We start from the raw sequence: 68283 nt of genomic DNA, 5'->3' as shown, positions 1-68283 counted from the left end.
ATGTTTTGAATGGAACATCATTCCATCCAAAGTTCATATGATGTTACGTCTATTCCGTGAAGTCTCTAAATTATTTCCAACTGGACTCGACAGAAATTATCTCGTAATTGGACAACAAAAAAACAAAACAAAAAACAAAAGCATTAGATGCCAAAGGGTAACGTCTAACGTTCGTTGCCAAAATTCAAGACTTAAACATTACTTTTAAAAATGCGAACTTGTATGCCTACCATTTTTATTGAATCCGTGCATAGCACATTATATGCCTGTTAATCCAATCTTTTAATTGCAGGTTTCCGCCTTTATATAAGAAAATAACATGGAAAGCAACAACAAATTTACAAGTTCGTATCTTCCATTGCATACAATACATTTGCAAGCTTGCACACTTATAGAAGATATCTGTACCCGAGATATACAAATAAAATGTAAAACTCGAACACAGAAAATAGAGTTTAAGAAAACGTGTTTCCAGTTCTAAATCTTCAAGAGTACGTTTACACAGTAACATGTTTAATATTCACAAAGTTAAACGATTGTAAGTCATGCCCGTCTTTGAATTTTTACGAACTTCTATTGCGGACAGGTATAAAACCCGGCGCCTCTCCCCTATTTCTAAATAAAGCTTAAGGAAAACACGCCGCATTCGTTCTAACATATTTTTTGTTGCATTAGTTACAAAAGTTTTATGACTAGCTACATCACTTGAAAATTGCTGATTTTATCATTTGATTAAGATAACTTATGCACTAACTTATCATTTAACCTCGTTTGGCGATTTGGAAATTTTTAGGGAAGAAATTTAATGACCATGCAACTTCAAGCGAGTAATTAATTCATAATCTAAAAACCAGCCAATATTTGTATTAGTATCATGGAAAATGTATTTGCACAAATTTTCATTTTCATCAAAAACTACGCGAGTATTTGAAAAAAATACGATTTTAAAGCGGGCACCGAGATTTCCTTTCCGAAATCAATTAAGAAAGTACTTATATCAGTAACACATATGTGTAACCTTTAATAAGTTTTTTTTCAGCATAAATACTTTTCTTAATATACTTGAAGCTTATGGTCTTAACTTTCATTCTATATTCATTTTCTTTTTTTTTTTGAAAATTTATTTATTTATTAAGTATCTAAAACGAGTGCCTATATATATGAGAGTGTACGTAGTTTTAAGAGAGAGAGAGAAAAATAAACAAGTTGGAAACAAAATACCGGTACTGGGGTCCTACATATTACCGGACAAAATATGTAGCTTTTTATCTGTAACTTTTATTTAGAATAATAAAATAGAATGAAATTTTACCCAAATAATTTTGGGTTTTTAAAGCACGTTAACATTCCTTTATCAAAAATAAAATTAAACATTTTACCTTAAAAATGTGTCTTTAAAGTAGGGCATTAAAAGGGGAAAAATCGTGTAAACAACTCAATTTACCGGACATTGTGTTTCAATTTTTTCGAAGTCGTAAATTGAAATTAATCTTTAAATAACCAGCAAGGAAACTACCACTATTGAATGGCAATGTTAAGATATTTGAAAAGCCCAGTTTGTCACTAGAAATAGACACGGCAGCCATGCCTGTTATGAAGAGGCCAATATATAGGGTGTAAATGAAATTAACACTATTAACTCAATAAACGTATTGATCCTTCATGATCATTAAACGTATGAAACATTTTAATATTCAAATGGAATTCTTCTGTTCTTTGCCATACCGTTTCCTTTTGGTCATCATGTAGCATGTTACAAAAGCCATAAAATAAATTTCATTTACATTTCATGATGTAGAGTTTCCTCCCATGGGCGTAAACCGTTTCCTTAAATGTTTTTTAATTTACACTTCTTTGTAAAGACAACAATGAGATACTGTTTAGACTAAATTTAAAATTACTTTTATCATTTAAATATGTTACGATTGTCTCTTGATGTAACATTAAAAAGAATTAAAAGTAATGGTAGAGTGACTATGACCTGAAAAGTCTGATAAAAAATAGGGTAGGTGGGACGGTCATTGCAACAAGCAATGTTATATACCAAAATGTTCGTTAAAGTTTGTAGTTTATGAAACCACCGGCATAAATTGGCATAAATGGTGGCATTCAGAGAAATCCAAGATGGCCGCCAAGATGGCCGCTTTGGATACTGAACTTCACTCCTAACTTTACATGGCTAACATTTTGCGTATAAAAGGATGCATTTTTAATATTTATTACATATTCAAGTCACTGTAGTGACTGTACAAAGTTAAACATATCAATAAAAACAAATTTACATGTATGATTTTATTTTCTTATAAAAATGTGTTGATAAAAAAGAAGCTTTCGCAGGAAAGTTTGCTTTAAGCAGTGGGTTAACAATATATTTTCTGCAGGAATTTCATGTTATCCTACCAATTGAAGATTTTTTGGATATTAATTGAAGCTCACCTTTGATATTCATTGTTATAATCGACTTTTAACGTTGTTCTTTATTTCGCTGAACATGATAGAATATAAAAATTTGCACGTTGGTATTTTCATGGCAATTTTTTTCCAGTTAAATAAAGAAAAGTTTACTTATTTAATTTTCAAAGATATGAATTCTTTTGGGTAATTTAGAATGCATAATTTATGAAAAGAAATGTTAAGTTTATCAACTCTTTTCTATCTTGACCTGTTTTTTTTTTATATATATTTTAGAAAGTTTGAATTGTGAAACCCCTCCACCCCCAAAAAAAAGGGAGCATGGGCCTTCCCAAACGGGTACACAAAACCCTATAAATAGTCTTTTATATTTTTAAAAAAGAAGCCTATCGTTTCATTAGGGGTAACCCAAGTAATTTTTATTAGAAAATTTTTGGGAAAAAAATTAATATTTTTTTCATGTTCTGAATAAATTTTTTATGAAAGAAGTATTTAAATCACTGTTTAGATTATTTTCACGGGTTTCCTTAAAATTAACTTTATTTGGCATCTTCAATGCATGGTTTGGCAACAAAATCAGTATGAAACATCAATATTTTTTGCCCTTTTTTGTTTTTTTTTCCTTTTAAAAACAATATATTCAAGTTTCGGGGCCTTTTTGCTGTTAGAAAATTACAGATTTACAGTTGAGTTAAGAAGGCAAGTTTGTTGCTAAACTAAGTACTGGGTGTTTTATTCTGTATAGTTGGCTATATCCTTGAAGTCAAGGAAAATAAAGCACTGGAATCCCCTGGAGGCATTATAGGTCTAACCCATAGTAATGACTGTGCTCTCTCTCACTGGTTTCTTGCAAGGCCATTAATTGCGAAGTATGGCATGGCTTACACGTCTGACAAAAATTCTTGCTCAAACAAACATCACACAGATACACCTTTCAAAAAGATGTTAAGTGTATTCCAAAGTGACACCTTTATCGATCCATTTTCTTTATCTTTATCCACCTTCTCAACTTTTTAACATTGCAAATGGTGTTGAAATTCCATCAGATGTTGAAGGAACCTACTAAATTGTCTAAAAACAGGCCAACAAAATATTGTCAGTTTTTGTGTGAGACAGTTTTGTTGCACAGAAACTTTGGGTGTTGAGCTCAAAATGCGTTAAAATTGAAACAAATTGTATAGTTGTCAATCCCAGCACATATTATTGTCAAATGTATCAATAAAACGTAATTAAAGCTGTTTTGAAAAAGAAAATCATATTTCAACGTCTATTATCGTTATAGACGTTTAAATATGAATTTTGTTCAAAACAGCTCAAGTTTTATAGATACATATGACAATTATATGTGCTAGGATTGACAATTATACTTTTTTTTATTTTAACTCATTTTGAGCTCCACACCCAAAGTGTGGTTTGCTGTAGATAATTGTAAACCTCCCATTAACAGAATCTTTGATCATATGCCAAAATTTAAGTCCTTCCAAGGAGATCAGTAAGTCCAAAGGTAGGTTTGGATTGAACACTGTCCCTTTTGATGGTGAAGAAATGTATTTAAGACTTGTCGCAATAAATTCATTTAAGAAAAGTTTCCTTTTTAATTTTTGAAAGGGTTTTTTAAAACCTTTGGGGAAAGCCAACCCTTTTTTGGGTTTTTTTTCCCTTTGGGAAAAAATTTAAAAATCCTTTAAAAACATTTTAAAAAATATGAGTTTTTAAAAGGGAAAATGCTTCAGTAAAGCTGACTGTTTTTTTTGATGCTGGTGGGAGTATGGGCCGTTTTTTTTTAGATGATTTCAACCTCAGTTAGGATTTAAAAACAAATACCAGATGTAAAGGGTTTATGGGTTTCTTTGGGGAAATTGGGAAAACATTTGTCACATAGTCAAAATGCACTAAACGTAAAAGAGTTATTGACAGGTAAAAATTTTTAAAAAAACACCCCATAAATGAGGTGAAAAAATATTTCCGCTTTCCAGCCAGTTGTAATTCAGCCAAATATCCAGTACAAAAAGTAATAAGAATTTGTAACAGAGTTACCAAAGTTCCACGTCTCAGGGAAGTTTTATATGAAGCATGAAATTGTGCTATTTCAAAAAATTGAGGTATAGACCAAAATTATGATCAATGCCAGATCTGCAAATGCAACAATAAATTTACCAAAGAAATAAAATGAAAGACAGATTGTAAAAATCTATCATGTTAAGTTTTGACCTCTAAGTGTGACCTTGACGTTGGAGGGAGGGATGCAGGTGTTGTGCATGACATATCGTCTTATTATTGTAACTTTTTGTGCCAAGTATTTTCAAAATCCCTTGAACTAGATCGGACACAAAATATACCCAAAACAGACGCAATGTTAATCTTTGACCTCTAAGTGTGACCTTGAGGGTAGAAACCCCAATTTTTTTGGGAAACCTGCACAGGTGTTCCCAGAATATCATCTTTTCTTTGGGTGACTTTTTAGTCCCCAAATTTTTTTAAAGTTCCCTTTTCTTTTTGAAAAAGTTACAAACGGGACCCAAAAAAAATACCATTTTAACAGCGCGGGTTAATTTGGTTTACCTCTAAGTTGTGACCTTGCCCTTTAAGGGGTAGGAGACTGGTTTTTGGGGCTTAAACCATTGTCTTATTATTTTTGAAAAAATTTGGGGTGGCAATTTTTTTAAAACCAAAATTTTCTTTTCAAAGTGAAAGTTTGGACCAGACCCGACATTTTCCTTTCCCAAATAGACAATATTGACCTTGAATGAACAAGGGCCCCTTGGGGAACCCTGGGGGTTAGGGGTCGGGGCTGTTCCCCAGGGAAAACATTGTCTTATTATAAAAATCATTTGTGCCAAGCTATTTCAAATTCCTTTGATAAATGACAAAGTTATGGACCGGACATGAATGTGTGACGGACAAACGGACAGAGTCTATTTCTGTATCCCCCTTTTTTCTTCGAAAAGGCGAAGGACAAAAATGCACCTACAATTAAAGTTCTTTACTAGATATCTCGCTGAAAACTGGCATGAGTTTCTTGGCCTGATGAGAGAACTCGGAGCTTAATACTTTAACTGGTAAAAAAGGTATGCACAGAGACCTGACAAGATATATTCCAGTACATACAGTAAAAAATTCAGTGTTCTGCTTTCACAGCAGTGAAGTATCATACTTTCTGTGGTTGTGATACCTGTTGATCATTCCGTAGCATAGGAAAGAGGAAGGCTTTTCAGGTAATGTTGTCAAGGCTGTTAATTAATCTTAAAAATCTTACTGACCTACGGGAAAGATCTGGTACTCCAATTCATGCTAAACACTGCTGCATTTAAGTTTTGCTGGTCTCTTGTATTAGACACCATTGCACCTCCTTCAATGTTCTTTGATCATTCCGTGTTCTTTGCAAAGACGGGGTCATATCAAGGAAATGACCTCCAACAAATGATAGCTTTGTTCTTCATTTACTGTGATGTATACTTCAGTTATTGGTATGGCGTTCATCTTTAAAAACAATAATTCCTCCACTTCATTAACTTTGGATATAATTGTAATGTACAATCCACAGCGTATGACACAACCTTCAGCCGTACCGGAACTTTTGAGTGACCATGTATATACTTGATCTAACCTTTGCAGTGATTATTATGTTTGTTTGGGCAATGAACAGCCGTGTACCATAATATCTTGTTCTTGCAAAGGGTGTTTACAAGGGCAAATCCTTTTACCATGTTGGCAAATGTTGAGATAAATGATAATCGTGATGATGGTTGTCCATAGTGAAATTGAAAAAAAATTACACTGTCACATTGACTGTGAGTTGAAAATAATTACAATATCTTCTTTAAACCACTGTGCAATAGACGTATAGAAAGTTACTGTAGAAAATAACATTGAAAACCCTTTAAACTTTATCAAATTGAACCACTGATTTTTGTTTTGCTTTTGCTGAATTTTAATATTAATTATAAACAAATGTATCATTGTTTATGTACAACATACACGTGAAAGAACTTAGTTAACAAATAATGTTACTGCTTGTTTCTACACTCTTATATGCATGTACATGTTTGAACTTTGATAATGATTTTATAGGTTTTGAAATAAGATAAAGATTCATTAAAATAGAATGTAAAACAATCATAGTAAAGCATCTCTTTTAATTAAAATAAAAAATAAAATTGGTGTCAATTTATACATTTTTTTTAACTGTATCTTCTATGATTTTTCACTTTATCCTTAAATTTGACGCTGCCTTGATTCAGAAAACTAGCAAAATAAGTTTTAAATTATGCAAGCTCCCTTGAAATAATGTTAAAGGGCTGATACCATTTATTAAAATTCAAAATTAGCAATAAAAGTATAGCTTAAAGAATATTTCTTTAATTTTTTCCATGATGGCGGCCATATTGGCGGCCATCTTGGATTTCTTTGATCGCCATCGTTTTTGCCAATTTATGCCGGTGGTTTCATATACCCAAAAAAGAAAATTAAATTTGGGGGAAAAATTTTGTTAAAATGGGAAAAATTTTTTTATTGTTTGGGGAATGAAATTCCAAAGGGTTTCATCAATTTTCAAGGGCCCTGATTGTCACCCTACCATAAATTCTATCTAAAAAAAAAAAAAACATTAAGTGTCTCCATATTTGGGCCTGCGCAGAACAGATTATTCCCCCGCATGACCAGGTCATGAAATAACTAGTAAACAAAAGGGCATGTTAGTAGATAAAGAACTGAACCAACAATATTTACCTGATAGTGGTTTTTGTTGTATTATTTACTTTGAAATAGAAAGTGTTTTGTACAATTCAGAAAGTATTGATTTTTTGAATCGAAGCAAAAAAATAAAGCACTATTCAGCAGTAACAGCTTTTGTCCCGGTAAACTGGATTGTCCGGTAAATATGTAGGACCCCAGTATGCTTCTACGTAATTTAAATTTTTATTTTCAAGGCATCACTAGAAAGTTCATGAAGGATTCCTTCATTTGACACCAAAATTATTGAAATTGATCAAGAAATAAAAAAGAAAGTAGGGAGCGTCACGTTTTTCTTACTGAATTACAGAGTGTGGTTTTCAGAAGGTAACATGATAAACTTTGAAATGAAAATTTTAATACTTCTCCTTAACCCATTACTTCATGAGCATTTTGTGAAAAATGGCTGTTTTCATTGAAAAGTCTCCCGTTACAAGTTCAAATTGCTATAAAACTGCTTCAATACTAATCAAACTTGGCACAAATGTTGACTGGACCATTGCCTTTGCAACAACATGCTCAGGCTTAAATTTTCTGTTACCATGGCAACGAGGGGACATCTCAAAATTACCAAAAATCACAATTTTGCGTTGATATTTTCCATCAAAATTGATTTCAAAGTGCTGCATCTGGATTGAGATAGAGTCAAATGCTTTTCAGCGTTGGTTACACGTTACCTTATGATCGATCTGGGGTCATTTTTAGCCTCTCACAAGTCCAAAATTTTCTTGGCGATGAGGGGGACTGCCGCCTCCCTTCAACCCCCCCCCCCCCAACAGAAGGGGGCACATCCACCTTCTGGCACCCCCTGATGTATCTTTTGGTTGGGGGCCGCGCCGAAAAAGTGGTCATTTTTTTTACAACATTTCTCAAACAAAAACAAGTGTTGGGAGCCTAAATAAGGCATTTTTCACCATTTGAGATAACAAAAAAAGGGGCGTTAAAAGACGTGTATATCGCGTAATGGGTTAATTCATTTTTATTTTTAGGCATTCTATAATCATAGACTATAAAACTTATGAAGCAGTCTTTTTTTTCAATACAAAATTATCAAAATTGATTAAGAAATTAAAAAAAAAGTTTGGAGAGGTCGCCGAATTTAAGTGTGATTTTCAGAAAAAAAAAGAAAAATAAATTTTAATACAAAAATTTTAATACATCTATTTAATTCGTTTTTATTTCTGATGTATCCATAGAAAGCTTATGGAGTAATCTTTCATTTGATAAATTAAAAAAAAGTTAGAAGGGACGCCATGTTTTCCTTCACTTTATTGAGAAATAGAGGAGAGGCGCCAGGTTTTACACCTATCCGTTCATTGGGCCGGGAATCATGCATGACTTACAATCTCTATTTTTGTCACATTAAACATGTTACTGTGTAAACGTACACGTTTTCTTAAACTCTGTTTTCTGTATTCGAGTTTAACATTTTATTTGTATATCCCTTTCTATAAGTGTGCTAACTTGCTTATGTATATGCAATGGAAGATACGAACATGTAAATTTGTTGTTGTATTCCATGTTAGGTCAGATGTTAAGATCTACATCGATGTAAACTTCTTATTTAAAGGGGTGCCTTCAATTAAAAGTTGGGATTAAGAGGCATATAATTTTCTGTGCACTAATACAATCAAATATGCTAGACATACACGTTCGCATTTTCAAAAGTAGATTTCAAAAGGAACACCTTACATGACTGGAATTTTGGCAACAAACGCCCTTCATGCATGTCGAGCCCGCTAACTGTGAATAGGAGAGCTGTCATATCTGACCTTAAGGTATGTCCTTGACCTTTAACATAGCCACACGATTTTTGCGTGCAACATGCCATCTCATTATGTTGAACATTTGTTCCAGGTTATTTGAAATTCCACAAGCTAGTGATAGAGTTATGGTGCGGACAAGCTCTTCGAGACCTTTTTTTATATTTGACCTTAAAGAAAGACCTTGACCTTTAACCTAGCCACAAGGTTCTTGCACGTGACACCCCACCTCATAATGTTGAACATTTGTGCCAGGTTGTTTGAAATCCCATCAGCTAGTGATAGTTATGGTGCGGACAAGCTTTTTGAAATCATTTTTTGCACTTGACCCAAGTGTGACCTTGACCTTTAACCTAGCTACACGGTTCTTGCGCAACACTCATGATGTTGAACATTTGTGACAACTATGTCGAGCTCTCCAAAAGCGGCTCGACAAAAAGAGTACAAAATTCACAATACTGCAACTTACTTTTCACTCTTCATCTATTTACAGGAATTCACAACTGGTGACAATTATCAACGTTCAATACAAAGTAAAGAAATCATAGTGCAGTCAATACTCAATACATTTCAGATACTGTCTTATCAATGGGTTTGAGGAAACTGAAATGTTTGTGTCCAATTGTAGAACCATTCCATTAATGTTTACCATTCATTAACCTTAAATAAACACCAAGATTTATATCACCTTTTCAACTTTTATTTGTCACCTTTGATGCATTCTGTTTAACAGTATCATAATCACTGTATAATACAGACATTTGCTTTTGTATCTAATATTTCATTTATATACATGTACACAATTAACAGCTCTATGGAAATACAGACATTTGTTTTTTTTAACATCTACTGTTTTACTCATATACATGTTAAACTGTGTATTTTATATACAGACGGAATGAAATATACAATTAATTCATCACATCTACTACAACTTTTTCAGTATATCAATTAGGATTTCTTAATTGAGTAATTAAACAAGAGTGCTATGATGGCCTTTTTTCGCTCACCTAATGTTTCTGAAATACCATTTTTATCATGCTAATAGAGTGCAAGCATTAATCTATGACACAAGATGAGTAATAAATGGAAACATATTATTGACCTAGTTTGTACCACATATGGTCCATGTTTGGATCTGTTCAAGACCTCAATGAAACTAACCCACCGACTCATTTTTTATAAAATGTAACAAGGTTTTTCTCGTGATTTGACAACAATACCCCCCCCCCACCCCACACCTACCCCAAAAGTGCCTGAAAAGTTTTTAATCATCTCAAGTCAAGCATACTGAACATGATAGACAAATGGACGCAGACAAATGACTAATCTAAATAGCTCATCTTTGTGCTCAGGTGAGCTAAAATTCTTGCTTTTAAATGCGCTTCAGAATATGCTGTGTAGATTGATAAATATGTTCAAAGTTTATTTCCTTATTTTGTAACCAGAAATCGACATTAATAATTTTTATGTACAATTATGTGTTTAATACAATTATCATCAAAAGAAGATGAAATACAAACATGAAAAATGTCAATCGTTACAAATATATTACATTATCTATTCCTGTTGATAAGATCAAGTTACCAATTTGATTTGTGATCAAATATTTTTATTAAATTTGACAAAGCTTCTCATTAAAAAAAAATGACTATTATAAATTCATTTTCTGTAACTCAGTTCAGCTAAAAAAAGAAAAAGAAAAGTTAATTGAAATTTGCAGTACATTAAGCCGATTTCTTTTTTGCATAGTTTTACAAACAAGAACTGTCGGAGGACAGTAACGCTCGACTATTCGGAAATTTGTCACAAGGGTGTTTCATTGAGTATAATAATGCTTACCTTTATGGTTACATAAAATTGTCCAAAAAGGTACAAACCCTTCAAGTTTCAATACATTCCCTTCAGTAGTTATGGAGATGCAAGCTTACACGCAAAAACTTAACCAAGAATTTCTAAGTCGAAAAAGGGGCATAATTATGTAAAAAAGCAAATCAGAGTTATGGGACTTAAGCCAATCATCTTAGATAATCACAGAGAACAAGTGTGTGAAGTTTCAATCCATTCCCTTCAGTAGTTGTGGAGATACCAGCTTACACGCAAAAACTTAACCAAGAATTTCTAAGTAGAAAAAGGGGCATAATTATGTAAAAACGCAAATCAGAGTAATGGGACTTGTGCCAATCATCTTAAATAATCACAGAGAACAAGTGTGTGAAGTTTCAATCCATTCCTTTCAGTAGTTATGGAGATACCAGCTTACACACAAAAACTTAACCAAGAATTTCTAAGTCAAAAAAGGGGCATAATTATGTAAAAAAGCAAATCATAGTTATGGGACTTGTGCCAATCATCTTAGATAATCACAGAGAACAAGTGTGTGAAGTTTCAATCCATTCCCTTCAGTAGTTATTGAGATACCAGCTTACATACAAAAACTTAACCAAGAATTTCTAAGTCGATAAAGGGGCATAATTATGTAAAAAAGCAAATCATAGTTATGGGACTTGTGCCAATCATCTTAGATAATCACAGAGAACATGTGTTTGAAGTTTCAATCCATTCCCTTCAGTAGTTTTGGAGATACCAGCTTACATACAAAAAACTTAACCAAGAATTTCTAAGTCAAAAAAGGGGCATAATTATGTAAAAAAGCAAATCAGAGTTATGGGACTTGTGCTAATCATCTTAGATAATCACAGAGAACAAGTGTGTGAAGTTTCAATCCATTCCCTTCAGTACTTATGGAGATACCAGCTTACATACAAAAACTTAACCACAGGGACGCCGACAAATGGGTGACTGCATTAGCTCGATTATTCTGCGAATAGTCGAGCTAAAAATTAAACAAATTCGATTATGTCAAGATTTCAAATGTTAAAAGTAGTTTACCTCATAAGATGCCCTAGAGAATATAATGGCAAATTTATACCAGAAGTACAAAGCTAGCTTTGCCTGCATTTCCTCTTGCAATGTTCTATTTAGTTAGCTACTCAATTTTGGTATCCCTTTAATCTGCTAAATTTGTATAATGGATCTGCCCTGCTTTGAATTTGGAACAGTCCATTCAAAGTTTAAGGGATTTCAACATTGAAATACAAAGATTAAACTCTTCGAGACCTTTTTTTATATTTGACCTTAAAGAAAGACCTTGACCTTTAACCTAGCCACAAGGTTCTTGCACGTGACACCCCACCTCATAATGTTGAACATTTGTGCCAGGTTGTTTGAAATCCCATCAGCTAGTGATAGTTATGGTGCGGACAAGCTTTTTGAAATCATTTTTTGCACTTGACCCAAGTGTGACCTTGACCTTTAACCTAGCTACACGGTTCTTGCGCAACACTCATGATGTTGAACATTTGTGACAACTATGTCGAGCTCTCCAAAAGCGGCTCGACAAAAAGAGTACAAAATTCACAATACTGCAACTTTACTTTTCACTCTTCATCTATTTACAGGAATTCACAACTGGTGACAATTATCAACGTTCAATACAAAGTAAAGAAATCATAGTGCAGTCAATACTCAATACATTTCAGATACTGTCTTATCAATGGGTTTGAGGAAACTGAAATGCTTGTGTCCAATTGTAGAACCATTCAATTAATGTTTACCATTCATTAACCTTAAATAAACACCAAGATTTATATCACCTTTTCAACTTTTATTAGTCACCTTTGATGCATTCTGTTTAACAGTATCATAATCACTGTATAATACAGACATTTGCTTTTTTATCTAATATTTCATTTATATACATGTACACAATTAACAGCTCTATGGAAATACAGACATTTGTTTTTTTTAACATCTACTGTGTTACTCATATACATGTTAAACTGTGTATTTTATATATAGACGGAATGAAATATACAATTAATTCATCACATCTACTACAACTTTTTCAGTACATCAATCAGGATTTCTTAATTGAGTAATTAAACAAGAGTGCTATGATGGCCTTTTTTCGCTCACCTAATGTTTCTGAAATACCATTTTTCTCATGCTAATAGAGTGCAAGCATTAATCTATGACACAAGATGAGTAATAAATGGAAACATATTATTGACCTTGTTACCTAGTCTTGACCACATATGGTCCATGTTTGGATCTGTCCAAGACATTAATGAAACAAGGTTTTCTCATGATTGGACCACAGGACTTGCCCCCCCCCCCCCAAGGGCCTGAAAAGTAATCAAATTTGACTTTTTAAGCATCTCCAGACAAACATACTGAACAAAATAGACCAATGGACACAGACAAATGACTAATCTTAATAGCTCATCTTTGTGCTCAGGTGAGCTAAAATTCTTGCTTTTAAATGCTCTTCAGAATATGCTATACATGTGCAGATTGATAAATATGTTCAAAATTAAATCATTTCCTTATTTTGTAACTAGAAATCGACATTAATAATTTTTATGTACAATTATGTCAACATCAAATATTTCAAAAGAAGTTGAAAAACAAACATGTTAAATGTTAATCATTACAAATATATTACATTATCTATTACCGTTGATAAGATCAATTTACAAATTTGATTTGTGATCAAATATTTCTATTTAATTTGACAAAGCTTCACATTTCAAAAATTTTGACTATTAAAAATTTGTTTTCTGTAACTTAGTTCAGCTAAAAAAAAGGATTAAATTTGATTTTGCAGTACATTAAGCCGAAATTCTTTTTTGAAATGTTTTATAAAAAGACATCTATTTCAAGTAAACAAATTAAATTATGTCAAGATTTCATATGTTTAAAGTACTTTACCTAAAAAAAAAGCACTCAAGGATATAATGGCAAATTTATGCCTGAAGTACAAAGCTAGCTTTGCCTGCATTAATTTTCCTCTTGCCATGTTCTATTCAGGTAGCTACTCAATTTTACTATATTGATAGTGGGACTCTTTAACCTGCTAAATTTGTATAATGAACTTGCCCTGCTTTGAATTTGGAACAGTCCATTCAAAGTTAAAGGGATTTCAACATTGAAATACAAAGATTAAACTACCAGCAGTATAGAGGCTGGTCAGACTGCACAATGATATGAAGGCTGGCCTGGCTCTATACTGGTGGCACAGGTTAATATTAGGTTCTAGCAGATGATGGGTTACACTACTCCTGTGTTGTACCAAATTCAAAATAGGACAAGTCCATTACACAATCAGCAGGGTTAAAGTAATTCTCTTTTAAAAAAGACACCCACTGTGACTATTTTATTATCAATTTACACCCACTTAAATATTACAGTATTACTCATATCTTTTAACATTGTATAATATAAAGCCAAACTTGATTATAATAATGGCAGTTTAAGAAAACCCTTGGAACTTTTTTTTTCTCAGGATTATGTTTGGGTTGCTACATATTACATGTCAAAATTGGTCTCCACTCATTGTGACAAGGTTTATAGATAAGTACACAGGGCTAATTACATGATCCAGTAAAACAAGATTTGTCTACAAACAGCACTGTTCACTTTTCTCCGGCAGGATACTAAAGTAGAAGCAACATATCAAAGGGGCATAACTTTGCAAAAAATTATTTCACTTTCTGAAATGGTGTAATTTAATGACAATAAACATGCAAACTAAGTTCAAAGTGAAAAGCTTAAATAGTTTCTGTGAAAATGGACCTTAACAAAAAGATTAACAAATGCCGATGGGGTCTTGATAATAGCTCCACTTTTTCTAATCAAAAAGTGGAGCTAAAAACTATACTGGTTTTTAAGTTTACTTAAACACAAGAAGCCTTCTTTATATAACATAACTTACTGAACATGGTACTTGTTAATCAATTTTATCTGAGTTATCTATAAATTTTATTGACGAGTACAATAAAAATATGTCAACCAAAATCTTGCTTTAAAAATACCAAAAGAATAGGAATCAAATTAATAAAAAGAATATTTCAAACTTACTACAAACTTACAACAAACAAATAACAGGTTAGTTAGCCAGCATGAGTCAACATTTGTAGTAATGCTTTGTCACTTTTATGTAGCAAATAAAATCTGGGTAAGCAGTACATAACATCCAAACAAAAATTACACCAATCAAATACCATTTATAATAAAAAAAAATAATAATAAAAAAAAAAAAATAAACAGAAACAAAAAAATCCATTTAAAGATTAAAGTTGTGAAATCAAATTGTTCATTCTACAAAAAATTTCACAAGTCTATTCTATTCTACACAACTCATATTTCAAGGGAATGAAACAATGATCTGTTGATATTGTGAATAATAATATACATCATGATTTGTCTTGGACAAAAAAAAGGTTGTAATGTAAATAGTCTCTATATACATATGGTGATGTAAATGTATGTTTTAATCTGACGAGTCATCTTGATGGCTCTCCCTCGACACACCACGCTGCTTCATAGATTGTAGAGCTTTCTCTCTGAGGGCTTTCTCTAGCTCCTCCCCATCTCCAACTTGCCCCTCCTCACTATCAGACTCCGCCTTCAATTATAATGCAAAAATTATCAATTTACTAAAAAACATTTATCATGGTGAATTTCTTGCATTGACTTGACAACTGTCCATTTTTGGACCGGACTACTATTAAGTTTGGGGATATCAAAATGAAAATATAAAGTTGGTAAGCTCTAAGTATTTAGGTGCCCTTTATACAATATTTCAGGCATAAATGGGTGCCCCACTAGAACCACTGACTGTCCAAATGCTAGCTTCCTTAAGACACTGCCGCAGTTCGACCTAGTGTTGAGAGACCAGTGGTTTGATGTTAACCACCTTGGCCATGAACACCCCCATATTTCAATATTTCTCCACAATTTGTCTTTGAATGATTCAAAACAATGAAATATTGAGAAATGTTTCTTACTTTTCAAAATATATGCTATTTGCAAAATGTATCCCAAAATGAACTTCCATCACTACAAGTTAGCAGTTTTTAACATTTACACACTATGTACCAAAATGTATAAACTGGTCCATATTTAACTGTATTATCCATTATTATCCAAGATTATTGGTTATCTATCCAGAATGAAATATAAATAAATCTAAAGACATGCATTAAGCACATACATAATGATCTCAGGATAAACAGGATTAAAATTAATCAACGTCAACTTACAGTCTCTTTTTTAAGCTTATGTTTCTTGTGCTTTTTGTGTTTCTTGTGCTTCTTTTCTTTCTTTTTCTTTTTCTTCTTTCCATCATCTGAACCAGATTGCTGAAATTTGACATTCAAAGACTGAAATATGACTTTTTCTTTAAGTTTCCCTACATACAGGCTCAATCTACACAGATATTAATTTCAAAGTAAAAAATTATACATTAAAACAAATCTTTTTAAACATATGACTCTACATAAATGCTTTTTTATGCAAGAGATATAATATTGTTCATGCAAGTATTTTTCTTAAAATAATTAAATAATAACATTCATATTAAACATAGAAAAGTAAATTAAAGACAAGAATAACCATTTGTCTGCCTTATACATTTTGAGAACATTTAAAGTTTGCAATTTGGTTGATTTTTGTTTTTATCTTGTCCAAATAGTATATTTTATTCTGCAAAACTTTTGATTTTAAATAAGATACTCGCAATTTCAAACTAACATTATTATACACATTTACTATGAATTTGAGAAGAAACTGGTTTGCGAATGTAAGCTTAATTTAATCTGAAACAAATTGACTGTTGCAATGACTTAACTATTTGAAGAATAAATTATAATTTCTTAAAATAAACATGAAGACTTTTTAAGATAAACAAAGTCTCATACCCCTGACTCGGAGTCAACTGCTTGCTTCTTATGTTTAGTGGTATCTTCCCTGGATGTCTGTCTTACTACACGTTCCTCCCGACTCTCTGATCTCATTACAACAACTCTCCTATATTCATCTGAATCTTCCGGTACCTTCTTCCCCTCCTGATCCGAGTCATCAGAAAATGACCTTGTTTTCTTAGGTCTTCTTTCATTAGGACTAGGGGAACGTTCCTTTTTACGTTTAATAGAGCCCTCTTTCTCCCTTGATCTTTTTATTATTTCCCTATGATCCGGAGAGTAAGAAGCTTTCCTTTGACGAGATCTTTCAGGTGAACTTTCATCTGGACTAGAGTCTCTTTTTTTGGGCAAGCGTTGCTCAGAGGGTTCATGTCTGGACGCGGATTTTCTAGCTGCTGGAGATGGTTTCCTTACTGGGGATTCAGACCTATCTTTTCCTCTCCTTCGTACTTCATTAACTGGTGAAAAAGAGGATTCTTTTTTCACTTTTCTAACTTCACGAGAAACATTTTCATCACTAGAGCTATCCTCACTATCAGTGTCAGCTTTTTTTCTTGAGGGAGGTAACTTTTGTTTACCAGATGGTTTTCTTGGTTCAGGGGACTCCGAGTTTTGTTCCCGTCGTCTGGAAGCCTGTTTAACCGGTGGTCTCTCAGGAGAGGAATCATCATCATCAGATGAAGAGTCTTCTTTAACTGCATCTTGCTTTTGCTTCCTGCGTTCAGGTTCTTGCATCTTTCTTCTACGAGACTCTTGTTGTATTTCTTCATCAGAATCAGTTACACGTCTACGTCTTCTTTGTTTCTCTGGGGGAGGAGACTCCGCCTCAACCCTACGTTTGCGTCTGTCATCTGGTGGACTTTCTACATATCTACGTTTGACAGGTGAGGGAGATGACCTACGTCGTTCCCTCCTTGGAGGACTTTCTCGCCTGCGTCTTGTATCTTCATCAAATGAACCACGTGGTGACCTTCGTCTCATTGGACTCCTTAAAGGTAAAATATTGTTTAACCACAAGAAAACTTGAAAACTTAATCCTTCACCAATCAGAAAATTGAACTTTTCTAATATTCAACAGCAGCTACTGAAATAAGTGTAAAATTATAAGCTTATTGGATTAAAGCATCTACTTGTACCCGTGAACATTCTGTACTATTATGTACTCTTATTCTAGTATCATATTAGCAAATATCTCAACACCGAAACATTACAACAACACTTGACTGATCACATCTAGAACTAAAATGTTGAAAATTCCCCGAAAACTGAAGATTTCCGAAAAGATGCTAAACTTTTTGACATACCTGTATATTGGTTTTTTTTAAACACTATTCATAACTGTGTATATCAAATGAAAAACAGTGAATGTTTTATTTGGCTTGTTGAATTTTCCAAACTTTTTTACTGCTAGAATTTACCAACTGTAACATCATAGTCTGACGTAAAAAGGATCATTGCCAAGCAGGAAATATAATCTCTTGCCTTTAACTTTTATGAAGCATCAATGTAAGTTTTAATGTAAAATTAAATTATGATTAGGTGGTTGAGACTGATTATAAACAAACCTCTGTCTTCTAGGATCAACATATCTGTCACGATCATCTCTAAACCTGTCTCTATCATCCCTAAATCTATCCCTCTCGTACCTATCACGTTCATCACGAAAACGATCACGATTATCTCTATAATGTGGTGGAGACGGATATCTGAAAATATTAAGTTTTCTTTATGCACTTGTTAAAAGGCTCTCATTTTATTAACAGACTTTTATTTAATTGGTAGTTTAACTGTTTACTGGACAGTGTTCTTGACTAGTCTCAATGGTTAAAATATTGGAATAAGAGTAAATCATAGAAATCCTGGTTTTATATCAGTACCCTTTTCCTATTAAATCTTATTCTGTAAATTTGTTATTACAACAATGTATTAACATCAAATTATATTGAGCAAAAAAATTTAATATTAAATAAATGTATATATATTTAGTAACATTGGCGGCTGCACACTATGACACAGTGCAGGATGGTAATAATACTGATGGTATATACCTTCCCAGAATGTTTGCCTGTGCTTGATAAAATAAGTATCAGGAATTTACCTGCGATATCTATCATCTCTTCTTGGTGATGGAAGACGCCTAGCATCTCTCTCACGACGTCCTGTAATATTACAACAGTACACATGAGAACATGTCACTAAGTTTATAAAATAATACAAATCTCTAATGATTTAACTTTGTTACACTAAAACAATCTGAAGACAGGCATCAAAATCAGTTAAATGGTTTGTTTTGTTTTGGTCCAGCTTTAATATGCATTGACACTATACCTATGGCAACAATACAGCTTTACTGGTAGAGGCAAACATATAGTGCTTCCTAAATGCATCTTTTTTTACAAGCAGTGGGCACAAAGGAGTTGAACCAAGGACCTTCTGTCAGCTAGTTTGGTAGTATTTAAACATAAAGAATTTAATGTATCTGGCATGTGCAGGCATTTAAAAATATTTTCAGAGTCTCTTCCTACAGGACGAGTACCTTCTAAATGCAATGTGCAGACATTTTTCTACTCGTCCTTTATCATATTCTCCTAAATTGTACTTGTAAATATTAGTGAACCAGTGGAATTTCCGATCTCTAATGTGCCCAATATTCTTTCATCAGATGACTTATTCCAGGTCAGAATCAGTAATTTTTATATCAAGACCGATATCATCACAAAACCCTTAACATAACAAGTGTATGATGTATAAGCTTACTAGCTGGTGGAGGAGGAGCCTCATCGTCTGATGATGATGACGAGGAACTAGATGAATCGGATTCTTCCGGTTCATCCCTCTGTTTCCTGTATGTACGTCTCTGCTGGATCCCGACTTTACTACTTGTATCACCATCATCACTTTCATCCATCATTGGCTGAAACCAGGAAATCTTTTATTATGGCTGAATATTTGTTTAATTACATATGCTTGCTTGCAGTCAAAGTGGGAACCAATATTTCAAAGTATTTGGTACTCCCAACAAAAATTGAACTATTAATTTTTAGGCGAACCGGTAACCAAGGTTAGTATTTGACTAAGGGACAAAAAAGTTTTAAATTGATTCTAAATATTCCTTGTTTTTTTTGTATCAAGCTATGACAATTGTTTGTTTATTTGTTGTACTCAACAATATATTTTTTTCTGATCTGATCGAATATGGCTCGACCTTAGCAAAAATAGTTACTCCATATTCGCATATAAACTGTTACCATTTTGAGTACAACAAAATGGCATATCTTGTCATAAAGAAACAAAGATTATGTTGAAAATCTAAGAATGCCATTAGTATGGCAAATAATCATGATTGACAAGAATTTGAAATAAATTCAAATTATGACAACTTCTTGCATCAGAAAGTAAATTATATTCCTGTAATACATTTTAGCCCTTAACTAGCTGGAATCAAAAGAGATAACGTTTGCCAACAGTAATAAAGCAAGGCCAGCCACCACATCAGTTCAGGCCACCAGTATTTACAGTGGCTGCAGCTCAATTTGTATATTTTGATATTGCTCTTATAATCTGAATGGACTGTTCCTAATGCAAAGCTACACAAGTCAATTTAAGAAATTCAGCAAGTTAAGGCAAAAACAAATTGCTTGTTGTGATATATATATCAATATGTACCTTTCTAGTATTTGGAGGTCTTTTCCCTGCAGGTGCATCCGAATTAGAACTGTCCGAATCACTGTCAGAACTACTTGGACTCCTGTTAACATAAATATCATGCTGTTAGAAGTAAAAGCAGTTTAAATCATATAGAAACTATATTTGCCTCAATACAATTCAAAACTTTATTGCATAAAATAAATGTTTATAGTAAAGTACCTGTTTTTTAACAAACAATACAAATACATGGATTTTATGAGAAAAGCATAATGTCTTATGAATTGATGTTTGCTTACATGAGTAGCTAAACTTAACGAAACACTTTTTCTGTCATGTCTGCTTTCACATAACTTCAGAAAACAGTTCTTCTAACTTGCAATTAACTGCAATTAATTCAGAGACGGAAGTCAAATATTCTGCACTTACACGAGCCCCATTTAAAATATTAAGACAAAATTTACCAACAGTTTTATCTTCATTTCAATGTAGTCATCATAATAACATTATGTTACTAAGGAAAACACGATGAATAAAGGCTGTCATTCTATTATGAGTGTATAAACATTGACCAACCTTTCCTTTCTTTTTGGAGGAGGTGGAGGTGTTCTTTTTCTGTCCCTATCTCTTTCCCTGCTGGGATCTCTACGTCTTCGAGGTGAAGGAGATCTCTGTCTACGGGGAGGAGAGTATCTACGCCTTGCTGGACTAGCACTTCTACGTGTACGTGACCTAGGTGGTGACCTTCTTCTATCCCTATCTCGTGACCTTGACCTCCTACGTGGTGGCGACCTTCTAGGAGATCTTCGTCTTGGTGATCTTGATCTTTAAATGAAAGAAAAACTACATTTTTAACCTAATTGCCATCATTTTTCAAAACAGTATGAATAATCTTCACAAAGATCTCTGAAAGAATAATAATTATAGTAAAATCCCCATGACCTTGGACAGTCACCTTAAAATCAAAAGGGGTCATCTACTAGCCATAAACAACCTCAATACCAAATATGTCTTCAAGACTGTTGACCAAAGCATTCTTAAGCAATTGAGCGGACAAGCATTTTTAGTCAAGGCCCCTGTGACCTTGACCTTTGTCCCAGTGACTTCAAAATCAATAGGGGTCACCTAATGGTCATGCTCAACCACCATGCCAGATATGAACACTGTGGGTCAAAGGTTTCTTAAATGATTGGGCGCACAAACTTTTTGAAGTCAAAGCACCTGGGACCTTGACCTTTGACCAAGTGACCTCAAAATCGATAGGGGTCATCTACTAATCATGACTAACCTCCACACCAAATATGAAGACTTCTGGTCAAAGGAATCTTAGGGTACTGGGCGACAAGTTTTTTTTGGTAAAGGCCCCTGTGTTCTTGACCTTTGCCTCGGTGACCTCAAAATCAATAGGGGTCATCTACTCATCATGACTAACCTCCATACCAAATATGAAGACTGTGGGTCAAAGGAATCTTAAGTTATTGGGCGGACAAGCTTTTTTCAGTCAAGGCCCCTGTGACCTTGACCTTTGACCCGGTGACCTCAAAATCAATAGGAATAATCTACTATTTATGATCAATCTAAATACCAAATATGAAAACTGTGGGTCAATGGAATCTTAAGTTATTGGGCGGACAAGCTTTTTGCAGTCAAGGCCCCTGTGACCTTGACCTTTGACCCTGACCTCAAAATCAATAGGGATCATCTACTTTTTATGATCAATCTAAATACCAAATATGAAAACTGTGGGTCAAAGGAATCTTAAGTTATTGGGCGGACAAGCTTTTTGCAGTCAAGGCCCCTGTGACCTTGACCTTTGACCCAGTGACCTCAAAATCAATAGGGGTCATCTTACCATGGCTAACCTCCATGCAAAATATGAAGACTGTGGGTCAAAGGAATCTTAAGTTATTGGGCAGACAATCTTTTTGAAGTCAAGGCCCATGTGACCTTGACCTTTGACCTCAAAATCAATAGGGATCATCTACTATTCATGACCAATCTAACTACCAAATAAAGTCTGTGGGTCAGAGGAATCTTAAGTTATTGGACGGACAAGGAAAAACCGACGGATGGCCGGACCAGTATACCCCCCTTAAAACTTCGTTGTGCGGGGGTATAATTAACATTCATGTTTTATCTTATACTCTTTATGAGATATTAATCAATAAGATAAAAGTCATATCACACTGTTTAAAACTCAATGAAATATAAACTCTGGTTCCCATTTCATGAAATGAAACATATATCAAAGAAGCAATCTCAACTGTTAACAGTAACTAACATCTTAAATTAGAGTGATCTAGCACCAAATTTGGTTATGTCAGACTTTTACACAAATAATATAAAATTTGATTTCTCCAATTAATATCGAATATATCTCAATTCAATTTATGCTAAATGCTAAAAAGTTTAAAACTGTAGTGAGATACATGTCTATTGCATGTTCAACAAAATAATAACAATAAAAATCTTCCATCTATTGATACAGTCAGCACCGGGGTTTTGTTAAGATAGATAGAATACTGTATACCTTGATCTTCTACTGTATTTTCTATCTCTATCACGGTCTCTGTCATCACGCCTCCTATCTCCTGACCTTGACCTACTTCTTCTCTTTCTATCACGTGACCTTGACCTGTGAATAAAATTTACACATGAACTAATATAACAAGACCTTGACCTGTGAATGAAATTTACAGATGAATTAAATAATTCTTAAGATGATAAATAGCAGTTATAATGTTCACAACAACCCATTTCTTTATAACTAGTAAAGTTTTGCATGGAATTCACTTAAATTTGAGGACAATAAGAAAACTTCCAAACTATGTTTTTCATAAAAAGTCATATACATTAAACAATTTGTGCCTAGACAAATCAATTATTTAAATCATCACAACTTTTGTGGAATTTTCAATATTTAATCTCATCATTTTGTATTTCTTTTTTTTTATATAATAACAAACATTGGAATGGAATCACTGTGTTTTTATGTATCAAATGTATACATTCTAAAATTGTGTCAACATTAAAGATTTAAAAATAAATCTTAATACTGATTTTCATCTGAATTTTCTTTAAAATATAAAAATATCAAAACAAATTCAAATCAAGATAACTGATCACAAACTTACCTTGATCTGTTACGACTTTTGCCACTTTTCTCCTCACCATTTTTTCTCTCCTCTTTATCTTTACCGTCTTTCTCTTCATCATTTTCTCTATCCGATTCTGTTTTCTCCTTTTCACCATTAGTAGTAACAGCAGCTGTCTCACTTTTATCTTTTGGTGCATCCGAATCTTTATCATCGTCTTTAACTTGTAATGGCACTAGTGCAACTGGTGTATGACCGTCAATAACGGTTTTATTTTCTGATTTACTGTCTGATTTATCATCGGATTTATTTTCAGTGGACTGGTCATCTGTTTTATCATTATCTTTCCTGTAAAGCAATTTGAATATATCTTCATTAAAACATACTTTTCACTAGAATAATGAGTTTTTCTATACATTAATTTCTACATTCTACATATATATTTCTTATATTTTTACTACTATGGCTTCTATTGAATGTCTACTGTAATAATAAATGTAGATTTTACAGAATTGCATCATAAATCAAACTACGACATAAAGATATATTATAAACTTCATCAAAATATTTGTATAAACAACTGTCTTACTGAAAGTTTAGGTAAATGTATTGCATTCATATTTTTTTTTAAAAAGTATTAGGTCTTCCAAAATATTCTGTCAATGACTTCTGACCCAAATACAACTTATTGGCTGAACTTTAATTGTCCAGAATATCATTGAAAACAGTGACCACAACAGTAAAGAGCTAGCCCAGTCTCACAAGATACTTCTGACTACTTTTCTTACTCACTTTGATAATGAAATCTTAATAATGAAATACACAAAAGAAATATATAAATATAATATGTCATTTTTACAGACTATTACTTTACCTTGGAGATCTAGATGAACTTCTGTCACGCTTTTTCCTCCGAGGTGACCTTGACCTGTCTCTTCTATGTCTGTCTGGACTATTACGTTCCCTGAAAAGTACAAATATTGAGAATCTAATTTCCCATATAAATTTACTGCCATAATATCTGTATTTCAGGCACAACTGGGCACCTAGGTAAAACCACCAACCTTCTGTAGGCTAGCTTGACAAGATTTGAACCTACAGCAGTGATAAAAACTAAATGACCGTAACCACTTGGTCATAGAATGTCACACCAAAGATGCATCTACAGGTAATGTTTTGATCATAACAGTTATATTTGCAAACAAAGGAGAACAAATTTCTTTCTAAGAAATACATAGATACAGATTATAATCATCCTTTATAAAAGAATATTTCCACAGTACAATTGTAATATGTATATATCTTCAATGTCATGTCAATTAGCTATAATAGCAATGATTACACTGTATATACCTTCTTTCTGCCTCCTCTCGTTCCTTCATTATGGCATTCCTAATTTGTTCCTCCGACACCTTTAAACTTTGCTGTATTCTTTCCTGCTCTGCCTGTAGATATTCAACAAATATAAATATGTTAGAGGATTCAATACTTATTTACTTACAATCAACAGTTCATGCTATATTGATAGAAGTTAAACAGGTGGAAGTGCATCATCATAATTTTTGATCATTCTCAAGATTAAAATGGAAATTTTCAACAGATTTGTCAATTGGTAAAAAAGGCCTATCCGAAGCAAAAAACATTCACTTCTGGCATATTAATCTTGTAAAGGCTAACAACAAACCTGTCTCTTTTTGATCTCCTCTTTCTTTTGTTCCACAAATTTGGCTGGAATTCCACCAATGTTTTCTTGAGCACTACACAACAACTCCCATAACTCTCCCATAAACACACGAGCATTCTTTGAATTTAAAAATCCCGTCAAATTTATCTGCATCTCTTTCGGGTCAGGATACTACAACGAAACAGGGGAAGAAAAAAGGAGCATTAATAAGCGATCATTTCTAATTTTCCTATATTCACAATTCTCTGAAATGAATAAGAAAAATAAGAGAGTGCAGTAAAGTTAGTTCTTTAATTTCAATATTTCATGCACTGAAATTTCCTATCAAATTTTAAGAAACCTTAATTTAAATGGTAAATAAGGTAACTTTAAGTGTAAACATTTAAGGGCTTCAATTTATTTCTCTAAAAGGGATATACTAAATACAGGTATCATAAAACTGTTATATGTATTAGTATACTTTATTGCCAGGTGTTCTTAAATTGATGGCGAGGAAATATCAAAATAAAGGCAGCAATTAACTGTTGATTTTCATTTTCAAAGTGAAATTTAAAACTGTTTCTATGGTAACAATCTCCTTTCATAAGTTATAATGTTAACTGATTTCTATAATTTATTAATTACTATATATAAAGAAAGCTTTTTTCAATTAATGCAAACTAATACTATTATCTGTAAAAATTCTTAATAGACTTTAAATATTATTTAAAGTGCTGTTTGGAATAAACTTGTAACTGAAGACAGAAAGTTTTTTTATTTCTGCAAAAAGAAATCAATAAAATACAAAAAAATACTTAAGTGATATACTTTCTTGGTATATATAAAACAGAACTACCAAGGAACTAAAATTATTTTAATCTTCTTCACTAATAAGTGACAAAATATTTTTTTATAACCCTGGTAGGAAGTATGTAGGCTTTGTTATTTTACACATTGGTTAAACAGTTCCTACCTTAAACACAGCAAAGGAACAAAAGGTGGCTTGTATCTATCTGCTAGAATATTAAATAATGATTACAATATATGTTGTTAACTCTGAGTGTATAAAACAATTGGATTTTGTTTTTTTACTGGCAATAAAAGGTTAAGAGGCAGAGGAGAAAAAAACCCACATTGTTCTAAACATAGAAAGTCAACAGGTATTTATAGAATATAAAACTCTTTTATACATGTATGCTATTCATTTTTCTCGTGTAGAATGTACAGAAACCAGAAAACCCGTTCCGTTCCTCAAGCAAAGAATTCTTCCTCTTATCTGTACTGTACAAATATTGAATTCTCTTTTCCTGATATGTTTAAGTTTGTAATTTCGATTGTCGGACATCTTGTTTTGTAATTTTTCGATTGTCAACCAGAATCCAAATAGTGATTTCTTGAGATTTCGTTGCGTTATAAAAATCGGGAATAAAGTAGATACAAACCAAGTAACTTGTTGCTATTCTATGTGATCCTTTCCCATATTTGATAATGCATTATATCTTGTATTCTGGCTGTTTAGAGAGCAAATCCTTGACTGCACTCGTTAATTCATCAAGGCGTTCGAATAATTAAGATCACCTCTGATATTAAATGGAAACATTCAACAATAAGTAACAGCGATTGAAAAGTTTGTGTACTATGATTATCTACGGATGTTCTCTAGAAAATATTTATTCTTGGCAAGTTTTTCTTTACATTTCTACATAATCAGCTTGATAAAAACAACACATAAACAATATGGAAAAGAAGATATAATTTCTAAGAATCTTTCAAAAATTCTTAACACTTATCATGTTAAATATGAATAATGAACTTTTAAGTCCGAGGAATTTTGATATTAAAATATTGGTAAGGAATTTTGATATAAAAATGTTGCTAAGGGATTTTGATATTAAAATTGATATATTCGAATGTTTCCATGGGATATTGATATCAAATTACTAGTACATCTAAGAGAAACTTGTATGGAAACTGGACACATTGAAGGTATATATAAACTGGGCACTAGTACAGTAGCTCAATACTTGTTGCATAGACAAGAAATTATTGGTGCTATCCTTCAGAGAGTTAAAAATAAGGAAATCACAAACATCTAAAGAAATAACAATTGAGCATAATTATCTAGATAAAACATCTTGCAACTTGAATAATCAACATTATACTTTTTTATCCTTGAAAAAATAAAAAAAACCCTAAAAAAACCAGTAAGGGTGTTAAAATGAATGATAATGATTTCCATTTAATAAATACAGCAAAAATGATTGAATTAAGAAAAGAAATGAATGAATTTGTAAAGAAAAACTTGCATTTATCTCAGCATTTTTTACTGAAGTTTTGTATTTAGAAATACTGATAGAAAAACAAGATGATTTTGATACTTTAGTGTCAAAAGTGTAAGATTTTTTTCTCATTTTTAGATTTTCCTTGTAATAAATGTCTCACACAAAATTGTATGAATACACCACAGCAAAAAAAATAAAACATAAATTTGCCAGTCATACAAAGTTAAATTTCATGTTTTTTGTTGTTTTATTTTTCAAAAGAATAGATCCACATAGAAAACAAATGAGAAGTCACTAATTGATATGGTTTAAATGATAAAATATCATTTATATCTCATTTTGTAACACAAATCATGGAAGGGGCCTTTCTTTAGTACAAATATATTGTAATCCAAAGTAAATTTAACATACATGTAGTTCAAGTCACATATTAAGCAAATGGTAAAAAGTTGGCATAACCAAAATAAGAAAATCAAAGATATAAAAGTATCTTAAATAATTTTCGAAATGTTTACCCGATTTTCAAGTTGATTATAAACAAATTCTATGATAACATCATCTTCCATGCCAAGTAATTCTGTAATGCGTGTTGCAATCCATGGTTTCATAGTGTCAACATTTACTTTAGACAGATCAACCTGCAAACAGTACAATAAAAATTTGATTATTGGTTGTTGTTTCTTTAAATTCTTAGTTAAAAGGAGCACAGCTTCAAAAATATTGCTTGCAGAATTATACCCATTGTCTAACTGTACAATGTTAGGGTTTTCAGATTATTTCACATGAGGAAGCTATCTAGCTAGCTTATGACAGGTTGGTGGTTCTACTCTGACAGGTGCCTGCTTGTGCCTAAAATAATGCACAAAGGTGCATATGAGGTCTTCCTCCACCAGTAAAGTTGAAAAATAAAACTTCATCCTTTGAAAGCTGCTGAAAACATGTACAGATGCAACTCAAATTTCAGATGATGTTTTGATCTTATGACTACAAATTATTTGCATTAAATTTTGAGAAAACCTTACTGTTTCACTTTGGGATTGGTTTGGAGAAATATCACTGTATTGAGAAGCTTGAGGCATGTTATAACTTTGCTTGAGAATGTAACAGAAATTTGAAGACAAAAAATTGTTTGACAGCTCACTCTGCCATTTTATTAACAATTTTCTAACTTTTTATTAATTTGGCTACAAAAACTTGAAGAAAAAAAAAAGATTTGGCTACAGGATCTTTTGTCCAGGTTATGCTATTTTGAAATCAGAAAAATACATAATTAAATTTGGCTAAGAGTTTTTCGACCAGTGTAAGCCAACTGCGTACATGCAACCAGAGCATTTTATCTTATAAAGTAAAGTAGCAAAGCCAAACTTCATTTACATATATACAGAATGCAGAATTGCAAATGAAAAACCATTAAGTACTAAAAGTAGCCTAGCAATAACAAACGATAACTTACTCTAGTCTCAATGCTCTCACTAAATTTCATTTGTTTCATTAGCTTTTTCTTTTTGTCAGCAAATCTGTTGTCTTGATCAGCACTTGTCCCCTGAAATTCACAACAAATAAATCTATCTATCTTTTAAAAATAATATTTGTCTTAAAAGTGGTCTAAATAATGCAAGTTTACAGATGTATTTGGTCCAGTTGTGCAAAAGTTCAATGAACACTGTATGTAAAGGTACAAGACTAAGATTTACATTTGTGATGTACTTACCCTGTCAAAACATTAACTCTTTACAGTAATTCCAACAAAGTCAATGTTTTTCCCCCCAGGTTTTTACTTCCTTCATTATGGTTTACTGTTTAATATAACAAATGATCATGACAGCTTTATCTACAGAACACTTTTAGTCTTTGTCAAGTGGTTAAGCTGAATACATGTATATCCATCCTCATATATATTAAAGCGATTTTTTTAAGATTATAAGATACATTACAAGTTGTACTAGCAGTCTTATAGCTGAATAGTCACAATACGGCTCAGGTTATGACATGAATGGGACTTCAGATGTTACATGTTATGGAATGGGGAAGTATATTTATATATCTATGTATTACATTGTTTGTGTTTTACATTCCATATAACATTTGTATCTTTTGTATCACCATAACTGTCTACTTTAAGTTAAATTATTATCCATTAAGAGTTCTATATTCACTTGTTACAATCAATTTATTAACCGTCCTTTAAAGGTATCAAATGCATAAAAAATTGTTCTTGCAAGCTATACTGCTTAATCTTCATTTGTACATTACACTTTTGATCAAATTCTTGAACCATAAATGCATTATTTCTTGCAACACTATTCTATAAATAGTGCAACAAGAATATTTCTAAGTACTTGCATACCTTACAAACCAAGTGCCTACCATTCAATACAATCAGGGTATCAAAAACCCAAAACTGCTACCAGTACAAATGCATAAGAATCTATTACAGTGCCAAACTATCAAATTGGCTGAATGACTGATATTCCTTGAAATTACATCATTACCTTTTGAAGCCATAAACATTTTCTAGGAATGACTACAAGATTTGTTAAATGATCCAGGAGGAAAGATTAGTAATTAAAAAAATTACCAACCACCTGATTAAAACATCCATGTGTCACCAGAAAAATATATTCAGTTAATTTGATATTTAGTTGGTTGAAATTTCCTGAAAGTTTTAAATATTGTTGACAATCACTAAGAACTACTTTTTGGATGATCTAAGTTTATGGCTTGATGTTAAGACAAGTACTTTGCTATCAATAAATAATCTAATAATGCATGTCAGACAAAAATCACATTGTGACTTGATAAAAGCTGATTTCATGATCCTTTTTAAAACTTTTTTAAGGATAAGTTTTAACCTGTGTGTGATTTTTTTTCTACAACTACAACTATTTTATTTTTGTGTAATTATTATTTTTTTTGTTAATATTTGTTATAAAACAATAAAATTATAATCCATCAACACATGTAAATCGTTTTTTTTTTCCACTTTTATATCAAATCAAATTTTATTCTGGTTAAATAAGTCCACTCTAAAGACTAAAAGTTTATATTTGTAAAAAAAACAAAACGTAAATGTAAATAGGCAGCGTTTAGCCGAATGAATAGGAAAACCGTGTACAGCTTCACATAGTGTGTAAGAGAAATTGATCAACAATTATTTGAGCAATTATCTTCAAAGGGGGCAAATTGAAGATCGATATTTAAAGATTTAATGTTGATTAAATAACAAAGGAACAATTCATTCACATGTTTGGTTTGGAAACTGAGAATTTTTGTGCCCTTTGCGAAATTTGAGGGGTTTCTAGCGAATGTGAAATCGCCGATGTTCGGGATAAATTTTCGGATAGAATCTAAATATGCAAGATGCAAAATTTGCAAGAATGAAAGCTAAAGCAAATACTGAAAATATTCGACAATAATTCATAATTGCACTCATTTTTAAATTGAGAAAACAGTCTTAAATAGTCAATAGTTAATCCTTTTGTCGGTAAAATTTGCCAATTTCCAATCAACTGTTGATCAAAGATAAAAATTTTTATCAACATGTGCTATATCTGGTAATTACATGTACAGCGTGTGTATACATTAGTCTGATCTCTATCGTGTGATAATGATCGAAAGCGTTATGGCTGATTGGCTAATCGCTTCACTGGTGGATTTGCATAGGACCGCCTCCTACTTATAGACTGACACGCGCTGACGTATTTGTGGTTGTATACAATCGGTAATGTTTATGCGTCCCCAGGCAAAATTAAACGTATGCGGAATCCTTGCTCTGAAATATTTGCGTCCAGCTGTAATAAACATGTGTACCGGGACGACGAAATAAGCGTCACCGAGAACCCTGGATTCCAACACTTTTAAGTGTTAAAAACTAAGTACCACTCAATTGAGAGGGATGTTGCACTCTATCATTATTCCTCATTAACAGACTCAACTCAATCAAACAGAATCTGAAGTTTTCATGTAAATTGTAATTTTGTTGTGATTAATGCTTCCGAGGGATCACACTTTATACAAACTTTTTTACAGAAGTGTTGGTCAGCATTTGTAGTTGTTCACCTTGGGATTTGTATATTTATTCCGATTTGTTCAGTAATTGTCCTTAATTTAGAAAAAAAAAACTTTCAAAATGTTGTGTCATGTGCACCCAGGGCACTCGTTTGGCAATTTTTGGGGCCGAATATCGGCCCCATTCCCCTCTCAAAATCATATGCTTTTTTCCCCTATTTCAGCAGAAAATTCCCCTAAAAAAAATTGTAGAATAAATGTTTGATATTTAACAAAAAAAGTGATGTTTTCATTTCATAAAAATAAAATATATTTCTGTTTAACTTTCAATGGATTGAAAACTAAATTACAGTTGTCAACAACGCTGTATGTTAAAACCGAAAGTAGCAGGAAGTGAGAAATGTAGAAGGGAGGTAACTCTCGTAAAATTATTGACAAAATTAATGTGGCAGATAATCATTGTAGGAGTTTACCTTATATTCAATTTGTTTAGAGAATAGACATACATTGTCATATTTTGCTAGTTAATAAACAAAACTATTTTAATTTCTGTCAGTTGATGTTGGAAAAAACGTATTTCTCTTGCAGTTTTGTACTCAAATATTTTCGTACCCAGTTTTACAGTTACAGACAATTTTCTCTGAAACCAAACCCTTTTTTAGAAAAGGCATAAAACTTTCTTGTTTATTTTTATTTAATTCTTATTTCAATTCTCATTGTTATAATTGTTTCAATCTAAAGAACAGGCAGAAATATGTAGAAAATAGATTAAGAACTGACCAGTGCAGATTGCAAAATAGTGTGATACATTTTTAACTTTAAAAATAAAGAAACAATTAATGACTATAATAGGAAATAATTTTCCTGTGTTTCCAGCACTTGGGTATAACATACCCTTGCCTAGGAAAGTCTGCATTTCCAGAGCTTGTTGCACTGATTCAATTTTTGTTGTACAAGTTTTTTTTTAACTGTCAGTTTTAATTTTTTATCATAAACAAAAATGCATTATGCTTGCTATAGATTTTAATATATCCCTAACATTTTTCAGAATTTGCATTTTACCCCTCACTTTAGAATTTGAGGGGTATAAAACCCTTGGCCAAAACATATATCTGGAGCTCTGATTGATGTCTGAGTCAGTCAAGTGCAATAACAAAGCAATAAAGAAAATAATGAGATAGCCTATCTCAAGAAAAACTTCCTGTTATATGTTTTATTTGTTAGGTCTATAGTAATAAATATACTAGCTATTGTAAGTAATGGTAGGAAATTGTGCCAAGAGTTAATGTAAAACCTAAATTTAAAGAACTCATATATGGCTTAAAATTTCCCCTTTTGTCTTAAAATGACGCAAAATTCCCCTTCGTGAGGGTATGGGTACCAGTCCCCAAAAGTTGTCTAGTGCCCTGGCACCTCTAAAAGTGCTTCAATTGCAATCTAAAAATTTTTACACTACATCAATGTTGATCAGCATATAAAGGTGTGTTTGCTTGTGGATTAATTCAGTTTTTTGTATTTGTTTTAATGCCCTTGACTCACTATGTTGTTTTTATGGTCGTAGGACAGGGCTGACTGTGAGACAAGGCGGACCATGTCAGGGTGGATGGGGCGGACCATATCTTGGGACAGGGGGACCGTGACTCGAGACGAGGCTGACCGTGCTTAATTTCAAATTTATCGTGGACTAACCAGTTCTCAAACCTCTAAGCATTCAAGAGGTCTTTTAGTGTAAATAAAGATATATCTTTATAAAAATTCTTTACATATTTACACTTTCATCTTTATGTAACATTTCTGTAAAATTTGACTGAAATTCAACAATTAAAAAAGCTCTATTTCCATCTTGGAAAAGCACAACCCTCTGTTTTAAAACTGACATGGCCTCTTAAAATAAAGAACCTAATCTCAAACCCCTTCAAGTATCTCTAAAATTCTACTGTTTAGTTTAGTCAATTAAGTGATTGTTATATGACTATCACATGACAATGAAGTACCCTACACGATGCAGGTACCTGCTTTAAGATATTTTTGTCTATAATATTCATTTTCACAAATAGTTAATGGTGTATTTATGGGACTTTCAAAGGTAATAGCAGTTTGTATGAAATTACGCTAAGTATCCTGTTTTCTCGTATTCTCGGGGGGTTAAGGACTAAACTTGGTTGCATAATATTTCAAAAACATTTTGTTACTGTATTTTTAGCCTAATACACAGAGAAATACCTTATTAACAAAATATAAAGAAAGAAAGATCGTAACTGTAAGCAAAACTAAAGATATTTCTGCTTGTATATACTGACCTTCACCCTCTATGCGAAGCAGGTGCTTTCTCGTATTCTCGTGGAATTTGATTGGTTGTTAAGGCTGGTCGCTATGTGATGATTTTATTCTACATACCAGTTCAAATCATTAGTGCCACACCTAATTAAGTGTTAGATGGCCTAAATCTGTAATTTTATTGTGTTTAAATAACAGCTTGGCAGGCCATATCAAACTTTTAGGATCATATTGACGCCTCTTTGGTACCAAATGATTTTGATTGTTCCAAAAATAGTTTGAACTCCATTTAGTGATGTTATTTACATAATCTCTCTAATATATATTAAGTTTATGTATATATTAGTTACTTATTAGTTATATGAGCATTAAACAATGACTACTACTGTTTTTTATTGCAGTTGTCAAAAGTGAAATGTTTCATTTTTGGTTTTTAATTGGAGTTCATATCTTTTTTATACTATCTATTCGTGGAACAAATATTTTGAGCTGTATTGTATAAATAGTAGTGTGAGACCGTCATTTGATGCGTCTTGCGTCAGAGACCCGCTGCAGGTTTCTGCAACATGGAAAAATCTAGAAAATTGAGGATTTTTGGGGGGAAATTGATAAATTTAATGTTTATTCTCTGGATTTTACGATGATTTCCACAGTTATTTTGTTTTTTTTATCTGTTTTTGTCGCATTTCTTTTATTTTTTTAATGGAGATGAAAATGCTCTGCTAAGTAGACATGTTTTCGGATATCGACGGAAGTCGCGAGTGTCGCTTCCATCCGTTTTAATTATTCCACGAGAATACGAGAAACCCGAGAATACGAGAAACAGGGATAATAAAATATGTTATGTAAATATTTGTTCCTATGCACTGTTTTCATTTGACATCAGCAGACATGTCTGTCAGAAACTAAGCTTTTATGCACACAAGTTCAGGACATCATAGTCACTTCTAGTAAAAAAATAACAGCACATGAATGAAAGGTTTGAGAATAGGTTGGGTGTGAGATTAGGTACTTATACGATAATATTGCTATTTCATTATTTTTATGAGTTATGTAGAATTTCTCAAATATTTGTCTGTCTCTTTTTCATACTGTCCTGCAGTACATGTATGTCAGTAGCCTGACAATGTATCATTGTCCTATGGACACAATTTTATTTACTACAGGTAATATGTGTAATTCTGGGAAGAGTTGGCACTGTGTTCCAAGTTCCAACTAACACCAGTAACAGATTTTTGGACTTTGTATCTAGTCAGATAATAATTTATTATCATCTTTAAATAAAATATAATACAGCATTATCAATGCGCAATGTAATGCTGGAAGATGAAAAAATATCACGTGGCTGAACATGCTGAGCAACCATTACCATTATTTGAATTGAATTTTTGGAAAGGGGCCCCGACGCATCTGAATTCGAAAGTTGGAGTTAATTTTCTACAGACGGGTGACTGTAGCAACTGATATATCATATAAGTAAATGCATATGTTGGAAGTAAACAGTGTGTGCTGGATAAAAAGAATATTTAATTATTTTGGTGTAGGGTTATTGTTTACCTTGAAAAATCCTGCGTCCGACATTTTGACAGTCTAAGCGGCCATGCAGGAAGTCCTAAACCACAATGCAACAGTGTTTTACCACGTGGTACTAAGTAAAGGTGCGCTCAAAAATGTTTAGTTGCAGTAAAAGTATTGTGATTAGGTTAACATCTATAATTACCTTTATTTTACTTCATTCTAATCTAACTAATCGAAAAAGAAGAATTTACTGTCCGTCAATAAGATGGAAATTAGAAACAGAAGTTGTTGGTAGACAGACGTTCACATGGCCCTTTGCATGTTATTGTTATGAAATCTATTAATACTGGAACATAAGATACGTTATAGTACATCCCAGATTAATAGTAACAAATTGCTGATAAGAGATACAGGTAACTTTCGGATGGTTGGCAAAAAATATGGTGGCTGATAAAATGCAAAATATAGTAATTTTATATTTATAATAAAAAACTTATTTTTCATGAAACAGCTTAGTATTTTATATCATTAGAAATTTCATTTTACTCATATTTTATATATCAAAAAATAAATTAACAAAGCGTTTTCATTTTTTCTTGGTAAGGAGTTAAACTTGGTTCTAGAAAACTATTGAAATAACAGTTGAAAAATAGCTGAGCTTTATTTTTTAAAAGCAAAAAATGAAAATCTGCTTATATTTTAAAAATATGAATATAAAGAACTTTCAAATGATATAAGAATCTAAAAAATCGATCCACAAATAAAAAAGTTATAAGAATTGAAAAATTCTGCTGCTATATAATGTTTATAAATATTGGTTCTTCTTGCCAACCGGTAAATCTGCTAAATTCTGGTAGCAGGTGCTTGTGATGTCATTGTGCAATGGGTCTATTCAAGACGTTTCACTACGTCAGTACCTATTTTTATCCCTCAATAAATTTGATACTTTGATTAAATAAAATCTCTCAATATAAATGTAATTTGATTAATAAATGACAATAAAATTGATAAAATTGACTTAAAAAGTATTTTAGTTATTATTATTATTATCTTTATTTCCTCCATCACTGAAGAGCATTTACATTATACATATTACAGATAGTACAAAAGATCATATATACAGTAGATATAAATACAAGATTGTTTTAGAACTATATAAATTAGTAAAGAAAAGGCATAATTATAATATGTACAAACATACTAAAAGAAAAATAATGCAATTAATCTGTGATAATGGGTCTATTCAAGACGTTTCACTACGTCAGTACCTATTTTTATGCCTCAATAAATTTGATAATTTGATTAAATAAAATCTCTCAATATAAATGTAATTTGATTAATAAATGACAATAAAATTGATAAAATTGACTTAAAAAGTATTTTAGTTACTTTAAATATGTGTGCTTTAGGTTTGTACATGTACATCATCTTTTTTTTCAAAGTTCAATCACGGATTTATATTATCGTGGACAAACCAGTTCTCAAACCTCTAAGCATTCAGGAGGTCTTTCAGTGTAAATAAAAATATATCTTTATAAAAATTCTTTACATATGTACATTTTAATCTTTAATTAACATTTCTTTAAGATTTGGCTGAAATTCAACAATTAAAACTTCTATTTTTCCATCCTAGAAAAGCACGACCCTCTTCTGTAAAACTAACATGGCCTCTTAAAATAAAGAACCTAATCTCAAACCTCTCCAAGTATCTCTAAATTCTACTTTTATAGGTTAGTCAATGAAGTGATTGTCATATATGATTATCACTTAGCATTGAAGTACTCTACAGGATGCCGGTACCTGCTTTAAGATTTTTTTGTTTCTTATATCCATTTTCACAATTAGTTAATGGTGAATCTACATGACTTTCAAAGGTAATAGCAATTTGTATGAAATTACACTAAGTAATGAAATATGTATAATGTCAAAATCCTTTCCTACGCATTGTTTTTATTTTACAGCAGCAGACATGTCTGTTATATAGAAACTTAAATTTTATGCACAGACACAAATTGATGACATCATAGGCTCTTCTAGAAAAAAATAAACAGCTCATTAATGAAAAGTTTAAGAATAGGTTGGGTGTGAGATTAGGTACTTATACGATACATTAATCTAAATCCGTGGTTCAATTAAACAATTCATGCTTGATTAATTGGACACAATCAAATATCTTGAATCCCTTAATTCATGTTGGAACACATATCTTTTCAGTAATTTGTTTATTTTCAGTAATTTGTATATTGTTGTAATAAAGTGGGGGCATTTTACATTATTTTTATAATTAATATATATATTTTTGTTTCGATTTACAAATAGATTTTTGGGAGTAAATATAGCTATTTGAATTTATAGATAATTTTCTTTGCATTTATTTAAGTATATTTTGTATTTCTTGTATTTTTGTTTAAGTGCATATTTATATATCATAATTATAAGAATAAACACATTCTGTAAAATATCTTTAATTAATTTATATTTCATAATCATGAGCCTTTACTGTTGTCTTCATTGCACAAAATCTGACTTGTATTTGCATTGACTGTTATAGCTGTCTAATTTTCAATGGTCCAATACACAACTGATTGGTTGATGCTTTCAGTGTTTTTTTACAACTGATCGAGCGATTAGTCTTAGCTTTCCCTGTTATAATACAACTGATTACGTGATAAGATTACTGTTTTAAAAATATTTCATCATTCGTCAAATCAACCTATTAAAAAACTTACCGATAATTACATTTTCCGCTAAAATATAATTACTTTACTGGTAGTGATAACGGTTTTTTAATCCGACTGTCATATAGAAGTTTCATTTCATGTCATGGCGCTTTTCCAGTTTGACTGGCTGAGAAAGACTTCGGATTCTCCTCCGTACATTATTTCAGGCGTGAACGGGTACCTGACTAGAACCACAGAGCTGTGTTGTGCAGCCGAAAAATAATAAAATTCATTTACAAAAAAAAAAAAAAAATAAATAAATAAATATGCATACTAATTTTTTTTTTAAACACAAATATTTATATATATAATTTTGTTTTAAATTTAAATTATATGTTACTTAACATATTTATTTATTTTTTTGTTTGAAAAATATGACCTTTTAAAAAATAATTATATATATAAATATTTGTGTTTAAAAGAAAATTATTATGCATATTTATTCATTTTTTTTTTTTGCAAATAAATTTTATTATTTTTCGGCTGCACAACAGCTGGATAATTGTTACAGATAGTATATTCAATGATAATATTATCTTCTTTTCCTCAATTTATTAGAGGTGCTTGATATTAGAAAGACTTTCTTTACGTGTTTAACTCTACTATGATTTTTCCAGTTTTGAAATTTAGAAAAATAACTCAATTACACAAATGTATTGGAATGACGACTGACAGATATAATTAAAACTGTTATGGTTTACAAACGTACTTCTGTATATTCCAAATATGGGTTTCTCGTTGTTTTATAGTGTGCTTCATCTTCTTAGATCTATTATCAATTATATATTGTGGCGAGGCTAGACCATTTTTGACGCGAGTCATAATTAGAGTGGCTATGGACTTAAATTGTAATTAAAGTCCGTGTTATGGATTATAATATGGATGTAAGTCGTCACACCGGGGCTTTCAGACAAATACTATGGATGAAATCCAACAGAAGCTGCAATATATCTCATACCTCCGGTATGACTTTATCGCTAGTTATTTTGGGAACCCGGAAGGCTTATTCTACCGTTGGAAGAGCTTGTTGCCTAAGCCACTTGCTTTTGTTGTATTCTTATCATATGTATATTTTTACATGTATTTGAATCAATAAAATAAAACTATAAACAGTCAAGTTTAAACTATTGTTATTATTGCCATACGTTATATGAAAGCCATATTTCTAGGACCTTTTAGTCAGTACATATACATATTTTCATCTGTTATATTCTGAAAACACAACCTTCTCAACATTTTAAGTATCTCCTTCATTGAACCTATATCCTAAATGATACTATTTTGTAAGATACATGTATCACAAACACAAAAATATGAGAGTCAGGGCCCCGTCTTATCAAATATCGTACGATTTTGGAAATCTTATCGACTTTGATCTACGATTGTCGTACGCTCGATCGTAAGACCGTCTTATTATCGTACGTTCAACCCAGGTTAATTACATGTAAATCAATATTTAATTAGCTTTAATTAGCTTTCTTTATGAAAGACCAATTATGAAAATATCGATTTGATTTTCAAATGAAATTTAGAAGTAATATTACAATATTATAAACATATCTATCTGGGACACGTCTAGGTAGCTGTAAATGCGCGAAAGGTTTATTTTAAGTTAAAGTTTGTTTTGAATTTGATAGGATGAAAAGTTGTATTTTAACATCTCTGAATTCATGGAATAGTTTTTCGCATCTGAATTAAAGGCAACACCTCACCTGCATGCTACCACGGATCTTAATAAATCCGTGATGATACGCAACCTTTTACATACCTTGTGATTTATGGGAAACTTTATTAGACCCTAACGGACTATCATTCCCCTCGAGTTCTGTTTACATTGTCGTCCGCTCCGGTATTTGTCTATTCAATAGATATTGTCAATTTTAAATCTTTTCCACTGCCAGTGTTTACCTTATTTTGATTTGAACTCATTTACATTCTTTGATGCAACTATTTCACTGGGAAGTAGGTTCCATTCGTTTACGACTCTATAAGTGAAGGAATTTTGCCTTTAGTGGTCTTAACTTTTCTAATTTATAAATATGTCCTCGGATTTCATGATTTGTAACAGATAATATGAATAACTTTTCATAGTCAAAATCGTCTATTTTGTGAATAAGTTTAAAAACTTGTATCATATCTCCACGTTGACGTCTGTAATCAAGAGTTGGTAAATTCAATGCCCCTAATCTTGTACATATGTGAGTCCTCTTAGTTCAGGGATGATTCTTGTATCTCTTCTTCGGGTATTTTCCACTAATTGCTTATTTTTCTTTGTTACATGGTAATAAATGTTATTTCCATAATCAGTGATTGGTCTTATTAGACCTTTATACAATAACAAAAATTTCTTCTTATCCATATGAATAAAATTTCTTTTCAGCAAACCGATATGAGAGTTTACTTTATTAACAGTGAGACCGATGTGCTCATCAAATTTCAAATTAGACGTGAAATTAATACCTAGGTCTTTTTCCTTGTCAATGATTTCAATGTCAACATCAATATCAGTGTTATCTTTGGTCCCAGCATAGTGTATTAATGTCATTTTGAAGCAATTGTTGATCAGACATATTTCTCATAATTCGATATAATTTTGTATCATCAGCAAAGAGTCTACAAACACATTATCTGCCTCAGGAATATCATTCACAAAGATAACAACCAATAATGGACCTAATTCTGATCCTTTTGGTACACCAGAAATAACATTACTCCACTTGGATATATTGCCATTAATTACAACACGCTGTTTTCTATCTAAAAAAACACATACATGTACGCCTATTAATATATTCGGTGCGTGATCTCCAATATTTAAAAGAACATGTAGTGATACATCATACATGTCAACTCCATAGTACGTTTTTGCTGTTTCCCTATTTAATTATACAATATTGAATTGTCTGTAATTAAATCATCGGATGATCCAAGTTACAGTTTTGTTAAAAAAAAAAACACTTATAAATGGATTCAGTAGTGAACCCAATGTTCATATGATTTATGGATTGCAACATTGACACATTCCTTACTATTATGCCATGGATAAACTGTATTCCTCTATAAATTGTGTAGTTCACGCACGCACCGGTTTATAATGGAAGCACAAATTGTAAATCAGAAGAAAAAACTTTTGCCACAACCTGTACGCGGGAAATGGTTGTTTCCCTTTGACCAGAAATTTTAAACCAATCAAATCATTTGTTATAATTTATGTAAAATGTCGAACGGGCGCGGTACAGCCATTGACACAAGAGGAGAACTGAACGAATTAGTACGCAGAAGAGCAGAAATAGCGGTATTTTTGTTAATTAAAGACATTTTCTGTTTTAACTTTCGAGAGAAATTCTTATAAGTTAGAGTTAATGGCACGTAAATCACAAATTTCAATTAAGAAAAAAATGCAAATGGCGAATTGGGTCAACATATGACGTCATGGTACTTCCGGGTATTCCCTCGCGGAATTCCGTGTTTATGCTCATTTCATTTCTAACTTACTGACACATAAAATTTGATGTACATACACTGTTAATTCTTAATAAAATTTTGGTCATTTATGATGGCATAATTGAGCTTTCTGTCCAATAGCAGAGTTCAATCTACACAGTAATTAAATGCAATCCCTGTCTTATTGAGCCTAGAAACACTGTCTTGCAATTGCAAGCAGTGTTAGAAGTAAAAGTGGCGCCATAGCTCAGTTGGTTTGGCCACACCTACATAGAGGTGTACTGGTATAATCCAGGTTATCCTTGCATATATCAGATCAGCTTCCCCTCGATACGTGTACGTTTTTGAGAAGACACAGGGCATCGGCAGATGATTGAAGAACCAATGCTACGTGTAAGACGGCAAGTTCGCATGTATTCTACAGCTCGGGGTATTGTTTAAGGTGGCATGACTTAGCTTGCATGAAGTTAACTGCCGGTGTCCTGACTAAAGCTGAGGGGAGTGGCCCTACAAAGTAGGCTCTGAGTTGCCGGGGATGTGTGCTAGGGTGCGTGAGTCCCTAGCATGATTAGATGGCTTGAACGGCAGGCCTTTTGCTGGCACCAACAGCCCTCTTCAGGGCTACCCTTTCATATTGTCTCAGGTTACTGTACATTTAGGTTATCATTGACCGCTGTACAGTGACCTACTTTTGGCTAAAAATTTATATCTTTGGCTAATACTCTGTGGAAATTGCATGGAGGTAAATTATCACCACTTTGTGCTGCAAAATTAACTCTTTAAGGGCATGACTGGTGACATGTCCTGGGTCTGTACTCGACAGTGAAAGCTGCATTTTGTGCCCTTATTGGCGGATGGACCTTCATTAAGCATAAACAGTTAAAACTACATACAAACATGTATCAGTGCTATACACTGGGCATGTAAAAAGAACCAAGGGATCTAGATTCAATAAGAGCTAGGGACTTGTTCCCGGATTCCCTTGTATCTCATAGCTGTTTCTCAATTCAATGTATACAATGTATACCTGCTTAGTGTAATCGTTAAATGATTTTGAAGCAATAGGCCTAATATGTAGATGAGATCAGGGATTGATAATTCAACTTGCCATCATGTATTTAGAAATTGAGTATGCTTATTGTCTTATCGGATGAGTTTGAAATCAGTGAAGCAGAAGACCGCTGGCATTTATCCACTGGTGGCCATGATTTATTGGCAATCTCCTGGATTAGACCCCTATGTATATTTCAGAAGTTAAACTTGATTATGTTACTGCATTTCAGGCAAACCCTTGTTAGATTTAATGTGATATTTATTAAATTTAATTGGGAATACTGATAAACTTACAGTTACATGACAAGTTATACCTAAAATTCATCAAAGTCAACATCTTTGGCAATTAAATACGCATAACACGGATTTGTCTTCCAACATATCAGTTTTACGGATAACAGATTTTTTTTCAATGCCTTATATAACATACCTAAGTCATATTTTAAGTTAAAAAAACATTGAAAATTCACAATTGTCAAATTGTAATTATCCCCCCGCCGAAAAATTAATTTCGGCGGAGGATATAGAAAAAGTCTCCGTCCGACCTTCCGTCCGTCCTTCCGTCCGACATTTTGTCCGGAAGCATATCTCTAAAAGTATTTGAGTTATCAACTTGAAACTTCATAGGTGGATAGACCTCATTGAGGAGGAGTGCAGTGCACAAGAATGATAACTCTACCTTGCATGATTTTTGAGTTATTGTCCTTTGTTATTTTTCAAAATTGATTTTTGTCCAGAGCATAACTCTAAAAGCCTATGAGATATTAACATGAAACTTCATAGGTGCATAGATCTCACTCAGGGGGTGTGCAGTGCATAAGAATGATAACTCTACCTTTTATAATTTTTAAGTTATTGCCCTTTGTTATTTTTCATACCTAATTTTTCAACATGAAATGTCATAGGTGGATAGATCTTATTGAGGAGGAATGTTGTGCGCTAGAATGATAACTCTTCCCTATACAATTTTTGAGTTATTGCCCTTTTCTATGCTACTTTGTCCAGAGCTTATCTCAAAAAGTATTTGAGGTATCAACTTGAAACTTCAAAGGTGGATGGATCTCATTGAGGAGGAGTGCAATGCTTAAGAATGATAACTCTTCCCTGCATTATTTTTGAGTTATTGCCCTTTGTTATTTTTCAAAATTAATTTTTGTCCAGAGCATAACTCAAAAAGCCTTTGAGATATCAAAATGAAACTTCATAGGTGCATAGATCTCACTCAGGATGTGTGCACTGCACATGAATGATAACTCTACCTTTTATATTTTTTGAGTTATTGCCCTTTGTTCTTTTTCATACTTAATTTTTAATTCAATTTTTTTCTCATAAAGTATTTGAGGTATCAACTTGAAACTTCATAGGTGGATAGATTTACTGAGGAGGGATGCAGCACACAAGAATGATAACCTACCCTGCATTATTTTTCAGTAATTGCCCTTTGTTATTTTCAGCCATCAGTATTCACATAGGTTTCAAATCTGTAATCACTATAGCCATCAGTTTTCATTACCAAAAGACCTCTTAAAATGGAATTATTCCGCTCTACTACATATACATTCTTCCAATGAGCAAACACATTCGGCGGGGGATGGCCATGTTGACATGGCTCTTGTTATTCTTAATGACAAAATTTAGAAACAGGGACATTAATGAGATAATAAATAGTATTATATCTTACTTTACGTAATTCATTTCTAAAATTTCCTTTCTGTGACAAAGATTTCCCCTCCACACAGGCCCTTTTACCATTCCCCACGAAGTGAAGAAAACACCACTTCCAAGACATATGTATATCAGTTTCAAAGTTGGTGTATTTCATTTTGATATCATAGGTGAAAAATAAGAAGGGCAGCTTCATCAGTTTTATGGTGAAATTTCAGAAAATTTTAATATATATTTCAGGAGACACTTGCAAATTTAGAACGACAGATTTATGCATTTGAAGGGAGTTACTTGGAGGATACACAATTGTATGGAAATATCATACGTGGATGGGACAGATATCTCACAAATACAAAGTAGGTCAAATGAATGATTGTTGTTGATTGTGGTCTGTGTTTTGTCTTTTAACACAGTTCTATTTGGGTTAAATATAACCCTCAAAACTCACACATAATGAGTTTAATTGGCACTTTAAGTTTTTCCAAAGAGCATTTAACAATTTAACCATAATTATAAATATAATTTCATCATTTCTTAACTGTTTAATTGCATATTGTTGTATCTGTATACCAAAAACACAATATTGAGATCACAAAAAAGTTTCCTTTTGTTTTTTTTTGTTTTTTTTTAACCAAGCTGTAATTGTGTGAATTTCTTTGGAAATTCATGAAATTTTGCAGGAGTATTAGGGATAATATTTACCTGACATGTAATCTTTTGTTTGATCCAAATTGTTTGATTTCTTTTATGTGTAAAAGAATAAATCGTCATCTTAGTAAATGGGTTTACTCCTATCATATAGGGTGACAACATATGATAATGTTAAAAATTGCCAATGGTCTAGGTATTGGCATGTGCTATATAATGAGAAAATGTACTGAAGGCATGAACTTGGAAGAGAAGTGCCTTGTATAAAAAGTAAGTTAAGTAGTATCTAAGTATTATTACTTATTGAATAAATTATGTCAATGTTTATATTACAGGAACACAAACAGTAAAGCTGACAAAAGAAACAGAAAGTTTAAAGATGCAGACAGATTATTTTCAAAGTCATCAGTCACATCAGCTGCGGTAAGTTTTTTAATATTTTGAGATCTATTACAATATTGTACACATGGTTCAAATTTAAGCTTGCATGCTCGTAAAATGCCAGTTAAAATCTAATGCAGCAAGCAGAAATTACTTGAGCTCGCATTTTTATGCGAGTGATTATTCATTTCGGATGTTTACATAATTATATCTACTGCACATGCTTTTGGCAAGTACCTGCTGCAAAAACTGATGACGTTTACAGTTCGAGCTACACTAACTGATGAAGCTTACCGTAAAATCTATTTTAGGTAGCTGTTTTTGGTTTTTCTGTGGCTATATTTAGACAGACTATTTATAACAGGCAATCACTATTGTTATAGCGTGTCCAAGTAATTTCATTGTGTGTTTCATGTAGTTTCGTCAAACTACTGATTCAGCGAACTTGTTTTGTGTAATAAAATGTCTGTTATGGTTCATTTGCAAGTCTCTTTCTGTTGGGTGTGTTGTATACTGAATACTGAATGGCTGTTTTATTTCAGGCGGTGAGCGGGCTACCTCAAGCAGACCAATTGTCAGAAAAAAGTAAGATTTATTTGTTCAATCATTTCTCTAGATTTACATGTATATGGCAATTATGGGACTTAACAGTTCTGAAACACAACAATTGTTAGCAACCATGGTTTAACTACAACCAGTCATATTGTCAACAAGCCTGCCCTCAAATCTTAATTTTTTTTTCAAAGTTAGACGTTAGTACAGCAGAACTTGAAAATCATCTAGTATATTGACAATTGTTGATTTGCAGGAAGAACAGGGATAACACCGACCTTGAACTATTGTGGAATTTCAATAATTGCTAAATCTATCATGGAAATTCATAAAAAAAAATACTTTAAATTCTTTAAAATTACTATAGTACATGGAGAGGTTTTCACAATGACAAATATCAGATTCTGCTACTATTGAATGGTTAAAAGTGATTTTTTCAATGGCTACACATACTTTTGCTAATATATTTTTTTATTACATATGGTTTTCACTGTAATTTTCACTTTGAAGCCAATATGTCATTTAGCAACTACAGATATGAAAAATTGATAAGGTCATAAAAATACAGAATTTTCCTTAGAAAAATTCTTTATTAACGGTAACAAAATGTAAATTAGACTGTAAAAGTGCACATGTTATATTGTTTTCACTGTTTTAGATGGACCCGATAGTCCTGATTCACAGAACAATCAAAACAGTGCAAACACACCACAAACGAACGGACACATGTCAAATGGCAGTGACAGGGAAACATCACTAAATCACTCATCTGGTAAAATACTGAAACCTTCATCCAGCAAAAGTAAAAAGGGAAAAAACTCTAAAAGGAATAGGTATGTAAGTATCTTTAAGAGTTATCTATCATGAAACACTGCATGTGTTTTGTGTGTATTATATGTACAAGTTTTGTTTTGGTGTAAAACCTTTTTAAGAAAACTTATTCATTTGGAGAATAAAATAAAAACACTAAGTCTTATTCTTTGAGAGCACTTATTCTTTGAGGGAATAAAAACCTTTATAGCATGTTTTATAATGTTTTTAAAATGATACAGACAGGTTTATTAAAAATACCAGTTGAGTTTTCACAGTTGAAATTTTTTTTTACAGTGTAAAGCAAAGAATAATGATCTAATAGACTAACTCCAGAATTTGGAATATTTGGTTTTCTAGCTAATCTGTGGGTACAAACAAACATTTACAGTTCCGAAAATAAGCACAACAGGTTGACTAATCTATTGTGATGGGTAGTGCACCGTTAAGTAATAGAAAGAGCACCGAAACACTAGGCTATCTGATTTGTACCAGGGGGCATAGCCCCCTAGTATAAATCAGATTGCCGAGTGTTTTGGTGTTCTTTCTTTTTTGTATCATAGTGAAACATAAAAACACGTTCTCTGTTGTCACAATATGAAACCCCAGAAAAAAGCAACCAATGAACGAGCATATGAATATGATTTTTCTGTCGCTTTTCCTTCATCTAACATCACAATAAGTAAACCCCAGCAAAAATGAGCCAATCAATGGGCATGCTCTGGAGTGCTGGTAACTAATACTTGCACTTCAGTTAACGCACTGTGCATGTATATGTATATGATTTAACTCTTGACGTATTTTCAACAGAAAGGTCCCCCAACTATGATACAAGCTATAATATTAAAAGTTGTTTGTACCTATGGAAGTTTGGATTAGCTGGGAAAAAATCGCATTTGCCAAATTCCAGATAATATCTATTCTCGGCTTGAATTTGTGTATAGATCTGGTGTAACCGTGTTAGATTTTTGTTTCATGAAATTTAAGAGGTCATTTCTTTTTAAATTATGTCTTTACATATTGTTTTTGCCTTCGCCGGCCGTCCGGTTGTCTGTCCGCATTGAGCTTGTCTGCCCTTCACAGGTCAAACTACTGGTGGGATTTCAACCAAACTCAGTATCATCCCTTGTTGTGCACATCACCCGCACGTTCCTCTTTGCTGCATAAAATGGCCGCCAGAGCTAAAAATAGAAAAATCTTGTCCAGCCTTCACAGGTCAAACTACTGGTGAGATTACAACCAAACTTTCAGGAGTGATCAATACCATCCCTAGTTGTGCACAGTACCGGCACATTCTGCTTCGTTGCACACAATGGCCGCCAGAGCTTAAAATAGAAAAATATTGTACGGCCTTCACAGGTCAAATTACTGGTGGGATTTCAACCAAACTTTACAGGAGTGATCAGTACCATCCCTAGACATCACTGGCACGTTCCACTTCACTGCACAAAATGGCCGCCAGAGCTAAAAATAGAAAAATCTTGTCCGCCCTTCACAGGTCAAACTACTGGTGGGATTTCAACCAAACTTTACAGGAATGATCAGTTCCATCCCAAGTTGTGCACATCCTAGCATGTTCTGCTTCGCTACACAAAATGGCCACCAGAGCTTAAAAATAGAAAAATCTTGTCTGGCCTTCACAGGTCTAACTACTGGTGGGATTTCAACCAAACTTTACAGGAGTGATCAGTTCCATCCCTAGTTGTGCACATTTTCGGCATGTTTCACTTCGCCTCAACAAAATGGCCGCCAGAGCTAAAAATAGAAAAATCTTGTCCGCCCTTCACAGGTCAATCTACTGGTGGGATTTCAACCAAACTTTACAGAAGTGATCAGTACCATACCTTGTTGTGCACATAACAGGCACGGTCTGCTACACTGCACAAAATGGCTGTCAGAGCTATAAATAGAAAAATCTTGTCCGGCTTTCACAGGTCAAGCTACTGGTGGGATTTCAATGAAACTTCACGTGAGTGACCATACATACTTTTGGGAGACATATGTTTTTGTGACAAAAACCCTTCTAGTTGAGACATGTGTTGTTTTTTTTACAGTTTTTATTAAGAAAGCATATGCCATTATTTTTTATTACATATTCTGTATACATTACAGACTTGACTTAAAAGTTAGAAGAGGAAAAGATGTAAGAATTGTTTCTTAATTTTTTGTGCCAAATATGATACACAAATTGCTTGACATATAATGCACGTTGATAATACCAAACATAACTAACATCATTCCACATATATATGTTACATTATTCCACATATATATATAGCTTTACTTTATATATAAAAATATACAAAAGTTATATATAAAAGTAAATAATATATGAGCTGTAGATTAATATCCATAAAATTCACAAGTCAGTAGTCACATAAAAAATTATGTGGTTCCAGATCATTTTTCAAGTGGTTTTTGTATATAATGATGAGAGAGAGTGATGGTGATTTTTCACCCTTAATTAGGAAGGAGGCCTTAGCCTTTTGATTTTGAGGAAATTAGTGCTAAAATTGCTAATTTGGGAAGTAAAAAAAGGTGGTGTAAGTCCAGATTTTTTTGGAAAACTGTATGATTTTCAAGGAAATTACACTTGGGAAGAGGCCTTTTGTGGGTATCTGATATATGAGGTTGAAAATCAGTGAGTGATCATATTCAAGACACCAAGCCTTGTTAAAAAGAATTTTTGTACCACCGGGGACCACATTTCTTTTTATGGAGGTCATTGAGATTTTGGTTAGAAACTTACATAATACTGGTTTAAACTATCTTAAATGGACTTGTCCTGGCATTTAATATATAGACAAAATCATTCATCAGTTTTAGGGAAAAATTCAAAATAAGAACTTACTGAATAGCAAACAGTGCAGACCATGATCAGATAGCAGGGATGTTCTGAATGATCTGGTCTAAACTGGTACCATGTGTAGCATGAGCAGGCTAAAGGGATAAAAACTTGTCACCTCCCTTTTGTAAGCAAGAAGTAAGAAATTTAGAAATTTAAGGGTAAATGAAATATATGGAGATCAGTAACTTTGAATGGCTACATGTATTGTTGAATATTTGAAATAGACTATATGTTTGAATGATTCTCATGCCAATAAATCATTATTAACATTACTTGAAATTGTTTAATGTATAAAATACATGTAGGTCAGTTTGTTTTAAATGTTTAATGACTTTGTTTACTTTATTGATTTACTCATATATTTATAAGTTGTATTTTACTTTTATTTCATTCATGATATGCTGATTTTATGTATTATTAATTTATTTTCACTCAGTTATGTAAAGTTGCTTTTTGAGTTTTCACAATAATAATACATGTATAATTAAAATAGAGTAAATACAAGGGCTAAAATTTTAAGGATAAGTCTTGAATTTCAGGAATTTAAGATTCCTGAAAGCAGTTTTTCTTTACAAAACTGTGATTTTAGAAATCCTAATTCCATAATTTTCATGTTCCCCCCCCCCAAACTTTTACCCATGATGTTAATATAATTATGCTGAGGAAAGAAGCCCTCCTATTAAATTTTGCAGTGTCATTTAATTTACGTCACCTTTTTTCATATTCCAACCATGTTTAAGAGACAATATCATCATCTACTGATCCTTGGTTCAGATATTCAGGGTGTATTATCTAATAATGCATGTACATTTATTCTGGTGACGGTCATGTATATATCCTGGAGTGTAATTGTTGCATTATCATAATCAGTAGGCTAAACTTGTGTATTTGTTGCATAAATTCATAACTGTACATAATTATTTGGCGCATAAATTCATGACTACATAATTATTTTATGCATAAATTTATGACTGAACATAATTATTTGTTGCATAAATTCATGAATGTACATAATTATTTGGTGCATAAATTCATAAAATTACACAATTATTTGAAATTGTTGCATAAATTCATGACTCAACATAATTATTTGGTGCGTAAATTAATGGCTGTACATAATTATTTGGTGCATAAATTCATGACTGTATATAAATTTGAAGAATTTAATGAGCAGCTTGTGGAAGTCAAGAGGAGACAGGAGCTATAAATAACCGTATAATTTAGTTATTGCCCTTTGTAAACTTTAGTGAATTTTTTTTGCACCAGTTGCAGTTGGGTTACTTGCATGACTTGCTATAGAGTAAAAGATTACTAAACAAGTTAAAGCAAATAATATCAATCAAGCCTGTGACTAGCTTTATAACATTTTCTTGGTTGATATATGATACATAGGAAATTCTTTTTATCACATGACTTAACTTATTGAACTTTATAAAAATGTACTACATGTAATTTTTACAGTTTATATGCCTGTACACTGATGTAATTTTACATGCACTTTAGCTGGTGAATATGATGTGATATGTACTGTAAAAATTAATCAGCTTGGTCAATTATAATAATTCAGTACATGTCACACCATTTAATTTTTCAGTACATATTAACAAGCTGATAGTATACATCTGGATGTTTTATAATATGATAAATAGTCAGTGTGGGTCCTTTGGCGGATTGTAAAAAATCTAGTTTGGGGGGGGGACACTAAATGTACTCTGCTTTTGACCTGTTATTTTTACAAAAATTAATGTCTTAACCAATCGAGAAAGGATTTGAAAGCATTTAATAGATTACATGAAAAAAGGAAATAGTGAATGTAATGGTTATATATATGTATTACATGGAAAACAAGGGAAGTCATGTGATAAAATAGGATTTATTAATTTTATCTATATGTTTAATTTCATTGGATCATGCACAATGTTAATATTATTTACATTCACATTCCTTTTTTTTTTTCAGGGAAATGACTGAAAATGACTAGATGAGGAATTGTACATGTAAAATAACGCCCATTATTATACGATGTTTGCACACAGTTTTCATCTCTCTCATGGTCGGGGCTTTCTTTTACATTCTGTATTCTACGGAAGATTTGTCAAGTCTGTTGTGGTGGAACTTTACAAACTGGAGATCTGATCTATATGTGAACAATCTATGCCAAATAATGGCCAAAGTAATCTCTCCTTCTGTACAGTAAGAGAACAATTTGTAGACAAAAATATCTAGTGTTAGTCAGTGTTGAAGTAATAGAAAAATTGTTAATTCATATCTGAAAATACAAATGTAATAAGTGTTTATAAGAATATTGAAAAAAAATTTAAAATTTTACAGGTATTTACTAGTATAAGCTTTCAAGCATAATTATCTTTTCAGTCTGAATTAATGTATAATAGAAAAAGTACAGAAAAAAATCTTGTTTGATCTTTACTTGTGATTGTTGGTTTGGTAAGATCCAATTCACTTGACTATATTACCATAGTTTCCAGGATTTTTCATAGCACTTTGGGAATATGACCGACCCCTAGAATTCAGAACTTTTATGATTGGGAAAAACTGACAACATACTGTATACATCAAATATGACAAAGAAATCAAATATTTGGTTAAACTCCTTTTATATTTCACTCATGAGCACATATTATTACAATATATAACGCAGGATTACAATTTTCTATGGCACAGTGCAGCTAAATGTAACAAAATGATGATAATTTTACTTATTTGATTTTATGTTCTTTGAACTAGGAATTTTCCCCTTGAAAATGGGGGGAAAAAACCCATACTTTATGGCACTGTGAACATGACATCATCAAAATGGGCCAGAAAATACCCAGACTTCTGTACAGTTTCGCTTGGCTCTTTACCATTGGTAGCTTAATCTTTGTATTTTAATATTGAATCCTCCTTATACTTAAAAATGGAATGTTCCAAATTTAAAGGGGAAAGTCCATTGCACAATTCCGGCAGGTTAGAAGCTAAGGTTATGTAATTATTGTAATTAAGTTGGTATTGTTGTGTATCACTACAGTAATCAATTGCTTGCAAAAAACACTGGAAACATTTTTTACACTGTACTTTTTTATCATATATAACCACAGTGTTTGAAACCCTGAAATAATTTAGTTCAAGTCTTCCTGTTTTAATTGGTTGAGTAAAATTTATTTGCTTTTTTAAAAAAAAAATTCAAATTAGTCAAAATCAACCGTATTTTCTGTATTTTTAGTATGCAAGTTGAATATATTTTCATTTAAATTCTCATATAAGCTTTCAAAACAAATGAAAAGGAACAGAACTTGGGATTTTCAAGAAATAAATAAGAATTCACTAGAAATATGATTTTAAATTGATAGTTTTGCAGAATTTACTGCATGAAGTGCAAGTGGTAATATTAATATCCTATTTATTCTTTGATTTCACAATTAGTGATACAAGTGTAATGAGTACATCTCACTGCAATATAATACTGTAAAATCTTCATTGTTTCTTTGCTATATTTGAGGTTCATCAGGATCATCATGTTTTAAATTAAACTATTGTAAAATGTTTGTTATACCCCCGCACAACAAAGTTGTAAGGGGGGTATACTGGAATCAGCTTGTCCTTCCGGCTGTCCGGCCGTCCGTCCGTCGGTTTTTTCTTGTCCGCCCAATAACTTAAGATTCCTTTGACCCTTAGTCTTCATATTTGGCATGGAGGTTAGTCATGATTAGTAGATGACCCCTATTGATTTTGAGGTCACTAGGTCAAAGGTCAAGGTCACAGGGGCCTTGACTTCAAAAAGCTTGTCCGCCCAATAACGTAAGATTCCTTTGACCCACAGTCTTCATATTTGGCATGGAGGTTAGTCATGATAAGTACATGACCCCTATTGATTTTGAGGTCAAAGGTCAAGGTAACAGGGGCGTTGACTTCAAAAAGCTTGTCCGCCCAATAACTTAAGATTCCTTTGACCCACAGTCTTCATATTTGGCATGGAGGTAAGTCATGATTAGTAGATGACCCCTTTTGATTTTGAGGTCACCAGATCAAAGGTCAAGGTCACAGGGGCCTTGACTTCAAAAAGCTTGTCCGCCCAATAACTTTAGATTCCTTTGACCCACAGTCTTCATATTTGGCATGGAGGCAAGTCATGATTAGTAGATGACCCCTATTGACTTTGAGGTCACCAGGTCAAAGGTCAAGGTCACAGGGGCCTTGACTTCAAAAAGCTTGTCCGCCCAATAACTTAAGATTCCTTTGACCCACAGTCTTCATATTTGGCATGGAGGCTAGTCATGATAAGTAGATGACCCCTATTGACTTTGAGGTCACCAGGTCAAAGGTCAAGGTCACAGGGGCCTTGACTTCAAAAAGCTTGTCCGCCCAATAACTTAAGATTCCTTTGACCCACAGTCTTCATATTTGGCATGGAGGTTAGTCATGATAAGTAGATGACCCCTATTGACTTTGAGGTCACCAGGTCAAAGGTCAAGGTCACAGGGACTTTGACTTCAAAAAGCTTGTCCGCCCTATAACTTAAGATTCCTTTGACCCACAGTCTTCATATTTGGCATGGATGTTGATCATGATTAGTAGATGACCCCTTTTGATTTTGAGGTCACTGGATCAAAGGTCAAGGTCACAGGGTCACAGGTCACAATGTCCTGTCCGCAATGTATTGATTTTGACATTTTCACATTTGAAGCATGTAGAATACATAACTTAGCAATGCACTGGCTTAGTAACCTCAGATTTGACAGGGAGGTTGTCCTTGAGCTCTAAATGGCCACTGTTGATTCTGACAAAGTGGTATGCGGGGGTATTCATGCCATGATAGTGGCAGTTCTAGTTTAATCTCTATGAAATCATTTTGCCATAATACAAATGTAAAGTGTATAGATTCTGTAGTTTTTAATTTATATTAGAAAACTTGTACATTTATAATTAATTATTTGCACATGTGAGTCTGTCAATTATGTTTCTTGATAAAGAAATCATTGAATAAATGAAAAGGAAAATACCAAGGATTTGTTGTTTTCATTGTTTTTAAGGTGTACTTAAGAGTGAAATATTTACAACTTAATACGAGATAGAATATAATTATTATAAAGTAGTGAACATGTATACTTGTGAAAATTTGTTTTAAAATAGGCAGAACATGTTATTGGTCGGACAAGATTTTAACATGAGTCACTGACCTTGACCTGAATTACCTAAAATTCAGTAGGTTTCATAAACTTGCTAAGGGCAAGTCCTTACCCAGTTTCACAAATGCAGGCTTACTCCTCAAGTTATTGGTTGTAGAAGGATTAACGCTTAATTTCACTGCAATCTGGACCTTTGGCTGTATGCTTTCCAAAATAATAGCCATGGGCAATGTCAAGGTCATTACTTTTAAAGTTATTTAGCGGTGTGATTTGACCTAATGACCTCAAAATCGATAGCAGTTATTTGATAGTTTAATAATTTCATTTTGGATTTGAACAAACATCCAAGGCAATAGTGAACTTAAACATAAGGGATCTATAATGTGTATATCCATTCGGATAGTATGCAGTTCGGATGTACAATTTCGTGATGCTACAAATTCGACTGTGTTTCGTATATATTGTAAATTGAATACTATATATGTTAATTTCACTATTTATTTTAATTGTTTAATAGAAAAATGAATGTAAAGCCTCTTATTGATGTTTATGTTTTTATAAAAAAAATTCTTATAAAATCTTAATATATGATTTTCTCTCTCAATTTCTGGCTAACTGGTGGAATGTCCTGGTGAAAATGCCCTTTGAAGCTAAATTTTCATCATGTTTCACATACATACGAGCTTAAGACTATACTCTGGCATGATGGTACACATAAAGATCGAAGACCTATGTGCACTGCCATGTCCGACGGATCGTTCGTTAAACAGATTGTAACACATTCCGCAATCCTTAGTATGAAGCTGTGTCTAGAAGACACGCACGCGCACGCACGCACGCACGCACGTAAACACACACACACACAGAGAAAACACATGTCGATTTAGTCTTCCAAATAGGTAGTTTCATTGTATCAGAGCAGGGAAGTCATTTTCTCCAGTATGAACTGTCCTAAAGTTTCAATGTGTCTATTTTCGAGTTGTTTTCGAGTGCTATTTAATATTTTCGAGTGCTATATAATATTTTCGAGTGCTATATAATATTTTCGAGTGCTATATAATATTTTGAGGTGTTATATAACTATACACGTATGCTTTAAGTCATAGTTCATTATTTTCATCATACCGGTAACTAATTGGTAATGCTCGGAGAACAGATCATGCACGAAACTCATCGTAAGGAACCAAAAGTTTTGCGTACAGTTAGTTTATCGAACCAATTACCATGCGTACAGTAAGAAATACGGTATATGCGATTAATTCTTAACGTTCTTTTTTCTTGATTTAATAGTTTTGCTTTCTTTAGTAAACACGTTAATTAATTAGTGCTATTACTAATCAAGTATATATTTCAATATATTTGTTATTGTATTCTTTTAAAGGCTTTAACTAATAACCTCACTAGCTTTCTCCTTACTATGAAATATATTCTTCATGTGTATTTATACTTTGGTGACCTTTCTCTGAGTTAAATAGTTTACATAATTATGTAATAGAAAAAAAGAGTGTAAATATAAAACAGAAATAGAAAAATGACGTAAGGTTTTCTTTGTAACGGTCGATATTTATTTTTACATTTGAATTTCGACTTTGCGTCATGTGACTTTCATCATCATGTGACGTCTGTGAAGGCAGTGATTACAATTCTGCCAAGGGAGGTAATCATTTTTTCAAGGGGAAACCACTTTCTGTACTTATCTGATGTTGATCTTTAATGTTACATACATTATTACTTTGTACTATTATAACTTATATTAATCACTTCCGTAACTAACCAGTAATGGCGTCAGTATGTCGTTGTGGCACGAGTATAGCTCGAACACACGATCCCTGAGGGTCGATACCTAAACGATTAGACCATCATTCCCCTTTCGGACGGTTAAAGCAGCACGCCTCCAGATTCATGTTTATTTTCATGAACATTTCATAAACATTTTGAATATGTATTCAAAAGTTGTGAAGTGAACAAAGAAAATATTTTTTACATATTACAAACAGCATAAACAACCTATGTAAATTACCAAAAACAGGTCAAAGTATGCAAAAATAGCCCTTACTGCGTTTCTAACGCAGTAGAAATATGGGGGGGGGGGGGGAATACTGCAAAATCGATTACTTTTATCTTGAATCTTTTTTACTTTTCTTAAAATCTCAATACTTTTTACTCAAGTTTTATTTTCTTGAAATATTTTAGCTTATCTGGAGGCATGCAGCTTTAAATCATAAAATGGTTTGAGTAGATTCTAAAAGAAGAAAAAAATAAAATATTGAAAATTTATGGTGTCACGGAGATAGCGGAAATTTTAGACCTTTGCTCTCGTGCCAACTGCCAAACCGTTTGAGTAAATAAATATGCATCACATATTGTCTATAAAATCAACAACAAAAATCTGATATTTTTATAAGTATTATTGTATAATAAGGCAATCAAGGGTTATCGATGTATAAGCATAATAATCTGTATCATAGTAATATAGACCAATGGCTTTCATATTTGAGCACACACTTGAGTCTTTGCGCTCAAATATGGAATGAAAATGATATAAAGACTAAATGCGATTTCAAATAATAAAAAGATTAATTAATTATTTTCTTATAATAAATAAAATATTGAGAAATGTTGTTGATATAAAATACATTTTTTCATTTTCCGTATTTTCACTGTAAAAATGATATTTTTCACGGCAGTGAAATATATTTTCCGTATTTTCACTAGTGTTTTGCCGGAAAACTTTCATCTAAATTCAGCCAATACACAAAATTAGAGGGGAAGTTTTAAGATCTTAAGGTCAAAAAAGAAAAGGAAATATGTAATAAACAGAAAATTCACGCTTTCATATAAATAAGGGATTGCTTTTCATCTCGTGGTATGAAAATTATCATATTCATTTGTAGCTACCGCTACTTGTGAAATATCTATTTCTCTATCTCTCGAATAAAATAAATCTTGTATTTACTGCACAAAACTTGAATTTAGATAAATAGATAAAACATATAGTTGAATGATACTTAAAATTAAAAAAAATATTATTTTTCGAAAGTTTAAAATTGGGTATACATTATGTAATAAAGCTGTCATGAGGCGAAAATGATTTGTATTTTACTTTTTACACATATAGAAATGTTCTCTAAGTAGGGAAGAAGGTGTACGTATAAGCGGCCAGAAAGCTCAGTCGGTAGAAACCGCGGAATGGTATTCTGAATGATCGTGGTTCGAGCCCGGTCAGACTGCACATTTTCTCATCCAGTGACATTGATGCGAATATTTATATCTTCAAGCTTTTACATACAATTTGCGAATTACGGAAACGGAATTAAGATTCTTGTTCAATCCGTGCAATTTTGTTACTTGTAATTTTATCATTGCCATGTAATTTTTAAACCAAAAGTCATTCTATTATCGTTGTTGTTGTTGTTTGTTTGTTTTTTAATCAGTGTTGGTCCACACTTAATGTCCTGCTCCTTGCTAAGTTGCTATATATGTGATGTCAAAGATTTATATGTGAGAAGCCATCATGATCTGGCGATAAGATATGACCTTATTTGACTGAGATATGACATCAGATTAGAGTTATTCTAGCTTATCTTTCCCTGTTCTAGTTTATACTTCATGTAAGTCTTTTTATAATCCGAATGTTTTGTGTTATAAACCATATTCATGATATTGTTTTCATCAGGATTCAGCATATATTGTAGCATCTTTTTTTGAAACAGGCTATACGCGAAATCGGGAGGTGTGACAAATTCAACCAATCCGATTTAATGTTTATTTATTGGTGAAGGTCAAGTCGGATCCTGAATTAAGAAGTTCGCATTAAAATAAACAAGCAATATCTTTTCTGAAACAAATTTATTTTCTCTAGATATTTAATTGATCCAAATAAGGATGGACGCTGGAATAACACCTGCGAAAAGAGCAAAAGTTGATGTAGCGAATGGGGTAAGCTGTTTCATGTTGTTTTTTTAGCTAAGTTAAGTTTGGTATTATTTTTTCAAAGCCGATTGTAATTTGGATAGGATTCAAAAAGATTGAATGATACACATAATAATGCCTCTGTAGAAATAATATACAAAATGTACATGGTTTAAGTGTCTATAACATTTAAATTGAAAGACAGATCTCAATACGAGACAGCCGTTTGTGTATTTATAAACTAAATAAAACATAATAAGACCTAATTTGGTATTAAAAATAGCTGGGATATACGTGCGTGTTCTTATCATTTACATTTATTATAAAAATGATAACTTACATGTTGATATATGTATATCATGTCTTGATTGTTTCTTTTTTGCTTTTACTTATCTTGAAAACTACTGAGATTATATTTTAATTGTGCTTGTCGGTTATGCATATGTGTACATGTAATTAATTGTTTAAATTTAGCATAAATATTTCCAGTAAGAAATCATATAAATAACTCCAACATTATGATTTTTCCATGATGCAATACTGGTTACCAGTGATTATTTTTTGTCACTTATATAGAGCCAGGTCAGTTGGCCTGACATTAGAAAATCACTTAGAATGGACTATTCCAAAATCAAACCTGGGCAAATCCATTATACATATTAAGTAGGTTGAGGGTTAAATGATACCAACCTTGAGGATGTTTAGACAATTTTCATGGATAAAATTACTAACAGAGTCTGTTAGAATCAATTAAGGCGTAAGACGTGTGTACTATTATTATAAGTAATCAAGATATACTTATTCTTAGTTGGGTAAGATTTGAGCTGCTTTTTCAGTATGACCATTGTTTCCAGACGTTGTCGGGAACTTATTTTTAGGAGTTGTCTAATCTTTTATATTTATTTATTTATTATTCAATAATCAATAAACAATAATAAATAATCTTTGAAAAATAGATAAAGACCGAAACGTCATCGACATTAAAACAAACTACTCTTTTGATATGGTAATTGTTTTTCAAAAGTTTTCGGAAGTGAAATCTTATTTAGGTGTTGCATGTCAAACTTAACAGTAAATGGATTTTAAAGCCAAAAGAGAAACATATACATACATGTGAATGCAGATACAATACAAATGGAATAACATAATAGGCAACGGAATTTATATTTTACTATTATCACGATATATGTTCCTCCTTGTTAATTGAGTTACTTTGATTGATAATATCTGACAGAGCCAGACGTCTTTTTGTCTAAGAATAAATTATGATATAATTAAATGATTAACCAAAAACCTCAAATACGCTTTCATATAGAAAACATTTGTAGGAACAGATTATAATTGATGACACAAAGTTGGACAACAATTATCGAACCATAAAATAATTTTCAAATCCCAGGAAAAAAATAGTCTGGAAATCTGTGCCATTTTATGTTGTGTCTAGTACCACGCGATGTAGGGCTACTTCCTTAAAAAAATATTTTACGAACCTTGAATGTCTAATATATATACGTAATAGTTAATTTGATACATTTTGACTACAAAAAAAAATGATCAAATAAATATGAATATAAGTATAAATATCATTTAAGTTACTGAGGGTAAATGTTGGCAAACAATCAACAATCGGCAAATAGTCATTTTCTCGAAACATACTTTCTCAGATTTTAAGAGCACATTAGATAGAGATCACCAAATTTGTCAATGTCTTGTGATTCACAGATCTTAGCAGTTCAATGAGCTTAAATATTAGCAATTAAAACGGGTCTTCCTTAATATAAACTTTCGTTAATAGACCCAGATCGTACATGTATAACGTGAGAAATTCTCGATAATAACAAACCACGTTTGAAAAAAAACACAAAAAAACAACAAAAAATATATATCATTTCATATACATGTATGTATTGTATTGACACATGTTTAAAACCGATGACATTATTTTATGTTAGTAAAATGATGCAACATTATACTTGTAAAGTTTATGCAACTGTAAAATTATTTAGTATAACTTCGTTCAGTAACTTGTATGTTTATACATGTAGTTAAACTTCACCGACATTTACTGACATACTGACAGTACTTACATACATTTGACCGTTCACAGTCTGGTCTCCACACGATGACCGGCTAAATTCACGCACATTTCCGCATTTTTCGAGTCAAATTAAGTCTGTACATAAATTATATAAGAACAAAACAGCTATGTTAAGGTTGTATAAGCTGGCACCGCAACCATTCGTTTATAGCTAATAAGACGACTTATATATTTTTTTTCATTGTCAGTCCTTTACGGCAAAATTTTAAAAAGGTAACGAAATAAGGCACCCGTCCACGAAGTAATTTTGTTTTGGAATTTACAACTATAGTTTTCTGCGGTATTGATGATGAATGAATGAATGAATGAATGAATGAATGAATGAATGAATATTTAAAAGGAAATATTATTCATCTACAGACTCATGGTCACGATAAGAACCGACTTCCCCATCACAACTATGTAGAAGATTATGACGACAAGGAAGGCAGTTCGAGCATTCTTTTTACCCTACCAGAAAAAATTGGTGCTCTCGCAGAAGCTTTAAAGGTGTTTGAGGTAATTGATATTTTCTTTTTTTTCTTTTTTCAATGTACCTTATTTTCTTTCCTTTTCATTAAGAAATATTCACATGTATATAGTTAAATAAGAAAAAACAATCGAAAAATTGACAGTTTTTATGCTGGTGAAATTGGCAAGGGCTCATATAGAATTGAGGTATACATGTAATTATATACATGCATTTACGCTATTGTATACCTTATAAATATTTACTTTTTTTAAGTCAACATGATACTCTTTCAAACATTTTATGTATACAATTAAGTGTACGACACAGTCTTAGCGAACAAGCCATAATTTCATCATTTGTAAAGGTTCAAGCTGTACTTCACTATTGTGCGACTGCCCGTCCGTCAATGGCATATAGTTACATTAGGCCACTAGACCTTACTTACTTCTCGGTTTCTTAAAGAAAGAAAAAACAACAGCAGCATTTCTTTTGCATTCCAAGAATGATAAAAACGTCGTTATCCCAAAACAAATAAGAATCTTTTATGACAATTTAGAGGTCCCTTGCCCAACTAGTTGTACTACGTGTTGAGATATTATGGGAAATATCTCCCCTCTAAAAGCAGAACATACATATCTTAGAATCTAGCTTTGGAGCATCGAAATATTTTGACTAGCAGGGCACCAGATGCACGCTTAATATGGATTTAAAATTCAGGGAGGGGCACGTGCAAATGGATTTGTATAAATTTGAAAACGCCCGGCTATAAAGTTTTAATATTGCAGAATTTTTTGCTGCACTTATCTCAAGCGAGTTTATATTCTGTTTTTATTTTGCTTGTTTATAACTTGTGAAACGCGAGAATACAACGATATATGTATACATAAACTGCGTATGATTTATTATTTAATTAAGACACGCTTGATACATTTATTACATTGCTTATTTCAAGCTAGTTTTACGTTACCATGTACACACAACTGTAACTGACATTTGCGAATTGTTTCAGTCACTCCATGATGAAACGCCGTACAGACATGAATATAAAATACATCTATCAGAAATATACATGAAATATAAATGAACAAATATTTATATGAATGTTTTGGGGTCATAATTAAACCATTAAGGCTGGAATGAAATGGTAGCACAACATTAAGTGCGATATTGATAAATAATGCCGAGTTAGACTGTCGAGCCAGAATGAAATGGTAGCACAACATTCAGTGCGGTATCGGTTAAAATATCGAGTGAAAATGTCGAGCCGAAACGAAACGGTAGCACAACATTCAGTGCGATATTGGTAAATATTGTAGAGCTAGAATGAAATGGTAGCACATGCAGTGCGATATTGATAAATAATGCCGAGTTAAACTGTCGAGCCAGAACGAAATGGTAGCACAACATTCAGTGCGATATTGGTAAATAATGCCGAGTTAAAATGTCGAGCCAGAATGAAATGGGATGCGGTATTAGTAAATTATGTCGAGTGAAAATGTCGAGCCAAACGAAATGGTAGCACAACATTCAGTGCAATATTGGTTAAAGTGTCAAGCTAGAATGGACTGCTGGCACCATATTTAATATGGTATTGATAAATAATGTCGAGTTAAAATGTAGTTAATTTTAAGCTCATTGTTAATCTTGAGAGTAAAGCAATCACACAATTCAGCCAAACATTCAGCTTGGTATGGAATAAATTTGAGCCGTGTCATGACAAAACCAACATAGTGCGTTTGCGACCAGCATGGATCCAGACCAGCCTGCGCACCCGCGCAGTCTGATCAGGATCCATGCTGTTCACTATAAGTTTCTCTACTTGTAAGCGAACAGCATGGATCCTGATCAGACTGCGCGGATGCGCAGGCTGGTCTGGATCCATGCTGGTCGCAAACGCACTATGTTGGTTTTGTCGTGACGCGGCTCATTTGCTTGGTATATTTCTTGCATTAAGATTGGGACTTTCAGCGATGAGAATTGATTATGTCATTGATGGTTATTCTCTCTTTATGGGTATTTAAGTTGGGTTTTTTATTTATGTTACCTTTTTTATTTATTTAAGGCACACAACGTGAATCTGTATCATATTGAGTCAAGACCTGCAAAGGGCAATACATCACAGTACGAGTTTTATGCTGATTGTGACAATAAGAAAGGTGGTCTACACGATGTCGTGAAGGACCTGAAAGGGAACGATTGTCACGTGACATTGCTCACCAGAAAACATCAGCGAGGCTCTTGTATGTATATTCTAGATAAAAGCTCAAAATTTATGATATGCTAATGAAATAGCATTTAAATACTTTGTATAAAAGTCATTAAAGCAAAATTAAGCATGCTTTACTGCCTATAAGTATTTTTTTGCAGGAATACATGTATTTATTTGACATTATCTATGCAAATTTCGTTCAAATTCAAATCTACAAAACGTCCTTGGTTTTTTGTTTATTTGATTTATATTACAAACGACAGAGTAAGGTTTATATCCTCGTTTCATTATATAATCCAATTTGGTATATTATTAAATGTGTATATTTTTCTCACTGAATATAAATTGTCGTAAAGTTAATTATTAACTGCGTGAGCAATACATTTATATAAGTAAGTGCTCAACGCAACGGTCAAGGTTGTTAAAAACACTGATGATATTTAATAAGGTATTTTTGTTTTAGAAAACGTTACATTTTTGGGTTGTTTTTCGTTATCAGTGTACATTTTCCTCTTTTAGCTCAGCGGCTATCCGCCAGTGAAAGCGAAGGTAAATAAATGATCATCATGAGTCACGTGTCATATCATATATCATCTTTCATTGCCAAAGCCGTTTCTGTTTTTGTTATATCTATAAAATATAGAGGATATTAATGTTTTTCTAATAAATACAAGATTTATTTTCATTGAGAGGTATGAAAATAGATGTTTCATGTGTAGCGATAGCCACAATTTTTATACCACAAGATGAAAATAAATCCCGTATTTATAGAAAAAAAACTTGAATTTTCTGTTTATTATATACATTTTTCTCTTTTTTGACATTACAATTTGAAAGATTTCCTCTTTTAGAAAACTTTGTGTTTTGGCTGAATTTAGAAGAAAGTAGTCCAGCAACGCCGCAAAACACCAGTGTAAAATACGGAAATATATTTCACAGCATTGAAAAAATATTTTTTTACAGTGAAAATATGGAAAATGAAAAAACGCATTATATTTTATCAGCATTTATCAATATTTCTCAATATATCATTTATAAGTATATAATAAACATGTATATGTTGCTAATACCACCGGCATACTATTAGCCAATCAATGGTTATGTTAGATATTGGAAATCGGGTCCTTCGATTTGAGTCTGTAATCCAGGTTGAAATTTGAATATGTAAACATTTTGGAAATAATATTTTGGATAATGGCAAAATGTACCCTGGATTGTACGGTGATAACTTTTTACAGTATTAAATATACATAGCTTTATGGCAATCATCTTTTGAAATTTGGTAAAATTTCATCTTTGGATTTTGCAATATTTTATATAAGATTTTAAAGTTTGACAGTAATATTTACAATGCTGGTAATTTTATTTGTGGTTTTGAAATGATGGTTCAGAAGAATTTGTCACTTATATTTTGTATTTTAGCAATTACTTCTTAGAATTTGGTGATTGTATAAATTTTGACTGTCATGTACAAAAATTCGGAAACCGGAAGTTCAAATTATATTTGCATGTATATAAAGGGGGTAAGGAGGATATATTCTTTTTCATTGGCGCATTGTATGTAAAAATCACTTATAATGGAGTGTTGTGTTTCTAACCTACTTTTTGTCTCTAGCTGGCTATCGCGTGGCCGAGTGGTTTCCGCCGTAAGCTTTGAACAGCTATGGTCTGAATTCAGTTTTTCTACTCAGGTGCCCGCTTGCGACAGAAGTATTCCGCAAATGAATGATCGCAATATATGAAATATAAACCATCAAAAGAAAAGTCTTCTCTTTCCCGGATACAAAATACTCATTGACAAGTATCTTAATGACTCAAGAAATCGAATAATTGTATGATGTGTCTTTATTTATAGATTACTATAGATAGTGTAAGGAACGTTTTAATCATGGCTCTTACCTAGAAATGTAGGAGTGCATTGATAAACAAATGTCCTGTATTTATATACACATTGCAAATTTTTTTTAGAGAGGCCAGGGCAAAGTTGACCTTACCGATTTTTTTTAAACTTCAAAATTGGTTTTGACTTTTTTCTTTAAGTAAATTCAATATCTTCAATTTCGTATAAAATATGACAAAACAAATTGAGATAACAGTGTATGAAATGTTAGTGGAGCGAATTGGATAACGAAAAAAAACTCCAAATTTTAATTTACTTTTGAAGATCACATAATAATATTCGTTGATATTTATTATAGTACATGCCCTTTAATTTTTTTCAAAACAGGGAGTTTCACGTAATTTCTGTCGGTTTAATATATTTATTATAGTTATGCCCTAATCTTTTTTTTTCAAAACAGGAAGTAACAGTAAGTTATAAATAATTATCATCCTTCATTGCTTTATAGATTCTATTGTTACTTTGTAATGGGCGTGAACACTGAATTATCTCTGCACTACATAATTATGTATTTATCATTATATACATGTACATACACGATACAATCTTTATTTTTCCTCACAATCATCGACATTCCTTTTTGCGCTTTTAAAATATCCAGACCCTTAACCTGCTGAACTTGTGAAATTGAATTGCACTGCATTGGATTTGAATTTCACAGAACAGAACAGAACAGAACATATACTTTATTTCTGACTTGGGCTCAACACCCATCATCATAACATACATATACATGTATAATTATCACAATACGAAACATGAGCCACCAAGTACAAAAGACCGGCGGGGGCATTTCAACTTCACGAATTCATAATTGAATTCAGGTTATTGATTTCAGGTTCGTGAATTCACGATTTTAACTTCATGAATTCACGAAGCTGAATACGTGAAGTTGAATTTCTGAAGTTGAAATCATAATTCATAAAGATGAAATCGTGAGTTCATCAAGTTGAAATCGTGAATTCGTGAAGTTGAAATCGTGAATTCGTGAAGTTGAAATCGTGAATTCATGAAGTCGAATTCGTGAATTTATGAATTCTGTATGTTGAAAACGTGACTTCACGAAGTCAAAATTGTGACTTCACGAAGATGAAATCGGGAATTCATGAAGTTGAAATGTTCCCACCGGTCAATCGTAACCAAGTTAGAGTGTACTTCACGAATGTGCAGACTAGCCAGGCCCTGTACTGGCTGTACATATTGTAGTCAAAGACTAATCACTTCCGGTTCTAGCAGGTTAAGGGTTAACCTACAAATGGAATGTTTTTCGTGTGTTTACTACTGTCTCATCTGTTTCTAATAGACCAACCTTGACACGCTTATCTTGCTTGTTAGTGTACTTTTATCTAAAAGATATACGCCATTTCTGTTAATTATCTGAACTATTTGAAATATGATTATAACTTGAATATATACAAGTAAAGAAACGCAATGACCTTTATGCATGCTTACATACAAATATCATTCATATGACGATTCCACCGCCCCAATCCCTGATCGCTTTAATTCCTACCAAAGTCGGCAATTGTGCTTAAAACCCAACTATAGAAAGGGGAATAACCGCAATAACCTTCTCTGTTTCATTCTCCATATCATATTTTCTCAAATTATAACACATATATATATTGTCTTGTTGCTATAATTGGTAAACAACATGTATTGTAATTTATAATCTCCGAGAAGAAAAAATAGATCCATAGCTGTTCGTTCATATGAAGTGTTGAGTAAGTACATGTTAACCTTAAGGTATAAGTACATAATATCATGCCACATAATTTAGTTGAGCACTGCGAAATCAAATTGTCTTTAACAGTCGTGTCATATTTCTAATTACAAAGTCAAATTGTCTAAAACTCATATTTTTAACAGCTCATGATATTAATAACAAATATAACAACAGAGGCAGTTTGTTCATCGGAAATTGTAATTTAATACAAGCACTTTAAATAATGAGTAAGACTTGTATGAGACGACAATTAGTTTCTATGAAAATTGCTCACCTTACACACGGCCTGTTCCAAAAATATAGACTCCACGTATTATTACAAAGTCAAATTGTCTAAAACTCGTATTTTTAACGGCTCATGATATTAATCCCAACTATTACAACAAAGGTAGTTTGTTAATCGGAAATTGCAATTTAATACAAGCACTTTAGTAAGACTTATACTTTGTATGAGGCGACATTTAGTTTCTATGAAAATTGCTCACCTCACACACGACCTGTTCCAAGAATATAGACTCCTCTCATACGTACAACACTATTTCAATTTTGTACTTTCACAAGTGGGTGTTTAGAGGGGAATATCTAACAATTCAGTCTACTGTTCATCTTTATATACATGTTGCTCCTTTCTTGCCATATATAGCGAGATTAATAACACTTAAAAATATGCTTATTTCCGATAAACGTTTAAAGTTTTTCATCGAATGAGTTTATAATAAAATCACAAACGACTGTGCCTTCAGAAGAGTTAATGCTTAGAGCTCTAAACTACTGAATAATTCAAATGGATATTTCATGTCTTTTATGCAAAGTTCCATGGTTTCCCCGTAAAATCAACGATTTGGACAGATTTGCTAACCAAATTTTGAGTTATGGATCAGAACTGGACTCGGATCACCCAGGATTCACCGACCCGGTCTACCGTGCCAGACGGAAGGAGTTCGCAGACATCGCCTTCAATTATAAACAGTGAGTGACACAAATTATTTATTTTGTTATGGAGTGTTCCAGTGAAACATGACTGTTAGCAAAAAATTTTCTCTTTTGTTAGTTATTTTTGCTACTAAGCGTCATCTGTAAATTATTTATGATGATGATAATGATAGTGATAATTTCACAAATGGATATTTTTATAACAATTCTGAATCCTAGATTCTGAAATTGATTCATATTTTCCACTTACGTTGCAAATATTTATGCCGCTATTGGCTGCATTACATTAGGCCTACTTGAAACTACATTTTTGTATCAAATTATTAAACATTTATTTCAGTGGTACGCCGATCCCCAGAGTTTCATATACAAAGGCCGAGGTAGACACATGGTAAGATGTTTTATCTGTATTCTGCTGGAATAATGCTCATGGTTCATTAATTTAATTTAGATTTGATAACTGTCAGAACATTGTATTAGGCATAGGCATACATATAAACAGCTGAGGTGAAAATTAAAAGTTGAAGATTTGTGATTTTTATGGGTTTTTTGTGTGTTTTTCCCTCTGGATGCTAAGATACGTGAATGGCACGACATATCAGTCGACTAAGTAAATGGTACTTTATAGAACACTTGAGGAGATTGGG

General features: G+C 32.4%; 3 protein-coding genes across 9 annotated transcripts in view; 2 read left to right on the top strand and 1 right to left on the bottom strand.

Annotated features, from left to right (window-relative positions):
• Nucleotides 1–12552: 12552 nt before the first annotated feature.
• LOC132760491 (serine/arginine repetitive matrix protein 1-like) lies at nt 12553–35329 on the bottom strand. Of its 3 annotated transcripts, XM_060752473.1 has the most exons (16): nt 35200–35329; nt 28811–28900; nt 27873–27995; nt 25097–25267; nt 24766–24857; nt 24287–24376; nt 23452–23760; nt 22848–22952; nt 20894–21142; nt 20339–20420; nt 19430–19586; nt 18771–18831; nt 18238–18378; nt 16670–17660; nt 16013–16111; nt 12553–15375 (listed from the first exon to the last, which is right to left on the bottom strand). In XM_060752473.1, exons 1-16 carry the CDS (start codon nt 35221–35223, stop codon nt 15241–15243), a joined length of 2919 nt encoding a protein of 972 aa, XP_060608456.1. In that variant the 5' UTR covers nt 35224–35329; the 3' UTR covers nt 12553–15240. The 3 variants fall into 3 exon arrangements, with proteins under 3 accessions (XP_060608456.1, XP_060608457.1, XP_060608458.1); XM_060752474.1 differs by lacking the exons at nt 28811–28900; nt 35200–35329 and having other exon boundaries at nt 25097–26655; XM_060752475.1 differs by lacking the exons at nt 27873–27995; nt 28811–28900; nt 35200–35329 and adding an exon at nt 26518–27256.
• Nucleotides 35330–41018: 5689 nt separating this feature from the next.
• On the top strand, nt 41019–51524 carry LOC132760490 (chromatin modification-related protein MEAF6-like). 4 transcript variants are annotated; one of them, XM_060752469.1, is made up of 7 exons: nt 41019–41175; nt 44283–44398; nt 45026–45113; nt 45614–45656; nt 46282–46456; nt 48546–48576; nt 51241–51524. In XM_060752469.1, the coding sequence occupies exons 1-7, from the start codon at nt 41098–41100 to the stop codon at nt 51250–51252; spliced, it is 543 nt and encodes a 180-aa protein (XP_060608452.1). In that variant the 5' UTR covers nt 41019–41097; the 3' UTR covers nt 51253–51524. The 4 variants fall into 4 exon arrangements, with proteins under 4 accessions (XP_060608452.1, XP_060608455.1, XP_060608453.1 ...); XM_060752472.1 differs by having other exon boundaries at nt 46282–46460; XM_060752470.1 differs by lacking the exon at nt 48546–48576.
• A 6560-nt stretch (nt 51525–58084) lies between these two features.
• The window catches only part of LOC132760489 (phenylalanine-4-hydroxylase-like), a 15563-nt gene continuing 5364 nt past the window's right edge, over nt 58085–68283 (top strand). Inside the window, exons 1-6 of one of the 2 annotated variants that reach the window (XM_060752467.1) lie at nt 58086–58346; nt 60778–60915; nt 62931–63108; nt 63597–63626; nt 67516–67672; nt 67977–68027. In XM_060752467.1, coding sequence (XP_060608450.1) covers nt 58293–58346; nt 60778–60915; nt 62931–63108; nt 63597–63626; nt 67516–67672; nt 67977–68027 — 608 coding nt within the window. In that variant the 5' untranslated portion in view covers nt 58086–58292. Of the gene's footprint in view, nt 58347–60777; nt 60916–62930; nt 63109–63596; nt 63627–67515; nt 67673–67976; nt 68028–68283 lie in introns of both variants that reach the window. The other variant, XM_060752468.1, reaches the window with a different exon arrangement.

This window comes from Ruditapes philippinarum, unplaced genomic scaffold (genome assembly GCF_026571515.1).
Source record: "Ruditapes philippinarum isolate M1 unplaced genomic scaffold, ASM2657151v2 ctg250_1_1_1_1, whole genome shotgun sequence".
Lineage (NCBI taxonomy): Eukaryota > Metazoa > Mollusca > Bivalvia > Venerida > Veneridae > Ruditapes > Ruditapes philippinarum.
This window is presented reverse-complemented; position numbering and strand designations above follow the sequence as displayed.

Excerpts from the sequence above, each read along its gene's own strand:
- LOC132760491 (XM_060752473.1), bottom strand. The coding sequence starts at position 35,223 with ATGTCGGACGCAGGATTTTTCAAG. Across the intron at positions 21,143-22,847 it reads AAATACAGTAGAAGATCAAG|ATCAAGATCACCAAGACGAA; the intron begins GTATACAGTATT and ends TTTCATTTAAAG. Across the intron at positions 17,661-18,237 it reads GTTGATCCTAGAAGACAGAG|GAGTCCAATGAGACGAAGGT; the intron begins GTTTGTTTATAA and ends TTTACCTTTAAG.
- LOC132760490 (XM_060752469.1), top strand. The coding sequence starts at position 41,098 with ATGTCGAACGGGCGCGGTACAGCCATTGACACAAGAGGAGAACTGAAC. Across the intron at positions 45,657-46,281 it reads AGACCAATTGTCAGAAAAAA|ATGGACCCGATAGTCCTGAT; the intron begins GTAAGATTTATT and ends TCACTGTTTTAG. Across the intron at positions 46,457-48,545 it reads AAAAACTCTAAAAGGAATAG|ACTTGACTTAAAAGTTAGAA; the intron begins GTATGTAAGTAT and ends TATACATTACAG.